This window comes from Nelumbo nucifera, chromosome 1, assembly GCF_055504915.1.
Source record: "Nelumbo nucifera cultivar China Antique chromosome 1, China Antique-T2T, whole genome shotgun sequence".
Taxonomy (NCBI): Eukaryota; Viridiplantae; Streptophyta; class Magnoliopsida; order Proteales; family Nelumbonaceae; genus Nelumbo; species Nelumbo nucifera.
Window position 1 is genome coordinate 20,135,517 of NC_142649.1, and position 58,154 is coordinate 20,193,670.

At 40.1% G+C, this 58,154-nt stretch overlaps 2 protein-coding genes across 2 annotated transcripts; one reads left to right on the forward strand and one right to left on the reverse strand.

Annotated features, from left to right (window-relative positions):
* Window positions 1-9,950: 9,950 nt before the first annotated feature.
* Window positions 9,951-53,158, forward strand: LOC104605881 (Tetratricopeptide repeat (TPR)-like superfamily protein). The gene is made up of 5 exons (XM_019199187.2): window positions 9,951-10,251; window positions 27,735-27,873; window positions 28,142-28,173; window positions 52,416-52,502; window positions 52,592-53,158. The coding sequence occupies exons 1-5, from the start codon at window positions 10,021-10,023 to the stop codon at window positions 52,721-52,723; spliced, it is 621 nt and encodes a 206-aa protein (XP_019054732.1). The 5' UTR covers window positions 9,951-10,020; the 3' UTR covers window positions 52,724-53,158.
* Window positions 53,159-54,652: 1,494 nt separating this feature from the next.
* Window positions 54,653-55,805, reverse strand: LOC104605880 (GATA transcription factor 7-like). Its single transcript, XM_010270816.2, has one exon. The coding sequence runs from the start codon at window positions 55,788-55,790 to the stop codon at window positions 55,011-55,013; it is 780 nt and encodes a 259-aa protein (XP_010269118.1). The 5' UTR covers window positions 55,791-55,805; the 3' UTR covers window positions 54,653-55,010.
* Window positions 55,806-58,154: the final 2,349 nt, after the last annotated feature.

Consider the following 58,154-nt stretch of genomic DNA (forward strand, 5'->3'; position numbering starts at 1 on the left):
TGAAAAGAATTGAGGTTTTGCTTAAGATTATCCAGTTCATCTCTGTGAGCTCTAAGGAAAAACATTATATCATCTACAAAAAAGAGGTGGGAAATTATGGGGGCAGAGGACAAGGGGGGAATGCCTTGGATTTTGTCCTCCTGCTCAGCTTTAAAAAGAAGCCTTGAGAGGGCTTCCATGGCGATGATGAAAAGGTAAGGGGAAAGAGGATCTCCTTGATAGAGACCCCAGGAAGGCTTGTAGTGCCCCTCAGTAGACCCATTTATTAACAACGAATAGGACACAATTGAAATGCATTCCTTAATGATTTCACAAAAAGAATCTGAGAAGCCTAGGAGAGACATAACTTTGAGTAGGAAGTTCCAGTCCAATCTGTCATAAGCTTTGAGCATATCCAACTTGATAGCTACATAACTGGTCCCTTTTCTTTTGTGGTTCAAGAAATGAAGCATTTCATTTCCTGAGTTAGAATGGAATTATTTGCCATTTGTCTCCCAGGGACAAAAGCCGCTTGGTTGGGGGCTATACACTTGTCTAGGATCGAACGAATTCAATGAGTTAGCACTTTAGCTATTACTTTATGCGTAACAGTGCAGAGACTAATAGGTTGGTAATTCTGAACTTTTGTGCAATCTACCTTCTTTGGAATGAGGCAGATGAAGGTATGATTTAATCTCTTGAGAAGTTTTTTATTCTGGAAGAATTCTTGGACAACTGAAATTAAGTCTAGCCCTATCAAATCCTAGAACTGTTTAATAACCAAGGCTGGCATCCCATCCGATCCCGGGGCTTCGAGATTCCCTATAGAGAAAAGGGCTGATTTTATTTCCTCAAGAGGAGGTTGGAAGAGCATAAGGTTGTTTTGCTCAGATGTAATAGGGGAGATTATTTCAGACAACTCAAATAGATCAGAGGAATTCTGAGAGGAGTACAAGGACTTGAAATAATCCAGGAATGTAGAAGAAATGGTTGCACAGGAGGTTTGCCAAATGTTCTGGTCATCTTTTATTCCCTCAATGTAATTCTTTTTCCTTCGAAATAAAGTGCTCTTATAGAAAAATTAGTGTTTGTCTCCTAGCTAGAGCCTAGTCTGTCTTGACTTCTGTCTCCAAAAGCTCTCTAATTGATGAGTAGTTTTTGCATATTCCGAATAGAGCAGATCCAAATGTTGATAAGAATTTTGTTGCCCAACTTTAACAATTTGGTCTTCTAAAATCTGGAGTTTTGCTTGTGGTTGAACAAATGCATTGTTCTTCCACTGGATGATATCGTGCTTCAAAGTTTCCAGCTTTTTGATAAACTTACAAGCTGCATAACCCAAAGGGTTTGAATTCTAGGAATCTGAAATAAGGTGATGACACGAGGGGTCTGACAGCCACATTTCAAAGAACATAAAGGGTTTAGGTAAATTCTGATGGGGTGGATCTAAGTTGAAAATCAAGGGATGATGATCCGATCCCCACTTTTTACCTAAGGATAGAGAGGCATTTGGGAAAAGTTCAATTAAGTCAGGAGACATGATAGCTCTATCTAAGGTACAAGTAATGAAACCCTTGGCTCTCTTATTTGACTAGGAGATACCCCCATGAATATTTAATTCTAATAAGTTAAACTCATAAATGAATTTCCTATACTCACGAGAGGTCAACTTAGATATACTTTTAGAGGAAGGACCACTAATGCTACAAGAAGAACCTTCATTAAAATCACCAATTATTAAAAAAGGCAAAGAAACTTAGCATAGCCAAGAATTTAAGTCCCTTCATAAAATATTTCTGTGATGTTTCACTGGAGGGCCATACAGAAAGCCTATAATCCAAGAACCTTTACTTGAATGAATGTGAAGAAAAACATACCTATTGGAAGCTTTACAAACAGAAACACAAAAACCCAATTTCGAAAGTACGGCTAGTCCTCCTGCTCGGCCTTCAGGGTTGACAACATGAGAATTAGGATACTTTAAAAGATTAGAGAGATTAATAATATTATTGTCAGGGATTTTTGTCTTACACAGAAAAAGAAAGTCTAGATTATGATGTTGGACAAAATCCCTGAGTCCTTGAACTGCCTTGGGGAGCCTAGCCCTGTGGCAGTTCCAACTTAGGACTATCATTGGCCTAGGTGGGGCTGATAAGGGCCAGCCACCTCCGCCCATAGAAAAAGATATCCTTAAATAAATAAAAAAACAACCAGACTTACCGTGTCATTATCTTTCGAGTCCCTGACAGGGGCCTTAGAAATTGACAAATCCACATGGATAGTGCTCTCCTCTATTAAGGCCAAGGAGTTGTCAGATTTGTCATAGGTTGGCAAATTAGGAGAGAGTGCAATTTCCAAGTTGGCTAAAAGATCCAAATGAGGTCTTTTGCCACGAGAGGTAGAGGGTTCCACTGGATCATCTAGGACACGGTTCAAGAGAAGTTAGGTGTCCTCAGCAAGATGATAGGTACTTGTTGACACACATAAAGGACGAGTAGAGGAAGGAGTAGAAGAAGCAGAATTCACAGTGACAAGCATGCTAGCAGGAGTGTGAACATGACTTGGAGGTTCCTGAGGATTAGGTACTTCCAGATGACGATTAACAAGTTGTTGTAGTGGTTGAATTGGGATATGGACAAAGTCACTAAAGACAGGCCTTTTCCAAGAACGTCACTAAAGACAAGTCCTTCTCATCTCTGTTTTGTACGAGTTTCCCCTCTCTATTGAAAGTTTCATGTTCGATCCACTTATTCGGAATCTCCTCATCTCCCATCCAGAAGTTGAGTTCATGATGCACGAAAACGTTAAAGGATCACAACTTCGTGATGCACAGGTGGAATGAGATGGTATATGATTAGAAGAAATAGATTAGGTTGAACACGGGAAGTTTCCTACTTAGGAACTGTCGATGGTCGCTTGATATTCTAGATGCTTAAGCTCCTATGGGACCCAAGGTAAGATTAGGACTGAAGCAGGGGAGATCCTCACAAGGGAGCTCAAGGACTGGCCTGTGTTTCAAGGTTGATGATCAGTTCGCCATGGTTTACCTTCTAGTCACAAAAAGAGATAAGTGGAGCAACAAGGTATACCTGGAGAGCACATACTACTTACATGGATACTAGGGGATTCTGGTCGATAGGTATGGGGAGAGGAGAGGATCGAGAACTACAACCCAGGGTTGGGTGATCACCGATGGCTTCTCGTTACCCACTTCATGGGTTGCAAGCCTTGTGGGAAGTTTAGGGTTGGGGATTATCTTGTTGAGAGATGCCTAAAGAAGAGATGGACAAAGCTTTTAATTTTCAAGATTAAATACTACAGATTTATGGATTCATCCACAAGTCGTTAGCCAACAAGGGGTTAATAGGATTCTGAGTGAGACCAGCAATCCTCTTGAGGTAAAGGATAAGCTTGGGTTGCTTTACCCCACATTCAAAGTTGTGAAGGTATCATCTTCTTGACAACCAAATTAGAATTGGGATGCTCCCCTATCTGGTTTTGTTTGTTATTAAGTCATAATAGATGTGATTTCTGTTGTGTATTTTGTTCTTATATATGTTATGGTACGTTTTGTAATTTTTCCTTATTATTTTTTCTCTGTGATGATATCAAAATCAAATGTTTAAATTATAATGATTTCAAATTCCAAGGGAAACAAAAATAAATGCAGTGATATGATTTCAAATTCCAATGATTTTTAATTATAATGAGCAAGAGTGCATTGGCAAAGAGACGGCGGGGTATTTCTATGTGCTAGCTTCAAATAGAAAGAGAGGAAATACAATTCATTGGCTGAAAAGTGAAAATGGCACTTGGACCTCAACTCCACATACAATCTCTTCCATTTTAACTTCCTATTATAAAATTTGTTTACTACCTCATCTCCATCCTTGATGATTTCAAGGGTCTTCCACATATGCTCACTACTAATGACAACACTGTATTAACTTCCATTCCTAACGACATTGAGATCAAAAATACACTTTTTAGCATGGAAAGCATTTAAAGCACCGGGTCCTTATGGTATGCATGTTGTAGTGTGCTATAAATGTTGGGAGACTTTTGGGTCCTAATTTAGTGAATGTAATTCAACAGTGTTTTGAGAGTCCAAATTTGATTGAATCATTTAATGAAACATTTATTTGTTTGATCCCTAAGACATCAGCCCCAGAACTAGCTTTTGATTTTTGGCTCATTGAACTCAATAAGGTCTCATATAAACTTATTGCAAAAAACCTTGTCATATATTGAAGCTGCTTCACTAGAAAATCATCAGCCTGTGTCAAAATGTATTCTCTCCAGGCCGGCAAATAAATGACAACATTATTATGGCAAAGGAAATTGTTCTCACTCTAAAGAAACAAAAAGGAAAATCCTCTTATTTCCTATTAAAATTAGATCTCTCAAAGGCATATGATAGAGTGAAATGGCTGTTTTTAATGAAGATCTTAATGTCCTTGGGCTTTTTGAGAGATTTTGGATACTTGTTGCTTAGTGTTTATCAACTACTCATTTCTTCATTATGTTAAATGGGCAACCGGGTGAACCATTTCAGCCATTTAGAGGCCTCCACCAAGGGTGCCCACTTTCTCCATATCTATATATCATTTGTACGGAGGTCTTATCATACCTTCTCTCTCGCCAACTAGAGGGTGGAGGAATTCGAGGTGTCCCTCTTGGATGAATTGGTTTACAACTCAACCACTTGTTTTTTGCTGATGATATGTTATTATTTGGTAAGTGTACTACAGTGGAAATCCAATGTTTGAAGGAGCAACTAACATCTTTTTGTAAATGGTCTAGTCAAACAATAAATTTTGCCAAATCGGTTATTCATTTAAGTGGCAATGCCCACCGAAGAGAGTGAAATGAGATTTCAGAAGGCTTGGGAGTCCATACAATGTGCAAAGATGAGGTTTATCTAGGAGTACCTCTCCTAAAAGGAAATTATAAATTTGCAGACGGGCATCATTTGGTAGAACGTGTTAAGATAAAGTTAGTTAAATGGAAGTTTCCTTTGCTTTCGCAAGTTGGACGCATTGTTCTCATCAAATTACTTTGGAGGTGATTCCCTCTTTCCAAATGCAAACTCATTTATTACCAAAGGAGACATGCTCACAACTAGACAAATTATGCCAGAACTTTTGGTGGGGTGATATGGAGGGGAAAAACAGGTTGGAGGTGCTTGCATGGTTTGGATTCATTATGGGCTAAAATATTGAATGCAAAATACCTTCAAGAAAAAACGTATGGAACTATACACCTCCTGTAAGATCATCTTCTTTTTGGGGAAGTTTGCTCAATTTGAAATCATTATTGGCAAAAGGAGCTATGTGGTTAATTGGTGATGGGTGGAATGTTGATTTTTTCTTAGATCGATGGAGTGGTGTGGGCTCTTCTCTACAATAGTTTTTTTGTAGATGACCCTCTTTGTCACAAGTTGCTCATTTTATTGATGCCAACTCACACAATTGGAATCTGGAAAAGTTTTTCTCCCTCCAAATTTGGCAAATCAAATACAAAATGTTTCCCTTACTTTTCCCAATTCACAGGTGACATACAAACCGGTATGTTGTAAGACTCCTCATGGCCACTTTACATGTTCATCTGGCCTCCATTTGTTGTCCTCTTCCACTCCTATCTCCTCCACTTCCCAATACATAAAGGTTGATATGCATTGGACTCATTTGTGGAAACACAAAACTATGCCACCTGCTCTTAAAATGTTTTTATGGAAAAGTGCTTTGAATATTATATTCTTCCATCTGTTAACAACTTGGGGAAACATAATTGCTCTTTTGAGGGTGCTTGTCCTGTATGTTCTACCACCAAAGAGACTCTGTTACATTGTTTGTTCTTCTGCTGCACCAGTCGTTTGGTTTGGCTCACACATGCACTTTAAGACTGCTTCTTTGAATTTTTCGAAGGTTACAAATTTCATTTATTTCTGGTGGAGTGAAGACATGAAGAGTGGTTCTATTGAGCATGGCCTATTATTAAGTGGTGCAGTTATTATGCGATGCATTTGGCAGGCAAGAAATGAAAAAATTCTTAGATATGCTAGTTTTGATCCTACTACAATTATTTGTAAAGCCTAGGCAATCATCAGTAGGTGTGTGAAAATTACTCGAGTAGAACATTCCCCACAAGAACAAGACCTCTACCCTTCTCAGAGATCGTTTTGATTCGTGCATCCTGGACAGAACAATCCCATTGCACTGTGATAATGCCCAAATGGCTGAGAGCCTTATTGGAAGGTCTCACTGGCATCTACCTTATCATTGTCAAATGTGGTTTTTGAGGGTGATGCTGAAAATATTTATAATCTCTTGTTAGTTGATCGGTTTAATCCACGATGGTAGTTTATACATGTATTAGCGGCTTGTAGAAGTTCATTTCAAACCCTTTCAAATTGCTTGGTGAATTGTGTTCATTGCTTAGCCAATAAGGTTGCCCATGTTGTAGCACAACAAGTAGGAGTGGATTCGAGCCAAGCCGACTCGAATAGCTATTCGAGCTCGACTCGCCAAGGGAGTACGAGGCTCGAGCTTGAGCTCAAGCTCAGTTCGAGCTAGAACCTTGAGCTCGAGTTCGGCTCGAGTCAAAAGCTTGTAAGCTCAAGCTCAACTTGAGAAAAACGTTTTATAAAAAAAATTATATATAAAAAATATTTTTTATTTGATATTTAAAAAAATTAAGAATTATAATAATTAATTATTATTATATATAAAAATAAAAATATTATACATATTATTTTCTATAATAATAATAATACAAATAAAAAATTAAGAATTATTATTATTATTATTATTAATATATGTATGTAGCTATTCGAGTTCGGCTTATGAGCCTCACGAACCAAGCTTTACTAGGCTCGAGCTCGACTCGATTAACAAATGAGCCTGTAAATTGGGCTCGAACTCGGTTGAAACCGAGTCGAACAAACTCGAATAACTTGTAAAGAGCTCGGCGAGCCTATATGTAGCTATCTACCATCCCTGCATTAATAACTCTGGAAACTAAGTAATTCTTAGAATATCTTGAATATAGCCAGAGCAATAGATGTTTTAAATCTTAGAAAATCTCCAGGATCTATCAAACAATAAATATCCATTAAAAAAACAAACTTTCTAAAGATTTTACTAGAGATCTTTCGATATCATTTACCAGAGAGAGAGATCTTTCAAATATCATGTCAGACCCATGTAAAGCATGATAGCTAGCTATAATGCTTTTCACACCGAGCTTCTAAGAAAGACTTTATATGATAGGTCTTATCCCCTTAAAGGCTTCTTGAAGGGCCCACCGAAGAGTGTGAAATGAGATTTCACAAGGCTTGGGAATCCTAATAATGTGCAAAGATGAGGTTTATCTAGGAGTAGCTCTCCTAAAAGGCAATTAAAAATTTGCAATCTGGCATCATTTTAGTGGAATGTGTTAAGATAAAGTTAGTTGAATGGAAGATTCCTATGCTTTCACAAGTGGGACGCATTGTTCTCATCAAATCTACTTTAGAGGTGGTTCCCTCTTTCCAAATGCAAACTCATTTATTATCAAAAGAGACTTGCTCACAACTAGACAAATTATGCTAGAACATTTGGTGGGTGATATGGAGGGGAAAAAACGGGTCCATTTTGCCAAATGGGACATGATGTTCAAGCCAAAAATGGAAGGTGGTCTTGATTTAGTTTCAGCTTCGAACCATAATAAGGTGCTATTAGCAAAAACAGGCTAGAAGTTCTTGCATGCATGGTTTGGATTCATTATGGGCTAAAATATTGAATGCAAAATACCTTCAAGGAAAAAAAGTCTGGAACTATACACCTCCTGTAAGATCATCTTCTATTTGGGGAAGTTTGCTCAATTTGAAATCATTATTCGCAAAAGGAGCTATGTGGTTAATTGGTGATGGGTGGAATGTTGATTTTTTCTCAAATCCATGGAGTGGTGTGGGCTCTTCTCTACAATAGTTTTTTTTTTTTGTAGATGACCCTCTTTGTCACAAGTTGCTCATTTTATTGATGCCAACTCACACAATTGGAATCTAGAAAAGTTTTTCTCCCTCCAAATTTGGTAACTCAAATACAAAATGTTTCCCTTCCTTTTCCCAATTCACAAGTGACAAACAAACTGGTATGTTGTAAGACTCCTCATGGCCACCTTACATGTTCATTAGGCCTCCATTTTTTGTCCTCTTCCACTCCTATCTCCTCCACTTCCCAATACATAAAGGTTGATATGCATTGGACTCATTTGTGGAAACACAAAACTATGCCACCTGCTCTTAAAATGTTTTTATGGAAAAGTGCTTTGATTATTATATTATTCCATTTGTTAATAACTTGGGGAAACACAATTGCTCTATTGAGGGTGCTTGTCATGTATGTTCTACCACCAAAGAGACTCTGTTACATTGTTTGTTTTTCTGCTGCACCAGTCGTCTGGTTCGACTCACACATGCACTTTAAGACTGCTTCTTTGAATTTTTCGAAGGTTACATATTTCATTTATTTCTGGTGGAGTGAAGACATGAAAAGTGGTTCTATTGAGCATGGCCTATTATTAAGTGGTGCAGTTATTATGCAATGCATTTGGCAGGCAAGAAATGAAAAAATTTTTAGAGATGCTAGTTTTGATTCTGCTACAATTATTTGTAAAGCCCAGACAATCATCAATAACTATGCGAAAATTACTCGAGTAGAACATTCCCCACAAGAACAAGACCTCTACCCTTCATAGAGATCATTTTGGCCAAAACAATCCCATTGCACTGTGATAATGCCCAAATGGCTGAGAGCCTTATTGGAAGGTTTGTCATTGGCATCTACCTTATCATTGTCAAATGTGGTTTTTGAGGGTGATGTTGAAAGTATCTATAATCTCTTGTTGGTTGATCAGTTTGATCCACGGTGGCAACTTATTCATGTATTAGCAGCTTGTAGAAGTTCATTTCAAACCCTTTCAAATTGCTTGGTGAATTGTGTTCACCGCTCAACCAATAAGGTTGCCCATGCTATAGCATAACAAGTAGGAGTGGATTCGAGCCAAGCCGAGCCGAATAGCTATTCCAGCTTGACTCGACAAGGTAGTACGAGGCTCGAGCTTGAGCGCAAGCTCAGTTCGAGCTAAGACCTTGAGCTCGAGTCAAAAGCTCGTAAGGTCGAGCTCAACTTGAGAAAAATGTTTTATAAAAATAAAAAAATTATATATAAAAAATATTTTTTATTTGATATTTAAAAAATTAAGAATTATAATAATTAATTATTATATATAAAAATAAAAAATATTATATATATAATAATAATAATTATTATTATTATTATTATATGTATGCATGTATGTATATAACTATTCGAGCTTGGCTCGCAAACCTCACAAACCAAGCTTTATTAGGCTCGAGCTCAATTCGATTAACAAACGAGCCTTTAAATTGGGCTTGAATTTGGTTAAAACCGAGTCCAACAAACTGGAATAACTCGTAAAGTGCTTGGTTCGTGGCCACCCCTAAGCAAGGACTCTATTCGGGTCGGCCTTATACTTGGTCTATTTCTCCACATTTTTTGGTTACTTTTCTTGTAAGCGATGTTCCATCAAGCTAATTTAATGAAATAGCCTTCTAGGTTTTTTCTCAAAAAAAATAAAAAAATCCTAGAGACCACACTTGAACAATAGACCAAGGATCCATGCGGTCCACTAACGGTCCGGATTCGACACTAGTACTTTGCTGAGGACATATTCCTTTTCATATCTATGGTCCACCCCTCACTAACCGTTGATGAAGGAACTTGGGGCCGGTTATATAATTCTCACCTTTAGGTTTGGGACACGAAACAGATCATTTCAAAGTGTATCATTACACAACATCTGACCCATATTCGATCGGGTTAAAACAGTTATGGGTCGAATAATTTCACAACGCAAATGATGTAATGAACATGGGTCGGTCATTCGGATATATACTCGGTCTCGGTGCTTAATTACGCAGTGCAGCTTTACTCCGCTCAGGAGCGAAAGTTTCAGAGAGAAAAGCCGGAAGAGAAGATGAAAATAACATGGACGAAGAAGAGCGGCAACAAACGCTCTCTCCCCGCCATAGCTCACTATCCGAATCTCCCTTTCGAACAGAACGAAGATGACCAGAGCGAAGCTGACAGAGCCCAATTAGGGCAAGGGAACCACCAGAAGGATCAAGAAACGCCGGAGTCGGTGCCTCTTAACCCAGATTTAGAGCTCGCTGAATCCTTTCAATCTCAGGGAAATAAGTTTGCACAGGTATTTAATGCTTCTTCTCTTGTTTTCTTTTTGATCCTCTGTTCAATGGTTCCTTTACCCCTTTTCTGGTTTAGAAAAGTCAATATTTTGAGTATAAAATATAGAATTTAAACACATTTTGTTGAATTTGGATATACCCATCAATGCTCTTTATTAGTTGTTGCATGCTTATTTTATATAATCCCCAACCTATAACGGAAAAGATGATTATGGAGTCAGGATCCGGAGGAGTCTCGCCAGCTTGCCATGTGATTCTTCTTGGGTGGTATCATTCCCCCATTCTAGAAATCTGCCTTGTCCTCAAGGCCTGCATTAGGAAACTTCTGTATCAGCTCAGACCAGCATTCCCAAGTGGCATCCTCCCACTGTGTACCCTTCCATTGCACCAATACCTCGGTCACTGCAACATTTCTTTGTTTCACCATGCGTCGATCGAGGATAGCGGCCTGCTCTAGATGTAATGCCCCTTCTGCTGTTAAAGGTGGAAGAGAACCACTGGAAGTTCCAGTGAGGAGTCCCCTACTTTAGCCTTCAGTAGAGACACGTGGAATATTGGGTGGAGTTTACACCCAGCTGGAAGTTCCAACCGATAAGCCACCTGGCCAATCCTCTCTAAGATCTGAAAGGGCCCATAATATCGGACAACCAGCTTTTGTGACTTTCGAGCTGCTACGGAATTCTGGCGATATGGTTGCAACTTCAGAAAAACCTTGTCTCCCACCTGAAACATCCTGTCTGTTCGATTCCGGTCTGCAATCTTCTTCATCCTGTGTTGGTCCTGTAGTAAGTTTTCCTTCAGTATTCAAACTAAGATGTCCCTGTTCTTAAGGGAGTGAGTTTTGCAAGGTGCCAACCAGCTGGTTGGTAAGGTCTCCTGCTGGTTGTAGCGGAGACTTGGGATCAAATCCCACCCTGGGTTGGGGGATGGGCTACGGGCTACCCCCGTTGTGTAGTAGCCCTTCCAAAGATATCAAAAAAAAGGGTGTGAGTTTTGGGGCTGAGTGGAAGTTTGTACTGTACCACCATTCAGCCCGTGGGAGCCATCTCACCCAAGTATGAGGCTGTTCACTAATGAAACTTCTGAGATAATTTTCAAGAGTCTGTTTCAAGACCTCAGTTTGACCATTGGAATGAGGGTGATAAGCAGAGCTCATGTTGAGCTAGGTGCCTTGAATTTTGAATAACTCCCAGAAATTTCCTGTACAAATAGGATCTCGATCACTGACGATAGATTGGGGCAGACCATGTAACATGAAAATTCCTTCCATGAATAGCTGGGAAACATCCTGGGTGGTGTATGGATGAGATAGACGTAGAAAATGCCCATATTTTGTCAGCCTGTCAATGACTTCCAAGACCACTGATTTCTTGTTAGAGATTGGAAGGCCCTCTATAAAGTCAAGCGAAATAACAGACCATGCTTGTTCTGGAATTGGGAGGGGCTGAAATAAGCCTGGTATGGGCACATTCTCATTCTTGACTCTTTGACAAGTGTTCACAATCCTTAATCCATCTCTTCACTTATTTTCTATAACCTTTCCAACAACACATCACCTTGAGTCTTTGCATAGTGTTAAAGAACCTAGAGTGCCCCCAGATGGTGATGCATGAGCCTCATCAAATTCTTCTTCTGAAAATGTAGTGGGGATTGAGAACAATGTGCCCCTTTTTCAAGAGTAGCCCATTGCGCCATTCATATTGGTGTTCCTGAGTTTTGCCTGAACCTCCTGGATGCTTTTCTATAGTTGGGGGTCTTTAATGACTTCTATCTTAAGCTCCTCCACCCATTTGGGAACCAATCGGGAAATGGCATGGATTTCCCCATCTACCTTTCTGGATAAAGCGTCGTCCACTGTATTGTCTCGTTCCCTCCAATGGCAAATTTCATAGTCATAGCTGATTAGTTTACTGATGAGTCTCTGCTGTGTGGGTGTTGAAATCCCTCTATTGCAATATGTACTCCAAGCTACGGTGATCTATAACAATGCGAAATTTAGCTCCCAGAAGTTAATGTCTCCATTCTGGACAACAAAGACTACTGCCAGTAATTCTTTGTCGTATGTGGATAAGTGGAGAGCTTGTCCCTTCAGTGCCTTGCTAAAAAATGCTATTGGCCTCCCCCTCTGTACTTGCACTGCTCCTTGCCCATTACCACAAGCATCTGTTTCTAATGTAAACAGTGCTTGGAAATCTGGGGTGGCTAAGATGGGAGTGGATGCCATGGCTGATTTCAAGGATTGAAAGGCCAATTCTGCTTCTGGACTCCATAACCATTCCCCTTTCTGTAACAATTTGGTGAGAAGTGCTGCAGTGTTCTCGTAATTCCGAACAAATTTCCGATAATACCCTGTTAACCCAAGGAAGCCTCTGAGTTCCTTGACAAAAAGATGGTCTCGGCCATGCTACCATGTCTTGGCCTTTTTCTGGATCCACCTCTACCCCTTGGGATGAGATAATGTGACCCAAGTAGCTGATCTTGTTCACTCCAAACTGTCATTTACTTCGCTTAGCAAACAGCCGATGGCTCCTGAGAATTTCTAATGCACTCCTAAGATGAATTAAATGTTCTTCCCTGGAACCACTGTAAACTAAGATATCATAAAAAGAAACCAAAATGTATTGCCACAGTTGTTCTCAGAATACCTAGTTCATCAAAGCTTGGAAAGTGGAGGGAGAGTTTGACAACCCGAACGGCATTGGCCTTCATGAGTGCGGAAAGCAGTCTTTGGTATGTCTACCTCTTGAACTTGGATCTAGTGATAGCGTGACTTGAGGTCCAGCTTGGAGAAAAAATGGGCTCCATGTAATAATTCATCAATCAATTTGTTGATAATGGGCATCGAAAATCTATCTCTGATGGTTGCTCTATTCAACGCTCTATAGTCGATGCATTATTGCCACCCCCCATCTTTTTTTTTTTTAACTAAGAAAACCAGGGAAGAAAACAAGCTTTGGCTGGTTCGAATAATTCCTTCCTTAAGCAAGTCCTTGATGATCCTTTCAATTTCTCATTTCTGGAAGTATGGATAGTGATATGGACACACGTTAACTGCCTTGGATTCATCGTTTAAATGTATAGCATGGTCACACTGTCGCAGTGGAGGCAAACCCATCGGACTCTAGAATACATCTTCAAACTCAGCCAGTAAAGATATGATATCTGGGTCCGTTGGTTCTCCTGTCACATTTCCTGAGGAGGTTAGTTGTAGTAAGTAAATTTGATCTGACTTACCACCTTAGAGGGTCTACCCACATCCATCCGTTGTGTGAAAGAATTCTGTGTTCCCTTGATGAGGTCTTCCCTTATCATCAGTGAACTGCAAATTTAAGGTGGCAAAATCCTATACCACTAGTCCAAGGGTTCTCAGCCAATGAGCTCCGAGGACTACATCATAACAAGGCAAGATATGGAAATCTGTTGTAATTGTACCTTTAGAGGTTCAGATGGGTATCTTCAAGCACTTACCATCTCCAATGATTTTTTCTCCATTGGCTACTTGTACCTCGAATGGTGTTATTGGGGTTACAGGTAGTTTCTACCTTTTCACCACTGGAGGGTCCATGAAATTATGTGTAGACCCACTGTCGATCAGCAGCAGCAATAGGTGACTGTCTATATGACCTTGAATGTGCATGGTCTGCGGGGAGCTAGATCCATTCAGAGCTTGAAGAGAAATCTCCGGGATTTCTTCTGTAAATTCAGGTTACTCTTTGTTTCTTCAAGTTCTTGTTCATCATTCAAGGTTGCAACAATCTAGAAAAGCTTTTGGTTCTTGCAACAGTGTTGAGGGGTACAACTTTCATCGCAGTTAAAGCATAGACCTCGATCTCTCCTTTCTTGTTCTTCTGTTGGCGTCAGCTTCTTCACCTTTAGAATTTGCTTCTGATTTGGGATAGGGGTGGAGTTACCCACACAAGTTTTGCTAGGATCTCCTCTCACCAGTTATTGTTTGATATTCCATTCTTCTTCCTTAAAGAGTCCAGTCGAAGGGTCTTAGATATTGAAGGTGGCTCGGACTTTTCAACATGTGCTCTTAATTCTGGGCGGAGTCCTGCTATGAAACAGCCCACTAGGAACTCATTCGAGACCCCCTTGACTCTGCTAGCCAGGTGTTGAAATTCCTCCATGTAATCTTGGATCATAGCCGTTTGAGAGAGTTGTGATAATCTCCTCGCAATTGTGATCATGTGGGTTGAGACTTGAGAATGTGGTCTTTGAACTAGCAATACTAGTCAATTGCCTTTCCTTCGAACCCCAAGCTGGCCATGGAAATCCACTGATCGTCAGGCACATCCTGTACTTCAAAGTATTGCCGTATGAGGATGAGCCACCCATCAACATTGGTTTCATTTAATCGAGGTAACTCCACCTTGAAATATCTCGGAGCTGAACCCCGTAGTGCCAAAATGAGCTGAACCTTCCACTCCCTTACCTTGATCCAAGGAACCTCCTGGAACAAAACGTTGACTAGTCTCCTCTACTCCCCATGGTTTCAGGTGGTTTAGCTTGCCAAGCATTTCATCCAGCTTCCGGTTCATTTCCTCTTGGTTTTTCTCCACATTGCTCAACCGATCTTCGGCGTCAAACATCCTGCTATCCTCATGCCCAGTCGACTTTGATTCCAATCTGATATCAGTCTCTTCTAGTAGGTGAGAAGAAGCCTTAGTCTTACCCTGAGCTACTGTTCTACACTACTCACAAGGGAAATAAAGATGAAAGGAATAGTGATTTACTATTACTCAATGAGTCAATGATCCTCCTTCCTGATTTGGTAATACATATATAGAGAAAAAAAGGAAAATTGTTATAACTAACTAGTGACATGGTACCCAATGATTACTGCTGATAATGTCCTAATCATAAGAGAAAATCGCTGCCTAACGATTTAACAGAAAAGACAATTTTGGAGTCAGGATTCGGAGGAGTCTCGCCAGCTTTGATGGGGACTGGTCCAGGCATTATAAGATACATTCTCATAAGAAGGCCAACAAACAGGTTTTGATTTGACATGGAGAAGACTCTTGGGACTTGGACTGATCTGGTCGGGTATTTTCGTCATTTTGACCAGTCCCATGTGGGCTTGGGCTATAGCATCTTGTTTATCTAGTTTAGTAGGGCTTGCCTTTCAATTCTCAGTTTATTTAGTACATAGAAAGTTGTTGTGTTTCTTGATGCACAAGACAAGGAGTGGCATTTTTGTAATTAGGGTGAACAGTATTCCGAGTCACACAAGTCACTCTATAAATAGATGTATTCTCTTCTTTTTGAAGCTAATGAATGAATGAAGATTTCTTTAGAGCAAGTTTGCTGTATGGGGGGATTCCTACAAACCCTAGAGTGATTCTAGAACCCCTTGGAGTGATTCCTTGGGATTTCTCTCTCTTTTCTCTCTCTCTCTCTCTCTCTCATCCTTTCTCAGTCTCTCTTTCTGACTTCTGACAGTTTGTTCCAGCCCTACTACATTTCCTTTGTATTTATACATTATTTGTGACTATTTGATTTTAAATTTAGTGTTATTAATATATTTATGGAATTTGTATGTTTTTTCCCAACGTATCTAAGTGTTTTCATTTGTTTTCGTCAGTATCCATGCGTTTCCAAAGCGTATCCGTATCCAAGTTGTCCGATACGATACTCGATACTGATACTTTGATACGGATACACTTAAGGGTAGCTCACTGGCTGAAATCTATGGAGCTATTCTTAGAATTTTCCATGGCCGACTTATCGAGAAAGTGGAAAGAGATAGCTACCTCTGCCCATTGTAAGAGGACTTCTTGGCCCTCTTGGTCCCCCCCTCCCTCTGGATTCATAAAACTGAATTTTGATGGTAGTAGCTTAAGGAATCCAGGGTCTTCTGGGATTGGGGGCGTGTTCAGGAATGAGGATGGGATTATTACTGCCATGTTCTCAGGCCCAAATTGGAAAATTAAACATCAGATGCTTGGTTCTTGAAGGGGACTCGAAGGTGGTGATTAGGTGGCTGAAAGGAGACAACAGTGATTTGTGGAGCTACAACAACGAAAAGAAAAAATTTAAATGGTTGAGTAGGGATATTGAGGTGAAGTACAATGGGTGACGAGAAGTGCTAACTCAATGGCTGATGGGTTAGCTAAGCAAGGGGTGCTTAAGGAATCTCTATTTTGGGCTAATTTTTAGCTTTTTTCCTTGTCCTTTTGTTGTTGGGGAGTTAAGATAGTTTACCTCCCCTTTCTGTAATTAAAGTTTCACAAATCTTATTCATTAGTAAAGCTTATTGTTATTGATCCAAAAAAAAAAGTACTCCACATATGACAAGGAAGTCAATGCTGTTGTGCAATGTCTTTGACATTGGCATCATTATTTAATTCCCAAAAGTTTGTTTTGTATTTAGATCATGAGGCACTCAAATATCTCAAATCTTAGAGGCATCTTAGTAATTAACATCAGAAATAGGCTGAATTTTTAGCAAAATATAACTTTGTGATTAAGCATACAACTGGTGCTGAGAACCGAGTAGCCAATGCATTAAGTCGTGTGGTGTATATACTTCATTCTATGTTTGTACAAGTTGTGGGGTTCGATCAGTTGAAGCAAGATTATTGCCGGTTGCAAGGATTTCAGCATCATTTATGGTTCTTTACAGGCTGGGGAGCAATCTGAATGTCTTGGCTTTTCTATCCATGATGGTTATTTTGTTCAAGGGAACTTGCTTGTGTGTTCTTAACACTTCACTACGTGATTATGTTATATGGGAGTTACATGCAGGTGGAATTGCTGGGCATTTTTGGTCGGGACAAGATCATTGCTATGGTAGATCGTTTTTGTTGGCCTAGCCTTAAGGCTGATGTTGATCGTGTGATCAAACGGTGTAGAATTTGTCAATTGGCAAAAGGGAGAAAGAAAAATACAGGGTTGTACACCCCTTTACCAATTCCACATGAGCCTTGTCAAGATCTTTCTATGGATTTTGTCCTAGGTCTGCTCTGCCCACGACAAAATGGGGTCATGATTCAATATATGTTGTGGCCGATAGGTTCTCAGAAATGGTCAACTTTATTCTTTGCAGTAAGACATCAGATGCCTCACATGTGGCAAACCTATTCTTTAGGGAAATTGTTCGTTTACATGGTGTTCCTGTTACTATTGTTTCTGATTGTGATGCTAAGTTTATGAGTTACTTTTGGAAGACACTTTGGAAATTCCTCAATACAAAACTGAAGTTATCATCTTCTTTCCATCCGTAGACCAATGGCCAAGCTGAGGTAGTTAATAGGAGCCTCGGTGATTTGCTACGTTGCTTAGTTGGTGACCATACTTCCAGGTGGGATCTCATCCTACCTATGGCTGAATTTGCTTACAACAGTTCAATAAACAGGTCAACTGGAAGAAGTCCCTTTGAGATAGTTATTGGAATTCAGCCTAAGAGGCCTATTGATTTAGTGTCTTTGCCACAAAACGCTAGGACTAGCATAGAGGCTAAAGGCTTTGCTCGCTACATGAGATAAATCCATGATGAAGTTAGACGCAAGATTGCTCTTAGCAGTGATGCATACAAAGCCAAAGCTGATTTACATAGGTGCTTAGCTGATTTTCAGGAGGGTGATATTGGTTATGGTGCATGTACGTCTTGAATGCTTTCCTAAGGGCTTTTATAAGAAGCTTCACTCTCAGAGTGCAGGTCCCTACAAGATCACTAAGAAAATCAGTTCTAGTGCCTATGTCCTAGAGCTGCCAAGCAACATGGGAATTAGCCCAATCTTCAATGTTGAAGACCTAAGTGCATATCATGGCCATACACATGGTGATTGTCCATTTGTCCCATAGTCCCATTGCCTAAGCTGCCTTAGGTTCCACCTACTGATGTGCCTGAAGACATCCTTGATGAGAAGTTGATTTCTATAGCAAGTGAGGGTTATCAAAAGTTTCTTGTAAAGTGGAAGAATCTACCTCTTTCAGAATGTCCATGGATTACAGTTGAAGACTTATATCATCTTAATCCAAAACTTTATGATCAATATCATGCCTTTTAACTCGCTAGGGTTGAGTTTCTTTCAAGCCAAGGAGAGATGATGGGGATCGATCCAAGCATTATAAGACCTATTCTCATAAGAAGGCCAACAATCAGGTACTGATTTGGCATGGAGAAGACTCTTGAGACTTGGACTGATCTGGTCAGGGGAAGTTGTCATTTTGATCAGTCCCATGTGGGCTTGGGCTATATAGCATCTTGTTCCTCTAGTTTAGTAGGGCTTGCCTTTTGTAGAGAAACTGATGTGGGCCCCACAGCTGTGGAGCCACTCTGTCCGTAGGGTAGAATGTATGTCTATTTGTTATGTTATTCTGTTATTCTAGTTCTGTTATTTACTTTTCAGTTTTATGATGTAAACACCAAGGGCAGATATGTCCTTTCATGTAACTAGCATAACATATAAATATTAAATTGAAGTGGCGGCGGCAGATTATTGAGAATCTGTCCTTCCTTTTCAAACTTGTGTTCTACTGCTCTCTCACTACTCTTTCTTCTTCTTCTTCACTTTCTCTTCTGTTCAAACCTAAATTTTCTTAGTGCTCAAGACTGATAGCAGTCTTGAACATCTTCATGGTATCAGAGCCAAGTTAGGGTTTTTCATGTGAGTCTAATACCAGCCGACCACATGAGAATCCCCTAGGACTGAAAGCTGAAAAGGAGGAGTTCGCAGACTGATTCTTGGAGATCGCTAGAGGTGCTAGCAGCTGTTGGAAACTTGCTAGGGTTGCAGAGTGTTGGTGGTCAGGAAGGATCAGAGAAGACTAGGGTTCAGGTAATCCTAGAAGGCAGCGAACTCCATAAGTAAATTTTTTTTTATTGAGTTTCAGAGACTGCAATCAGTCGAGATAGGTTGGACCTATCTAGAAGGAGAGGCCGAACTGTTTTAAGTTTGTTTCTAGGGTTTGACTGTTGGGCCGAACCCCCCCCCCTCTCAGAGGTGATTAGTTTTTAGGGTTTCATATTGCCTTACGACAAGTCCCACTTGTGTAGACTGCTTGGAGAGTGCAGCTGAGCACTTATTTCAGACCTACAGTTGAAACCCTAATTTTGCTCTCGCAGCAGTGGGCCCCACAGTAGTGATTTCAGAAAATAGCATCTCAGATTGACAGGCTACTTGGTACTGTGGATGCCGATTGATTTCAGATCAGATTTGAGTTGATTTTTTGCATATACTGTGATAGGCGATTGAATTCAGATCAGATTTGGGTTGGTTTCAAATCAGATTTCAGATCAGATTTGTGTTGGTTTCAGATCAGATTTCAGACTTGCTTATTTTATTCTGTTTTCTGGTATAGTGGCTCTAACAGTTTGTAGCCACTGATTCTAGCAAGGGCGGCCGAACCACTCTAGGGTTTTATCTTTCTATTCTCTAGGGTTTGTCTTAACTCTGCGGCAAACCCTAGTACAGGACTGAACCTTGTGATCTAATACTGCGGCAAACCCTAATAGTTATCTCCTTAACATTGATCAGTTTTAGGGTTTCATATTAACCCTAATACAAGCCTTATCCGTACGGTACTATCTGGAGTGTATGGCTGAGAATTCACTTTAAGGATTGATTAAAACCCTAATTTTGCCAAGCATATCAGACCTACTTCTAAGCTGTTTTCAGAGTTTTTTGGGGTTTTCGAATCCTCTTAAGGGGTTAGAGCTCTACGGACAGCTAATGTTGTGGTTGCTAGTTGATTTCAGATCAGAGTTATCCCAGTTTTGTGCACATACACTGTGAATACAGATCAAGCCTATACTTTTTTTGATTGTGATTGGTAGTCCAAGTGCTGTTCTAAGACTTGACTGAGATGGAGTTTAAAAATCAGGCAGAAGACAGCTTTGGAAACATCAGTTATGGTAGTGTTTCTGAGATGGGTGGTCAGATTACAACCGTAAATTCAGGTACTTTAGCTTCAGCCTACCATGCCTCAGCTCCAGGTACTACTGAAACTTGTTGGGTAATAGATTCAGGTGCATCCGACCACATGACTAGCTTGCCTTCACTGTTTACCACTTACCATTTGTCATCTGGTAGGGATAAAGTATCTATTGCTGATGGCTCCCTGGTTCCTATTTCTAGGAAGGGGGACATTAAGTTATCAGATACGATCTCCTTGTCTTCTGTCTTACATGTTCCTAAGCTTGATACTAACCTCCTTTCAGTTAGTAGTATTACCAAACACATGAACTGCTCAGTAACCTTCTTTCCTGACCGGTGTGTTTTTCAGGACCTGGAGACGAAGAAGGTGATTGGGACTGGCCATGAGACGAATGGGATCTATTTGCTCGGGGAGAGTTCTCGTCGGGAAGAGTCTGTGGGTAAGAGGTCACTTGTTTCCCAGAGTGTGAGCTCGGTTATGCTAAAGCATAATTTAGCATAACCGATTGGGTCATTTGTCTTTTCGGCCCTTAAAGAGTCTGTTTCCTAATTTGTTTGAGTCTGTTGAGTTGTCCTAGTTGCAATGTGAAAGTTGTGAGTTTGCTAAACATTGTAGAAACTCTTATTCATTGAGTAATAAAAGGAGTAATCGCCCTTTTGATCTTGTGCATACGGATGTTTGGGGGCCATATCACATTCCTTCTATGGGTGGGTACAGATATTTTTTGTTATTTGTTGATGACCATACCCGGTTTTCCTGGGTTTATCTTATGCGTTCACGAGATGAGGTTCCCGTCCTAACCCAAAACTTTCACCAAATGATCCTAACCCAGTTTGATGCCAAGATCAAAGTTCTTAGATCTGATAATGCAAAGGAATACTTTGCTAAGCCATTGGCATCTTACCTTCTTAATCATGGGGTTATCCATCAGAGCTCTTGCCCTCATACACCTCAGCAGAATGGGGTTGTCGAAAGGAAGAATAGGCACATCTTGGAGGTGGCTAGAAGTCTTATGTTTACCTCCAATGTCCCTGTTCGCTTCTGGGGTGATGCTATCCTCACAGCGGTATATCTTATTAATCGGATTCTGTCCCGGGTTCTTGATTTGAGATCTCCTTTTTCCCTTCTATACCCACATGAGGAGTTGTTTTCTATTCCCCTTAAAACATTCGGTTGTACCTGCTTTGTTCAGCTTCTCGGACCCCATCACTCCAAGTTTGAACCCAAGGCCTCCAAATGCATTTTCCTTGGTTATGCACAAACTCAAAAGGGGTATTGCTGCTATGATCCTGTCTCAGGGAGGAAGTTCGTCTCCATGGATGTCACTTTCTTTGAGGAGACACCCTATTATCCTCGGGTTTCTCCTCAGGGGGAGAGCAGTGAGAGTAGGGGTTTAAGTCTTTGTCCTCAAGGGGAGAGCAATGAGAGTAGGGGTTTAAGTCCTTGTCCTCAGGGGGAGAGTAGTGAGAGTGGGGCAGTTCCTTTACCTATTCCATTGGGTGATGGGAGCTGCAATGGTGAGGGCAGCCAAAGGGATCAAGAGTTGAGGGGGAGCTGCAATAGTGAGGGTGGTCAGAGGGATCAGGAGTTGAGGGTCTATCACAGGCGGTGCAGGCAGGTTGATCCCGATCATCAGCAGTCCAGGCCAGCTCCAATCTCATCTGCGGCTCCAGGTCCAGGCATTACAGTCCCAGGACCCACAGAGACTTCCTCTATTGTTGCCATTTCACCTCCTACAGATGGCCTTGATCTTCCGATTGCAGTTCGTAAAGGGAAACGACACTGTACCACATCTACAGCCCACTGTATTTCCCACTTTTTATCCTATGGTCGCCTATCTCCTACTTACAGGTCCTACCTTAGTTCCATTTCCAATGTCCCTATTCCAAGAACAGTGCAAGAGGCCCTATCCGTCCCGGAATGGAAAGATGCAATGCAGGTTGAGATGGATGCTCTGTTGAAAAATAACACTTGGGAGGTAGTTGATCTGCCCAAAGGAAAGAAACCAGTTGGATGCAGATGGGTATTTACTGTGAAACATAATGCAGATGGATCCATTGAGAGGTATAAAGCTAGATTAGTTGCAAGAGGGTTTACACAGACTTATGGCATAGATTATTTGGAGACCTTTGCCCCGGTAGCCAAGATGACCACCATTCAAGTCCTATTATCCCTTGTAGCAAGTCACACTTGGCCTTTATACCAAATGGATGTGAAAAATGCTTTTTTGAATGGAGATTTGCAGGAAGAGGTTTACATGCGTTTGCCTCCTGGATTCTATGATGCAGAAACAGGTAAGAAGGTTTGTCGGCTCAACAAGGCTTTGTATGGTTTGAAACAACCACCTAGGGCTTGGTTCGATAGGTTCAGACGAGCCCTTGTGAAGTTTGGTTATGTACAGGCCCAGTCAGATCATACTCTATTCAGCAAGAGGGTGGAGTCCTCCTTGACACTACTGGCAGTATATGTTGATATTGTGGTTACAGGGAATGATAGTCATGAGATTGAGACACTTAAACAGCTCCTTCATCAAGAATTTGAGGTGAAAGACCTTGGTGTACTCCGGTATTTTTTGGGTATCGAGGTTGCTAGATCCAAACAGGGGATTTTTATCTCTCAGAGGAAATATGTCCTAGATCTGTTGGCAGAAACTGGAAAGTTAGGTGTCAAGCCTGCAGATACCCCAATTGAACAAAACCATAGGATTAGTGCAGAGAGTGGGGAGCTTCTTGAAGACAAGGTTATGTTCCAGTGATTGGTAGGAAAGCTCCTATATCTCTGCCTCACTCGGCCGGATATTACTTATGCTGTTAGTGTTGTCAGCCAGTACATGCATTCTCCTAGAACCACACATTTTCTTGTGGCAGAAAGAATTTTAGCCTACTTGAAGAGATGCCCGGGTAGGGGTATACTGTTCAAGAACAATAACCACATGAAGGTGGAGGTCTATACAGATGCCGATTGGGCTGGGTGTGTTGATGACAGACGGTCTACCTCAGGATATTGTGCCCTTGTGGGAGGAAACATTGTCTCCTAGAGAAGTAAGAAACAAAGTGTTGTCTCCCGGTCTAGTGCTGAAGCAGAATACAGGTCCATGGCTAACGGAGTGGCTGAAATCCTATGGCTAAGATCTCTACTTGAGGAGTTGGGTGTTGAGTATGAGAAGCCTCTGATGCTGTATTGTGATAATCAAGCAACCATTAATATAGCACATTATCCAGTGCAGCATGACAGAACCAAACACATTGAAGTTGACTGACATTTTGTACGAGAGAGGGTCTCATCTCAAGAAATATGCCTCCTTTACATCACATCTAGTATGCAACTAGCAGACATCCTCACTAAAGCTGTATCAAGAAAGAAGCTAGAAGCGGATCTATCCAAGTTGGGAATGATAAACATTTACTCCCAACTTGAGGGGGAGTGTAGAGAAACCGGTGTGGGCCCCACAGCTGTGGAGCCACTCTGTCCGTAGGGTAGAATGTATCTTGTCTATTTGTTATGTTATTCTGTTATTTACTTTTCAGTTTTATGATGTAAACATCAAGGGCAGATATGTCCTTTCATGTAACTAGCATAACATATAAATATTAAATTGAAGTGGCGGCGGCAGATTATTGAGAATCTGTCCTTCCATTTCAAACCTGTGTTCTACTGCTCTCTCACTACTCTTTCTTCTTCTTCTTCACTTTCTCCTGTTCGAACCTAAATTTTCTTAGTGCTCAAGACTGATAGCAGTCTTGAACATCTTCACCTTTCAATTTTCAGTTTATTTGCATTAATAGATAGAAAGTTATTGTGTCTCTTGATGCACAAGACAAGGAGTGACATTTTTGTAATTAGGGTGAACAGTATTCCGGGCCACACAAGTCACTCTATAAATAGATTTATTCTCTTCCCTTTGAAGCTAATGAATGAATGAAGATTTCTTTGGAGCAAGTTTGCTGTATGGAGTGATTCCTACAAACCCTAGAGTGATTCTAGGACCCCTTGGAGTGATTCCTTGGGGTTTCTCTCTCTTTTCTCTTTCTCTCTCACTCTCTCTCTTTCTGTCTTCTGATAGTTTGTTCCAGCCCTACTACATTAAGCTTTCCATGTGACTCTTCTTGGTGGTGTCAAAGACCAAGAAAATAATTTGCCCACAACTTTTGGCCACACATCCTCCACCTGGATACTTTTGTTGTGAAAAATTCTAGAGTTCCTTTCCTGCCTTATCAACCACCAAACAATTCCTAGGATCATTTACCAAACAGCCTTCCTCTTTTGCTCAAACCTTGAATGTACCCCCTCCTTACAGAAACTTTCCACCGACTCTGGACAACATCCCTTAAGGGCAAACAAGCTATGAACCTTCACCCAGATTTTATAAGAGAACTCACAGTGTAATAACATGTGGTCAATGGATTCATCCACCCTATTACAGAGGACACACACTGGTGAGTCAATTGCCACAGCTCTCTTCTTTAGATTATCTTTACTCTGAATCTTCTTCAGGAAAGCCAACCAGATGAGGAATGCAATTTTCAAATGGATAGGTTTGTACCAGATTAGATTCATAGGGAAATCTTGATCTTCCTCCTTAGTTAACCTGTTATAAAAGGAACTCATTGGGAACTGCTTATTCTTCCCATCCAGCCACACTCTTTTATACTCTAGTATAGTCAATACGGGTATTGTAAAGCTTCTGCAACAACCGGGCATAATGATCAAACTCCCAATCATTTAAAGCTCTTCTGAGGAGGGGATTCCAAATACAGTTGCCATTGGAGATCTGCATATCAATGTTTGAAAACGTGGAGGCATGACACGAGGCGTTCCACTACCTAGAGGCGTGAGGCGTAGTTCAGAACATAAGAGGTGTAAGCCTCCTTAAGAGGAGGGGGATAAGGAGGAAGAAGAGGGAGGATCTCATTTTTCTTTATTTTTATATGAGTTGTGCATGAGGTGCATGAGGCATACGCCTCTAGCATGCCTCATGAAAAAAGCATACGAGGTGTATGCCTCTTGCACCTGAGGTGTATGCCTCCCATGCCTTTTAAAACACTGCTGTATATACTTGGCCACTTTTGCTTCCTTATCCACTACTAATGCAAACAACTCGGGAAATTAATCTTTCAGAATGCTCTACCTTCACACCAGCAATCCTTCCAAAACTTAACTTTGGTTCCTTTCCCCACCTCCAAGCTGATTTCCTTACTGAAAAAACTGTAGCTTCTCTCTCCCTTTCCAAACTGAACATCCATAAGATTGACTTGCTTTACCTGGATCCCAACCCCCACTTAGATTATATTTTGCTTTTATGACTCTTTTCCACAAGCTGTTTTCTTGTTGGCTGAATCTCCAAATCCACTTATTGAGGAGGACAATGTTCAGATTTCTCGATCTTCTAATTCCTAATCCTGCATTTTTCTTATGCTTGCATACCTTTCCCCAATTTACTAGATGAACTTTCTTATCCTCCTTCCATCCCTTCCATAAGAATTCCCTCATTTTCTTTTCAATGGAGGCTGCCAGCCCAGCTGGAATTGGGTACATGGACAATAGGTAAATCAGAATAGAAGACAGCACACTCTTAATTAATGTAAGTTTACCTCCTTTTGATAAGTATTTGGACTTCCATGATGCCAATTTCTTATGCACCCTTTCTACTATAGGCCCCCAAATAGATTTTACACTGCGTTTTGCCCCTAGAGCCTAGAGGGATGCCCAAATATCTGATAGGCAGTTTTCCCACCTTAAAACCCCAACATTCAACCCATCCTTGCAGATCCCCCACCTCTCCTACAGCCACTTCACTTTTATGAATATTTAGGTGCAGCCCTGAGACTGCTTCAAACCACCATAAGGTTGCCATTAAGTACTTCAATTGCTCATTAGAAGCATCACCAAAAAATAACATTGAATCATCAGCAAACTGAGGTAGAGTAATTTCTAACCTTTCCTCCCCTACTGTAAAACCCTTCAAAAAACCACCTCTAACTGCTCTCAGAACCAACTGACCCACTGCTTCCATCACATATAAAAATAACAAAGTGATATTAACTATTTTAACAAAAAGAGTTGAATGTAATTCTCTGGACCAAGAGAACAAAAGGGTTGGATGATAATTTATATTCTGATTCGAAAATTAGGATCATCTTTTGTCCCGAATTTCATTCCTAATTGACTTGCTGCATTTAGTACTTGAGATCCTGGCAGTTTTATATGGTGCCTTGACCCACCAGAATTAATTAATGCTAAAATTTTATATATGGGCACATTGACTCAATGTGTCTGTGTGTGTGTTTGTTTTTTCGTTCCGTGGAAAAGCCCATTGTTCCAATTTCAAAATAGTGACACCCGAAAACTAGTTAAACTTCAGGCACTGTTTCACCAACATTACTGGTGAGTTGCAATGTTTCCAATGTAATGATTTACCTTTTTTAGCAAACCTGGAACTGAACTTTTCTCAGCCTTAGCTATTGCAATTCAATTTTGGAACTAAACCCTGGAGAAATGAAAATTCCTACCATTAAGGGAAAAAAGAGCATATTGTTTTTTCCTCTTTGCTAGGTAAAGCATGATGCATAGGGGAAGAAAGTAAAAATTGTAAATTTATTACAAGAGAATGACAATAAAATTCTAGAAGAACTTCTACATTGACCTGAAATCCCCATAATCTTGGTATTTGAAAATCTCACCTACTCCAGACTTGGAAAGATCAATTTCTATGCATTCATTTCCTAGTTCTTACAAAGGAACTAAAAATTTGTACTCAAGATAATCTGCTATTTTGTTTCTACACATACCCAAAGTGATGGTCACAATCAACTGCCACTCCATTCATCAGGAAAAGAAAAAAAATCAACTGCCACTCCATTGGCTTTCTGGGTACTTCAAAGCCATGATGTTTATGATTCAAGAAAGGATTGCAGCCACCAATTCCAGCATTATTACCATAATCACTTCTTATGGCATTGCTTATTCACCTTTGACAAGAAAGGACTGTATTTATGTGATAACTCTTTAACAGATCTTAAACCAATGGAAAGAGCAAGACTTCTTCCAAATTGGGATCAGCTGATCAGCCAAATTAGAATCTTCTGTTGAAGTAATTGGAGCATATATTGTTTTTGCAACCTCATATTTGTTATTGTGCTTTTGGCATCTGATGGTTTCACAGCCATCCATTCAAAACCATTGCCATTTAACCAATCAATGATCTGATCCTCTAGACATCCTGCTTCAATGCTTAGTTGGTGATACTGAAAAGATAACCATGTCATACAAAAACCTGTTTTGTAAGAATGAAATACATCCTGTGTCAAGAAAAGAGATCATCAAAATAGATAAAAAGGGCTTCTGGATGGATGATTGATGCACTCCTGAGTGACAACCTTCTTTTGTTCATTTTCTGGGGGCTATTAAAAGTTACTTTGTATTTATTAAATGCTCAAGAAATTCAGTGGCAGATCTACATGGTTGTATAATTGAAACAAGCATATTTCTTTATGTAGAATGTGCACTAAATGGTACTTGCTTTGCTGGTCTTTTACCACTTTCTTTATTAATTTTTTGCTGATTTCCATCCTCTCATTCTCATGTTACCTTCATTTTGAAGGATGGGAAATACCAAGAAGCACTTGGGAAGTGGGAAGCTGCCATTATGTTGATGCCTGAAAGGGCAGTTTTACATGAACAAAAGGCACAAGTTCTACTTGAGATGGGAGATGCTTGGAATGCTTTAAAGGCAGCAACTCGTGCGCCCCTAGTTCTTTCTCCAGATTAAAGATAGTCTCTCAAAAATAATTGAACTCTCATTATGAATGGCATTGTTTTTTCTACAAGTTATTTCATTTTTCTTACAGTTTGTCCTTACATATTGTTTTCTGATTTTATTTTGCAAGTATTTTCTTGTTTTGCATGAGCACCTAGAAAATCTTTAGATTTTTTTTTAAATACCAAACAGTGAGCAACTATTCATTCTTTTAAATTTTTATTAAGATATTCATTGATGCCACATTGCAGGAGCTACTGAATTGGAACCCTCATGGGCTGAGGTTCGTTAATATCATTGATCTTTTAATGCATTTGTAGCTCTAAAGCTTGAAATTCCTAGTTCAAATTTCTACATTTTTTTCTTAATATTTTTCTAGTATTTTTGTTTTCCCCCTATTCACTTTTAACTAAGGCAATCTGTTTTTCTGTTTCTTTAAAACTTGGAACATTTAAGCTTGGAACTAGCCAATATATGTTGCCTATATGAGTGCATAACTATGCAGGCTTTCGTCAATTGTATGTGGACATTAAATTTGTTCTCTTGGAAGAAATCAATAGAAGAGAAGGGAAGAGAGGAAGAAGAAAAGAGAGAAGAGAGATTATTGATCAAAAAAAAAAAGAGAGAGAAGAGAGAAGAGATGAGAGGAAGAGAGAAACAAAAGTTTGGAGTCAAAAAGTCAGGCTGGTGAGTGGTGGCACAAGCTCATCTATTTATATTAGGGTGGCCCAACTAATAAAATAAAAAAGTACAAAGACAAAAAAGCCCCTGTAGCTTTGAGTACATGTATTGTTAACACTTCTCCTCAAGTTGGGACATAGATGCCAATCATGCCCAACTTGTCACACAAGTCACTATGACGTGGGTGATTTAGGCCCTTTATGAAGATATCTACAACTACAAGTTCTTCAGAACTAACACAAGGGGTGCATACTTCACCACTTACAAGCTTCTCCTTGATAAAGTGTTTGTCCGCTTCAATGTGTTTAGTCCTATTATGAAGGACTGGGTTGGCTACAATATTGATAGCAACCTTGTTGTCACAATACAATGACATAGGACTATCAATTACAAATCTTGATTCATTCAACAAGTTCTTTATCCACAATATTTCAACAACTCCATGAGACATAGCTTTGTATCCTACTTCTACATTGGACCTAGCCACCACACTTTGTTTCTTACTTTTCCGTGTGACAAGATTTTCTCCCACAAAGGAGCAATATCCACTAGTGGATGTTTTATCATCTATTGACCCAACCCAATCAACATTTGTATACATTTCCACATTTAAATGCCCATGTTTCTAAAATAACAAACCAGCCCCTGGATACTTCTTGAGATACTTGAGAATTCTCTTAGTAGCTTCCATGTGGGTAGCCTTAGGGGGCATGGATGAACTAACTAAGAACACCCACAACATATGCAATGATGGGTTTAGCTATAGACAAATACAAGAGTCGTCCCACAAGCCTCTGAAACTGTTTCACATCCTTTATAGTTTCTCCATGATAGTTACCCAGCCTATGACTATAATCAATGGGAGAATCAACTGGCTTTACTCCCAATTTACTTGTGTCCCACAAATAGGTCTAGGATGTATTATTTCCTTTGAGAAATGAAGATTCCTTTTTGTAAGCAGGCAACTTCAATTCCAAGGAAATACCTCAAGAAAATCTTTTACCTCAAACTAAGTGGCTAAAAAACTTCTTCATCTTTTGAATTTCACTTGTCCAATCTCCAGTGACTAAACAATGTATGGATAGATCGACACTACTTAAAATTGATCCGCTGCACATCTAGATGAAACCTACTAAACCAAGCCCTTGGTAATTGTTTTAGGCCATGTAAGGATTTCTTTAGTTTGCACACTTTCTTCTCACTACCTTTAGCAACTAGGAGGTTGAACCAGTGAAGATTGATGATACCAAACTAGTGAAAGGTTCTAGTCAAAATTGGCTACCAATGAGAGAACTCTAATGGAGTTCATCTTGGCAACCAGGGCAAATGTCTCTACATAATCCACTTCATACACCTTTCCGCCGTGCCACCAACCTTGAGTTGCACTGTAAATACCCATTTGCAGCCTATTGGTTCTTTTCCTTTAGGAAGGTATACCAACTCCCATATACCATTTTTATGTAAAGCACTTATTTCTTCCTTAAATGCATTTGTTCATTTAGTTACTGACAAGGCCTCTGCCACATTCTTAGAGATAGGAACACTGTCAACGGAAGAAAGAAAGGCATGAAAAGAAGATGAGATATTCTCATAGGAAACAAAATGCGAAATGGGATACTTGGTGGTGCAAGACCTAACACCTTTTCTTTTAGCAATAGGAATGTCAAGATCATCGACAATAGAAATATCTATATTAATGGGATTAGACATATCAATAGGGATAATGGCACTTGGTTGGGAAGGATCTACCCCTGGAGATTCTGATGATGTTAGAAGTATAACTCCAAGTTACTCTACTGCTTTCAAACTCAGTTGGCCCTTCCATTGGTGAAGAAACACAAAAAATGAAGGATCAGGAAGAGGAGGAAAGTTGAACTTGAACATGTTTCTTCTCAACCCCGAGGAGAAACAAAAGAAAATGGATCACTCGCAAAGGACAACATCCATAGATACATAGTGTTTCCTAGAGACAGAATCAAAACACCAATAACCCTTTGAGAATAAGGGTAATACAAGAAAACACAAGGAATGGCACGAGGGTTGGATTTACCATGAGAGGGGCATAGGTTGTGAACAAAACAACGACAACCAAACACATGCATAGAAATAGAGAACAAGGGAGCCTTGGACAACCGAGATGGCATACAATTAGTGAAATATGCAACAGATAAAACAACATCCATGTAGAAACGTTTGGGAACATTCATATGAAGTAACAACCCATAAGCAACTTCAAGGAGATGGTGGTGTTTTTTTTTTTTTTCTTTTTTCTGCAATGCCATTTTGTTGGGGTGTTTTAGCACAAGAAGTCAAGAACTACAATGCTATTGGGCTAGAAGAACTACTGTATTACACAAGAAGGTCACAATGGAAATACTCTTTGGCATTATCAGGCTAGAAGATTTGAATGAGTCTAGAATTAGGTCAATATCATACATTAGAAGTCTTTCAAAAATTTTGGAACTCCACCTCTTGACCACATTGGATACACCCACACATATCTGAAATGAAATGATAATCAATAAGCATGATAAAGTATTTATAGCTAGTCTCAAAAGGTAAACTAACAAGGCCCTAAATATCAAAATGAGCAATATGAAAAGGAAATTCAGCTTTATTGTTTCTTAAAGGAAAGAGGATTTCTACAATGTTTACTCAATTGACAAGTTTGACATTTCAATTCAAACATGGACACTAACTTAAACAGTTATGAAAACAAAATTTTCAATGACTCAGAAGACAAATGACCGAGACGACAATGCCATAAATAGACTTAACTTGTATTGGATTGGAGTGTCTAAGAAGTAAGAACCACCAACACCTCCATTGAATGCACCAACATCATTAGCACCATAATCAACATCTTCATCCTCGTCATTATCACTGTCATAATCATCATCATGATGATCTTCAACATCAATATCTTCTTCTTCATCTTGAACAACACTTTTGCCATTATCTTGTCTTCCAGACTCACCTCTCCCACGACCACCTCTACCTCTACCTCTACTTGGACCCCTAGGTCCCCCACTTGCATTTCCAAGTCCATGTCACTTTCTCCTAGGCCTATTTGACCCTTCAAGGATTTCAGATACCCCTAAGGCTTCATCAACTTGAGTCCATGTAAGATCACACCCTTCATAGACCAAGTCATTTGAGGGGTCTTTCCTAGTCAACCACTCACTAGTTTCATTTACATCATCAAAGCAAATAGGGTCAAATTGCTTTGGATGTGCACGCCTTGTTGTAAATCTTTCTCGGAGGCATTGGCTGTATTGAACAAATACAAGATCATTGAGCCTCTTTTGATCAAGCCTATTCCTCTTTCTCGGAGGCATTGTTTGTATTGAACAAATACAAAATCATTGAATCTACATTCACAACAAAATAAGAAAAAATTATAAAAATAAGTATCTTAACTTTCATAAATAATTTTATCACAAAACCAACCATTAAATCCATTACTTAGAATACATGCTCAAAAGTGCTCCAGTTGCACTCACAAGCAAAAGAAGTGCATGTAAGACCTAATATGCGTAATGCAATGCGATACGCCTAAGGTCTGGGGTACAAAATAAAAAAATGAATTAAAACAATATAAATTTAAAATAACAGGAATAAAATATTAATATAAGTTTCAAGAAAAGAGAGCTTATATTACTTGGTTGCTTTGTTTCATGTTGCCTAATTGCCAATTCTTTAGAGAAAGCACCACGAGCATGCTTATACTCTTCCAACTAATGAGAGATCTTGTCTTGAATTTCAATATCACTGACCATTCTCTCAATGCAATCTAGAAAGCCCATTTCAAACTTTCCAATTGATGCTTCATCTTGTGCTTTAGCCTTTATAATGAAGGGTTGGATTGAGAAAAAAACCAGCAAGGTGCAATGGATGTTGCATCATATTAGTCCAACACCTATAAAAAATGTCTAAAATGGGCTTATACTCCCTTTCTTTCCCACTAAAATTTTCTTTTATTTTCTCTCTTGCTCGCTCCATTGCATAGTAAAAATAACCCATTGTAGGTTTCTCATCACCATCAACCAATAGTAAAACCTCCACAACCGGTTGAGCAGCCAAAAGAGCAACTCTTACATTTTTCCAAAACCCAACAGAAAGCACAGTGCTTGATGTTCTTAATCCATCTAATTTGTTAGCCCGTTTACTCTTGTTCCACACGTCACCAACAAATATAGCACGCAAGGGCTCCTTGAAAGTATACAAACTTTGTAAAGTTAGAAAAGAGGTAGAAAACCTTGTAACTGCACATCGTACAAGATCTCTTCCATTTGTTTTTTCCCTCACACGTGCAAGAAGAAGATGCCTATAAATAAAAGCAGTCACTTGTCTTGCCCTAGCAATACAACTTTTTGTAGACCTCAATTCTCAATGTCTTCCAACATAAGGTCTAGACAATGAGCAGCACAAGGAGTTCAAAAAAATTCTTCCTCTTCAATCTTAAAAGATCACCGGCAGCAACATAAGCAGAGTGGTTATCAGTAACCACTTGCACCACATGTTCAACTTTACCAATCAACTCAAACAGAAAAGTTGCATTATGGACTTCATTTGATGCATCAACTGATTTTAGAAAAAAAAAGTTCCTTTAGGAGAATTCACCAAAAAATTAATCAAAGATCTTTGCCTTTTATCAGTCCATCCATCAGACATGATGGTACAACCATAAGTCTTCCAAGAAGTCTCATACTCGTTGTACATTTTCTTTGCTTTCTCAACCACCCCATTCAAGAGTGGCTCTCGCAACTCATGGTAACTTGGAGGCTTGTATCCGGACCCAAATTGTGCAATTGCTTCAACCATAACTTCAAAACTTTTTAATTTCACCATATTGAAAAGAATCTCGGCTTGATAAAACCACTTAGCTACATATTCATTTACTTTTTTTCTTTCTTCCTTCTTCAAACGACTTTCAATGCTTGTTTGAACCAATTGTCCTTTATGCCTCGCTTCAACAACTTCTTCTAGACTTGGTCTCACAAAACTATCCATAGATCCTCTGACATTTTCCTTCTTTTTTGGTGGAAAGGAGGAATTTGTAATTGGAGTGTTCCTACCACTTGAAATGGAGACACTTTCTATGAGTTGATTACTTTGATTGTTCAAACCCCTTTCAGATACAATCTGCTCCCATGCCCCACGATTATCTTCAATTGTAAAATCATCCAATGGTTTCTTCCTCTTATTCTTCTGCATATATTCTTGCATCTCCTTGGCAATACTTGTAGTAGTTTTGGGACATTTAGTCACATCCCCATATCCCCCAATCAAATGTTGATTTATCCTTTTTATTCCTCCTTTGACAACTTTACCACATAATGAGCATGAAATTGCATTTTTATCTTCTAAATCATGCCAAAATGCATATTTCCATGCAGGGTCCTTTGATTGAGCCTTACGCCTAACACTGTCACTTTCCTCTTAAGATGTCATTCTCTATTTCTATTGAAAAAAAAACCTAATCAGCAAATAAAACAAACAAAAATGTTAAACTAGAAAATAGTTAACAAAGCAAAGCAAGCAATGAAGTTTCAGACAAAAACAAAACAAGGAATGAAGCAAATTTCAGTTAATCAATAATTCAGTTATTCAGTTAGAAATAGAAATTAAGTGAAAAATTAAAACAAGCAAGTTTCAGCTATATCTATATAATATAATCAAATTTCATTCAAATATTGCAATATTCATATATTTCCTAAATCCTAAGTAAGCGAGCAACCATAATGCAAATCAGCAAATGCAATATTGTAATATACAAATAGAAATTAAAAAAACAGCCATGTAATCAAATATCAAATTTTCAATTCAGCCATATAATCAAGTTTCAGACTTGTAGTTTAGCCAGGTAAAAAGATTTCAGCCATATGGCCCATATATATTAATGATATAAAAAACATTTGAAACAAAACTGATAAAAAAATAAAAGAGTACTAGAGTAGCCATGTAAAAAAAACATTAATGAAGCAAAATAAAACACATTTCAAATCTCAGGTTTTCAATTCAGCATACAATCAAGTTTTAGATTTTCAAAATAAAACATTTAAAATCTCAGATTTTCAATTCAGCATACAATCAAAATAAAACATTTCAAACATTTCAAATAAAAAACAAAAGAATACTCAAGGGGCGGACGACTGATGACTGAGAACAGTTGGACTCATAGGGCGGAATGGTGATGATGATGGTGAGTGGAGAGAGGACTGAGTATAGGGGCGGAGCCAGAAGAAGAAGAAGAAGAAGAAGAAGAAGAAGAAGAACTTACCTGTCACTGCCGGAGCTGAGGTGCGATGGAGTTGGGCTGGGGTTTGAGCTTGAAGTGTTGTTCGGTTCTCCTCCCTCTCCAATCGAACGAACAAAACCCTTTGACAGAAAAGAAAATGGAGATTAGATACTTGTAACTTGTCTTAATATTAAAATGATACCATGTAGCAGATTTATTTAAAAGAATACAACAACCAATAAAATATCAAAACAATAAATTTAAAAAAATAGTTTTATATATGTATGTAGGTGCCCGCTTAAGTCTCTAGGCGGGCGCCTAGTATGCAAAACCTGGGGCATTTGGGCAACGTGACCATGAAAAACCGCCTAGTCGCCTAGGCGTCACCTTGACAACTATGCTTTTGAACTGCTGGCTAGGCTTCTTGTTTTGTTTTGGTGTTGATTTCTTACTTAATTCTTGAGCCCACTAAGGCTTCCCATGGAGATCTCAACAGGTGTCCCTAGTGTGCCTGGACCACTGACAATGAGTGCACCAAAGTTTATCTCTATCATCCACCTTCTTTTGGAATCATCCTTCTTAAAGGAGCTTCCACCACTTCCATTTGTACCTCCTCTAACTGTCAAAGCAACTAACTCCCCCTTTGAACTATTCATCACATTTCTCCTATTCTCTTCTGACTGCGCCAAAGCATATACTTCTTTGACTGAAGGAGGATCTTTGCTTCCCAAAATCTGCACCCTAATAGACTCATGCATAAGATTCAGCCTCAAAAGGAAAGCAAAAACCCATTGCTGGGAAACTAGAGACTTGTAGGCCTTCGCATCCTCATCACACTTCCAGTCCATATTCAAATAGTGATCCAAATCCCTCAAGATAGAGGTCAAATCTGAGTAGTAAACTGAGAAACTCTTCTCCCCCTATCTACAAGTCGAAGATTCAGCTTGCAACTGGTAGATTTTTGCATATTGTCTTTTGCTCAGAATATGTAGATTTAGTTTACTCCCAAATTTCATAGGTTGTGTCTGCCCATATAAAATTTTTCCTCACTCGTGGCAGCATGGAAACTAAAAGCCATGAAATCACCATGCTATTTTCTTGCTTCAATTTATCATGTTTTGTACTCTAAAACTTAGACTCCTTAATTTTTCCATTGATGTAGCCTATTTTTCCTCTTGCAGCTATATAAAGTTTAATTTCCTTCGACCATTCTAGGTAGCTAAGTCCTTCTAGGTGAATAACAGCCATAGGGAAGTTCATATCAAACCCCCACTCACTCCACCATGGGTAGTAGACACACCAGAAGTGGCTGAATCCTTAGATGACATGGAAAAATAGGACTGTTGTTGCTCTTCATCCACACAGGAAACGATGGAAAAATAGGACTGTTGTTGCTCTTCACACAAAACAACACTAAAAATTGGTATTCACTACAGTAACACCGGGCACTGGAACACTGCTGGAACAGATAGAGTCTCAAAAAATAATAAAAACAGATCAGAATAGGTCTGGATAGGCCCTATGAACATCAAACACCCCTCCTTTAGGGCACACAATCACTAATGTCATCAAGACAATACATAGACTTGCTGTCACTGCAGGTACAAGTCATTCTAGACCTACAAAAGCACTCACTTGAGCGAGTATACAAGGATCACACGATCCACATAAAGGATGAGAACACACCTCAAACACCTTCACTGATGCAGTCACCACATTTCAGGCTATATCTTGGCACACGACCACGAGAAGGAGAAAAAATAAGTTGATCCCCTCAAACCAGTCGATGTGAGCATCCTTTATTTAATCTGGAGAAAAAAACAGGAAAGATGATGAATCCTTGATCGAACTGTCTTTAAACCCAAGATTTCCACTCTAATACCATGTTCTCTTGGAAGAAATCAATATAAGAGAGGAAGAAGGGAAGAGAGGAGAGAAACTGAATTTTGGAGTCAAAAAGTCAGGCTGGCGGCGCCAGCTCTTCTTGTTAATGGGATATCTACACCTTTCTTCCAAGCCCAGAGGGGGTTGAGACAAGGAGATCTGTTATCTCCATTGTGTTTGTCTTGGTTCAGAGCATGAAGACATGGTATTCCCATTACTTACCTTCAATTTGCAGATGATACATTGGTATGTCTGGATGCGTCTATGGAGCAAGCGATGAAATTAAAAGTGATTCTCAAGTTTTATGACTGTTGGCAGGTCAAAGGATCAATCTGAAGAAGAATGTGATGATTGGGATGGGCGATATCCCAAATGATTTATTGGGTTGTTTGGTAGGGAGTTCCCTTTCACCTATTTGGATCTATAGGGGTAAAAGCTTCAGTTTCATCTACTTGGCAACCAGTTCTTGACAGGATTGATCAAAAGCTAGCAGAAAGAAAGGCAGGGTACCTTTCTCTTAGTAGAAGGATTACTCTTATTAAGAGTGTCCTTTCCAATCCAGTGTGATAAATTCAATTGAAAAATTGTAGAAGGATTTCTCATGGGGAGTTAAAGGATTGGAGAAGAAATTTCACTTAGTCAAATGGGATAAAGTTTACAAAGATAAAAAGGATGGGGGTTTGGGAATAAGGAAGTTGAAGATCTTCATTAAAGCCCTCCTAGGCAAGTGGTTATGGAGAGGGAGGTGCTTTGGAGAAGGGCGGTGGCTTACAAATATGGGGTTATTGGCTTCGGGTGGGACCCTAAAGAATTGAAGACATCTTATGGGGTAAGAAGGAAGACAAACCAGAGAATTGAACGTTGCCGCTGCGTCAAGGGTTGGACGGTAAATGACCAGAAACACATCTCCAACAACCTTTTTCCGACCAGAATCACTTACATAGGTAGGGTTGTCCTCCTTTCCGTTTCCTCATTTTAGACATGTTGATGCTCTATATTGCGATCCTTTCATCTGTTTCTCCCAAATCCCAACCTGAGTTCTCCGACAACTCTCTCTTTTGTACTTGTGGCTTAGCTTCGATCCGATTTGATCTGGGTTGCTTCCTTTATGGTACTTTCGTTTTTTGTTGAATAATATGAAATGTGGGATTTTGTTTTCAATTTGTTGTACCGGATTGAAATGTGGGGTTCTGTTTTCCATGTATGAACTGATACCCAACATTAGTATACCCATGAATCTCATTGTTGTACGATGATATTGAAAACTCTTTGATAGCTTTCTCCGGCACTGGTCGACATTATTGGAGGTCTGTCATTATATACAATTTAAGTGTGATTTCTAGTTTATAATATCAACCAAGTAAAACTTCAAATTTTATTTTTTGGTTGATGTAGTGAGCTAATGAAATAACAGTAGGGAAGACTGGACAGTTCAGACTTTACAACAATTGGTATTTACATTGACTAGATCCAACCGGGAAAATGGTGGTTTTGATGAATCTCCTCCAATAGAAAAGTTAAACTTTTCTTCTGGATGCTACAAAAGAAAAGAGGTGGATTTTCACTGATTTTTTTTTGGTGGATGCTGCAAAATATTGGATGTCCTTAACTCACTGATGTTTTACTCTAACCAAAATTACAATAATTCATTGACTCTATGGTTGAGCTGTGGATTTTCATCGAGCGTCTAGCAATTAAGCTTAGAACAGGGAAGGAGGGAGGTAACAGGAGAGGGAGGATGGATGGAGAGGAAAGAACAGAGGTGGGACCAGAGGAGAGGAAGAAAGGGCAGGTGGATAGAGATGGAGGGGATTCTGTAGGAAGGGTAGGGGTGGAGGACTCGGTGAGAGAAGACATGATAGCAGAATTTGTAGGGAAGTTGGGTTGTAGCTTGGAAGATTTGAATGTGTTGAAAGAAAGTTTACAGAAGAGGAAGAAGGGGATAAGAACAAAGAAGAGGAGATTGAGTGAAGTAGAGAGATTGAAGAGAGATGTAGAAGGAAACAAGAAGCTCGGGGTAAAAGGAGATAGAAGGAAAGGGGGAAAGTAGTGGGTAGGTGGCAAGGGGTTTAAAAAAGAAGCGGAATGAAGATTCTTAGTTGGAATGTGAGGGGAATTGGGAGTGCAAGGAAGAGAGCGACAATAAAAGAGGTAATAAGACGGTATGACCCAGACATTGTGTTGTTGCAAGATTCTAAGAGAATGGAGTTTAATAATGATGTGGACGTTTTTATTGGGAAGACATATCACAGCCGGCAGCAGTAGTAAAGAGAGCAAGATTTGTTGATTCTCATCTTATCTAATTCTAGCTAGATACAGTTCTTATCTTATCTTATCAGTTCAGTAGGATAGATTAAGGGAGTCTTATCTTATCTTATCAGTTCAGTCTTATCTTATCTTATCAGTTCAGTAGGATAGATTAGTAGGGAGTCTTCCTAATTAGCAAGGAGTCTTCCTAAAAGTAGGACTCTTATCTCATGTAATCTTCTATTTAAGGAGCTGATTTTATTCAATAAAGGCATCGAAAATTCCAGTCAAGAAAGAGAGCAAGGAGAGTTAGGTGATCTCTTGGACAAATCACCATTAAGGCACCAAGATAGGTTCATCAAGAGCAGGGAGGAACAAGGGAAAACAGGAGGTTTTCCCCGTGGACCGACCCGTGACGAGATCCTATTCCCGGGCCCATAACATTTTGGTATCAGAGCCAAACGTCATGGGCGATCTGGAGCAGTTGACGTCTAGGGTCCACGAACTGGAGCACAGGCTTGTGGAGAACAGCACGGAGATTCACGAAATCAAGGACGATGTCTGAGAGTTACGACGCTTGATGGAGTTGTATTTCTCCAACAAGGAAAGGAATCCGGAAGGGGCTGCAACCACAAACAGCTGCCGACCAGATTTGACAGAGTCGTCCGGCGAACAGCAAGTCGTCGCCCCGGTAGCCGCGGTCATTCCCAAGTACAGCAGGCTGGAGTTCCCTTCTTACAACGGCACCGGAGATCCTTTGGGATGGCTGTACAGATGTGAGCAGTTCTTCCGCAACCAACGGACAGGGGACAACGACAAGGTAAGCTTAGCCGCATTCCACATGACGGAGGAGGCGCAACTCTGGTTTTATAAATTGGAGCAGGAGGAACCCGGGCTAAGTTGGACCCAATTCAAATCCTACTGCCTTCTCAGATTTGGGCCCCCATTAACAAGCAACCCATTAGGCGAACTAATCAACCTCAAACAGACGAGAACAGTGGCTGAATATCAGCGTCAGTTTCAGACCCTCCTTGCAAGAGCATCATCGGTACGACCAGACCAGCAGGTTGACATGTTCACCGCGGGGTTAGCAGAAACCTTGAGGGTGGATGTGGAGATGCAAAATCCCCCCAATTTGGTTACTGCTATGAATTTGGCTCACGCCTTTGAACGCAAGCTGCAACTCAACCGCGGAAGTGTCAGTATAGGGCGGCCTCCAGCAGCATGGGCATCCCCGGAACCACTCGGAATGGCTCCATCTTCAGCAGCCAGCCAAGAACGGAAACCGCAGACGAGCAACAATTCCAGATCAGCACCTAGTGTGGGGAGCAGCGTAGTTGCACCCCCTATGAAGAACTTGTCTAGCGCTGAGATGGCGGAACGCAGGGCGAGGGGACAGTGTTTTAATTGTGATGAACTTTACTCAACGGGGCACAAGTGCAAGAGACTTTTCTGCCTCCTGGTGGAACAAGAAGAAGATGAGGATGAACCCTCTTCATTGGAACCCGATCCAGGAAGGCAAAATCATTCCACCTATCCTGGATTCTTTTGACTGTGTTTCAAGACACCCATCCTGAATTCGAGCTTGAGGACAAGCTCTTAGTCCAGGAGGGGAGTAATGATGTGGACGTTTTTATTGGGAAGACATATCATAGCCGACAACAGCAGTAAAGGGAGCAAGATTTGCTGATTCTCATCTTATCTAATTCTAGCTAGATACAGTTCTTATCTTATCTTATCTTATCAGTTCAGTAGGATAGATTAAGGGAGTCTTATCTTATCTTATCAGTTCAGTAGGATAGATTAAGGGAGTCTTATCTTATCTTATCAGTTCAGTCTTATCTTATCTTATCAGCTCCTTAGGATAGATTAGTAGGGAGTCTTCCTAATTAGCAAGGAGTCTTCCTAAAAGTAGGACTCTTATCTTTTGTAATCTCCTATTTAAGGAGCTGATTTTATTCAATAAAGGCATCGAAAATTCCAGTCAAGAAAGAGAGCAAGGAGAGTTAGGTGATCTCTTGGACAAATCACCATTAAGGCGCCAAGAGCAGGGAGGAACAAGGGAAAACAGGAGGTTTTCCCCGTGGACCGACCCGTGACGAGATCCTATTCCCGGGCCCATAACAAATAACAAATGGGTAAGGAGTGTATGGAAAGCCAGGGGGATTAGCTGGGTGGTTGCTCCCTCGTGGGGTGCTTCCGGGGGGATTGTAACAATGTGGAAGAGGGATGTGGTTGAAGGTTTGGAGGAGTTGATCTAAAAGTACTCGGTTTCCATGAAGTTTAAGCAGCAAGAGGATGATTATATGTGGGTGCTCACAAATGTTTACGGACTGAATGACTACAGAGAGAGGAAGGAGTTGTGGGAGGAATTGGCTGATGTTAGAAGGTTGTGGGATGGGCCCTGGTGCATGGGTGGGGATTTCAATGTGATCAGATTCTCGGAGGAATCCAATAAGGTTAATCAGAGGGTGACAAAAAGCATGAGGAAGTTTAACAATTTTGTGGATGCCTTTGAGCTTAAAGAGATTCCCCTAGCCCATAAGACATTTACATGGTCAAATCTCCAATCTTGACCCATTTGCTCTAAGCTAGATAGATTCCTGTTCTCTTTGGATTGGGAAGAACATTGGGGAACCTTGGCTTCTAGAGCTCTCCCAAGGGTGACCTCGGATTACTGGCCCATAGTGTTATGTAAGGAGGAAAGAAGGTGTGGAGGTCCTACCCCCTTTAGATTTGAAAATATGTGGTTACTTCATCCAGGGTTTACTAACAAAGTGAGGGAGTGGTGGTATGAGTGTAACCCACTGGTGGAATGGGAGGGGATGAGATTCCATAAGAAACTACAATTCTTGAAAGCAAAAATCAAGGAGTGGAATTTGGTGGAGTTTGGGAGGGTAGAAGAAAGAAAGGGAGATTTGATGGATAAGATTGAAAGCCTTGACTCTAAAGAAGAAAGGGAAGAATTTGGAGAGGAAGACAATGATCTCAGGAGAGATTTGAGAAGACAGTTAGAGGATTGCCTGCACAAGGAGGAAATTAGCTGGAGGCAAAAATCTCGGTGTAAATGGTTGCAAGAGGGAGACAGAAACACTAGGTATTTCCACTCTCTAGCAGATGGCAGGAGAAGGAAGAACTTTATCTCTAAATTGGTAGTAGATGGAGTTGAGTTAGTACAACAAGAGGAGATTGTCGAGGCTTGTGTGGAGCACTTCAAATCTATTCTAAGAAGGCCTATGAGTAGAAGGGTGTGGGTAGAAGGATTGGATTGGCCAGATGTAGGGGTGGAGAACAGGAGAAAGTTGGAAAGAAGCTTTAATTTAGAAGAGATCAAGGAGGTTGTGTTTTCTATGGATAGAACAAAAGCTCCAGGGCCAGATGGGTTCACAATGGCTTTTTATCAGAACTGTTGGGATATCTTGAAAGATGATCTTTTGCGGGTGTTTGAGGAGTTTTTCAGGAGAGGAATTGCCAATCCGGGTGTGAACTCTACATTTATAGCCTTAATTCCAAAAAAGAAAGATGCATCCCACCCGAAGGATTTTAGGCCAATTAGCTTGGTTAATAGCTTGTATAAGATCATTGCAAAAGTGTTGTCTTTGAGGCTGAAGAAGGTATTGCCAGATATCATTGCACACTATCAAGGAGCTTTTGTGAGTAGAAGACAAATTACTGATTAGATTTTAATTACTAATGAGAGTGTGGAGAACTTTAAGAGGGATAAGAAGAAGGGAGTGGTCTGTAAGTTGGACTTGGAAAAGGCTCATGACTTGGTGGACTGGGAGTTCTTGAGGAAAGTTTTGACTAAATTTGGGTTTGGGGCTTGATGGTGTAAGTGGATCATGGGTTGTGTCTGGAATTGTCATTATTCAGTGCTAGTGAACAGGACAGTGGTAGATTTCTTTCCAGCCAGTAGGGGTATAAGACAAGGAGACCCTCTTTCTCCTTTCTTGTTCATTCTAATTGCGGAGGTTTTGGGGAAACTGATTCACAAAGCAGATTCTAGGGGGCTCATTAAAGGCTGGAGAGTTGGGAGGGTGGAAACCCCCCTCACTCACAGTTTGCTGATGACACGATTCTGTTTTGTGAAGGCGGTAATGTGAGCTTTATCAAGAACTTGAAGTCGGTGATACAACTGTTTGAGCAAATGTCCAACTTGAAGGTTAACCTTGGGAAAAGCTGTGTAGTGGGGGTGAATTTGGAGGAGGGAGAGATCAGGGAGAGTGCTGAAGTGCTGGGGTGTGAAGTCTCAGGGTGGCCTTTGAACTACTTAGGGTTGCCATTAGGTGATAATCCTATGAGAGAGAGCTTTTGGAACCCGGTGGTGGAAAGGTTTGAGAAAAGACTGATATCCTGGATAAGGAACTACCTCTCTCTTGGTGGGAGAATTACACTAATTAAGGCCATGCTTGCTAACTTACTCATCTTTTTCCTGTCGGTGTTTAAAATCCCAGTGAAGGTTGCTAACAGATTGGAGAAGCTAATGAGAGATTTCTTGTGGGAGCCGGGAGAGGAGAAGAGGGATCATAGAGTTAGCTGGGAGATAGTGTGTAGGAGTAAGACTTGTGGTGGTTTGGGGCTTGGGAGTATTAGAAGGAATATGAATCTGTTGGGAAAGTGGTTGTGGAGGTTCCCTATGGAGAAGGAGAAGCTGTGGGCTAGAATAGTGGCAAGTATACATGGGCTAGAGCACAATGGATGGGACGCTGGAATTACAGCTAGGACCACAAGCAATTCTCCTTGGAAAGCCATTCATGACCTGCTATCAGTTTTCTCCCCTAATATCAGGTATGATTTGAATTCCGGTAACTCCATAAAATTTTGGGAACAAACCTGGGTGGGGAGTGCCCCTCTAAAGGATCAGTTTCCTTCTTTGTATGCGCTTTTTGATTTGAAAAATGAGCCAATCTCGTCTTTCACCACCCCGTCCTCTTCCACTTCTGGGATTGGGTGGAACTTGGGTCTAAGAAGGGATTTGAGGGACTCAGACTTCGACAATATTTCGAGCCTTATTGCACTTCTTGATAACGTTGTCTTAGACCCCACCAGGGCGGATTCTAGAATTTGGACACCTACCCCCAATGGCATCTTTTCTTGTGCTTCTTTCTTCAAAGTCTTAAGTCAATCCACCAGTCCTACTTTCCCCCCTTTCCCTGTTGATGAGGTTTGGTGCAGAGCAATACCTCCTAGGGTTGGTAGTTTTTGTTGGGAAGCCTATCTGGAAAGAATCAACACTAGTGATCTACTCCAAAAGAAGAGACCCAATACTTGCTTGTCACCTCAGTGGTGTGTTCTTTGTAAAGTGGATGGGGAGACTGGTTTTCACCTACTGGTGTCTTGCCATTTTGCGAGGTCAATTTGGGATTGGGCTTTCTCCCTATTTGGATGTAGTTGGAATCCTCCATCAGACTTGCAGGGCCTTTTTTCCCCTTCTTTTTTTAGGTGGCGGATAAAAAGGGGAAGGACTATGTAGAGAGGACTAAGGGCTGCAGTATGTTGGATACTTTGGGAAGAAAGAAATTCCAGGATATTCTCAAAAGCTGAGAGAGGAGCAGCAGATCTGAGGGCTATCATACATATTAGGGTGGTACAGTGGCTGAAATCTTTGGAGCTATTCACAGATTACACTATGGATGACATGTTGAGGAAGTGGGGTGAAATTGCAAATTGCACACAAACCAAGTCAGTAATGAGTGTGGCTTGGACCCCTCCACCTGGTGGATTCTTGAAATTAAACTTTGATGGGTGTAGTAGGGGAAATCCGGGACAATTGGGGATTGGGGGTGTTTTTAGGGATGAAAATGGGGTCATTTTGCCATTTTCTCAGGCCCAATTGGAGTGGGTGACTCCCTTAGAGCTGAGATCTTTGCAGTTATGGAAGGAGTCCGGAAAGCTAAGGAGTTGAACATCAGGAAACTCATAATTGAAGGGGATTAAGAGGTGGTGATAGGGTGGCTGATTAAATATCACAATGGCTTATGGAAGTACAACAATGAGAAGAGGAAATTCAAATGGCTGGTGCGGGAGATGGAAGTCAAGACATGTTGGGTTAAAAGATCGGCTAATTCCCTAGCTGACAGTTTAGCTAAACAAGGGGTAGAAAGGGATTCACTGTTTTGGGCTAAGCTGTAGCTTTAGTGTTTTTTTCTTTTTTACCTTTTCTTGAGGTTCTTTGTTGCTCTTGGAAGATAAGTGTGTTTGTCTTCCTCTTGTAAATCTTCTATTGATGATTTAATGAAAGTGTTATTGATCCAAAAAAAACTTAAGCGTAGAATTCTTTACCCATCTTTCCTTTGTGTTTTTATGAATTTTTACCCAACTTTTTTTGAGTCAATCCAAAAGTTGGTTTTTTTTATAGTTAAGAGCACTATTAATTTTAGGTATTTATGGTTCATTTGACACTTTTTTTTGTTAATTTTAGGGTTAATGGGGATGAATTTGCAGAACTAATGTTAATTAATAGTTTCATTATCCAAACATTGTTTTTGTTTCTGTAGAACAAAATTCCGTTCTTGAAGAACAAATTGCCAAACACATATGCTATTCCCAAGGAGCAAGAAATAAAATTCTTGTTCTAGAGCAGGAATTTCTAAAAGAACAGGAACAGGTGGGAACGTTGCCGAACAAGGCCTTGGTGCCAAAATTTAGGAGATCTCTATTTGATTGGGAAATTCAAGAGTGTGTAGATCTTCTGGAAAAATTACAATCAGTGGAGCCTCAGGTGGAAAGGAAAGAATCAAGAAATGGTTTATTTTCTGTTAAATTCTTCTATCAGTCTGTCACAAGGTCAAGTGGGGACGTTTCAGGGTTGAAAGGCATTTGGGTAAACCCTATTCCTCCAAGGGTAGAAGCTTTTGCTTGGTTAGTGGCCTTGGATAGTGTCTTGACTTTGAATCACCTTCAAGGCAGAGGTTTTCACTTGGCCAACAGATGCTGCCTTTGTGAGAATGCTGAGGAGAATGCACTTCATTTGCTGGTTGAGTGTCTATTCTCCAAGTTCATATGGGAATTTTTCTTTAGGCTGCTCAAAGTGGATGGATGATCACCCAATTCGGCAGAGGAAATTTTCTCTAAATGGCCTAAGATAGATGGAAACAACACGGCAAAAGATCACTTGGAGTTGCATTCCTTTTGCAGTCTGTTGGGAGCTTTGGAAAGAAAGGAACATGAGAGTTTTTGATGGGAAAGCTCGGTCAAGGGATCACATAACACTCCTATGTGGCAAACGAGTCATGGTTTAGATCCTGATTCTCCCAGGCTTTGATGGAATCTCAAAGGAAGATCTTGGTGCTGGATTTTGGAATACCTTGTAGCTGGCTTGATGTGTTTTTTGTTTTTTCTTTGTTGTCTGTACAGCCTATGCTTATTGTATCATCTTTGTATTTTTATCTCCTTGTATGTTTTTCCTCTTTTGCACCTCTTTGTAGGGTTCTCCAGTGATATCTCATCACTTCCAGATGCACTGCATTTTATTTTAATAAAATTTCTTTTTATTGATCACCAAAAGAAAATTATATTAGGACCTAACTAATAAAATAAAATAAGTACAAAGACAAAAAAGCCCCTACAACTTTGAGTACGAGTACTGTTGACAAAATTCAAGGGTTATTTTTTTTTAAACCTGTAGAACTTGGTGCAGGAGCTAATTGAGCCTAATTCTAAACATTATAAGTTAATTCTCTAGAACAGGCCTACTCAGGCCCCTGATATACCCTGCTTGTGCCTACTGGCACACAATCCCATCATAAAATATTATTGCTTAACTAGGCATTTTATGGCATCACTGCATGTTTATCCTGGGGGTCTAAGAGTATTTTTCAAACTAAATTTTAACCTAGTCAAGAAATTGTAATTCCTACTCCAAGAGTGGTAAGTCTAGGAAACAGATTGCAATATTAAGTGTCTAACTAGATAGAAAGTCATATCTCTTGATTTTGATTGCGTCCAGATTTTATTCTTGTTTCTTATTCTTCAAATTTAAGAACTAAAAGATAGCAAGTAGTATCCCTTATCTGAGTTTCTATGTTTTTTGTTTTTAATAATTGAATGAAATTTACTAATAAGCAATGATAAATAGTACAAGATCCCCAAGGAGAGGCACGAGATGCCGAGTGGCTTTATCATTTTCCAAAAAGCTAGACATATGGCAATTTCTGAGAAATTCCTACTAAAGCCCACAACCCACTACTAGGCTACAGCTCCCCATCAATTTAGATACATGATCTTCTCATTTTTCAAGAAAACTAGACACGTGGCATTTTCTGAAAAGTTGATGCTAAAGCTCACAACTCACTACCACCATTTTCAATCCATTTCTAAAAAATGCAGAAAATACAAAAGTAATTATCCACAACCACTTCTGCCTACATTCTATCAATCTCATTCAAACAAGTTGGGTTTTCTTGGAAGTTGGACCAAGTGAAGATAGCTTGTAGTAAAGGAAGCTCTCATACTAATCGTGATGGCCTGTCTGGGATTATTTGACTCAGTTGTGAACCTTATTGCATTAGAGTCCCCCGCCCCCCCCTCATCAGGGGCCTTCCCATAAACCTTGGATGCCATGAAGCTCCTCCCATAACTCATTCCTCTCTCTATAATTATTTGGCCCATACACATTTGTTAGCACCCATGTAAAGCCATCTTCCACCATCCTGAATGTTAGGGATACAGTGAAGTTTCCTATCAACTCCTCTACTGGTTCTATTAAATCCTCCCTCCACAAAGTTACTATTCCCCCTGAAGCTCCCAACAAGGGAGCTGAACACCATCTCACAATATTAGGTATTTCTCTCCTAAGTAATTCCTTAATTGGTCTCCTTTTTCTAGCACTGCCCAAACCCCTCACTTTCCAACTGATTATCTTCATAAAACTTCTTGATTTAAGCCCTCCAAGACACTATCTTCCCCTCATTTAGAGGCCTTTTTCCTTTCTCCTCTTCCACTGAATTCAGTAGCCCCTTCAATGTCCAAAACTAGTCTGTCTACTCCAGATTTCTTCTTCTTTTTCCTACCCTTATTATCCACGGACTTCCTAGATAGCAATCCTAGATAGCCCTTTATTTCCTGTTTCCTACCCCAATCAATTGGGGCTTGCATCTGATTCAGGTTTTTTGGAGTCTCCTCTATCATTTCCTCTTTTTGTTTATATTCCTCCAACAGTGTACAAATCTGCTCCCAAATCCGTTCTAGTTCCTCCTGTTTCCTTTCTACTGAATAATCCCCCTTTTTTTTTTGATCAATAACACTTTCATTAATTCATCAGTAGAAAATTTACAAGTGGAAGACAAACACACTTATCTTCCAAGAGTCACAAAGAACTTCAAGAAAGGAAAGAAGAAAATACAAAGATACAAGGACACTAACATTACAACTTAGCCCAAAACAAGGAATCCCTTCTGCCCCTTGTTTTGCTAAACCGTCAGCTAGGGAATTAGCTGATCTCTTAATCCAACATGTCTTAACTTCCATCTCCCGCACCAGCCATTTGAATTTCCTCTTCTCATTGTTATACTTCCAAAGATCATTTTGTTCTTTGGTCAGCCACCCTATCACCACCTCTGAATCCCCTTCAATTATAAGTTTCTTGATGTTCAATTCCTTAGCTTTCCGGGCTCCTTCCATAACTGCACATATCTCAGCTCTAAGGGAGTCACCCACTCCAATTGGGCCTGAGAACAAAGCAGAGATGACCCCATTTTTATCTCTAAAAACACCCCCGATCCCTGATTGTCCCGGGTTTCCCCTACTGCATCCATCAAAGTTTAATTTCAAGAATCCACTAGGTGGGGGGGTCCAAGCTACACTCATTACTGACTTGGTCTGCGTGCAACTTGCAATTTCACCCCACTTCCTCAACATGTCATCCACAGTGTAATCTGTGAATATTTCCAGAGATTTCAGCCACTGTACCACCCTAAACTGTATGATAGTCCTCAAATCTGTTGTCCCTCTCTGAGTTTCTGAGAATATCCTGGAGTTCCTTTCTTCCCGCAGTGTCCAACATACTGCAGCCCTTAGTCCTCTCCACGTTGTCCTTCCCCTTTTTAACCGCTACCTGAATAATCCCCCTTCTCAGTTCGACTTCCAGCACTCTCATTCATCACTCCCCTACTACCACTTGGTTGTTCTGGTTGAGATTCCAGGATATCTGTTACAGGCATAGAACCCAGATGATTATCTAAAAGCAAATGGACAGACTTACCTGAAGGTAAAAAAAGGATTGCAATGGAACCAGGTGTTGGGCATCAACTGTTGGAAGTCAAGACCAGACCCATTCCTTGTTCCTGACTCAGTTGTGGAAGTAAACTAGGTTCAACTGTGACTTTTTCACCCCCCACAGTCAAAGGTTCCTCACTAGTCTTTCCCTCTATGTGAATCCTTGGGTGAGGCACAAGATTTGATTCTTGTCTCTCTGGCCCGATATTCTGAATAGGCTATGCCAATAAGTAGACTCATTTATTGGCAGAGATGTAATCTGCTGAACCTCTGCAAGTGTTTCCAACACCATCTGTTTTTTGTGCAAAATAATTCCTGGAAGGGAAGATATCTGTTCGCCACCGTTGAGACTCAGATTCCTCAGCTGTTTGTCATTGCCAAAATCTTGTGGGTCCATTTCCTCCTCTGGAAATAAAAGTTCAGTGTTTATGCTTCCCTCCATGATATCTTTTGGTTTTTAGAGGTCAATACTTCCCAGACTGAGGGTTTCTCCAGATTCTGAATCCGAATCAGAAAAATCTGTCTTCTGTCGACATTTCCAAATCTGAGCCGTGTAGCTCACTGCACTTCACACACCTCGGATTACAGCAATCCTGTGAAGATCAAGCCAGCTTCTTCGATGGGATCCACTGTAAGGAGCTGGACACCTTTGCAGAGTTGTTCGAGCGAAAGGAGGAGCTCAAGGAAGACAATGGTAGACCTTGTTTTCTGTCTACCTGAGATGCTCCCCCTGTCATGTGCTTCTTTAACTCCTCAAATACCAACTTAAGCCCTGGGTCAATTAATTTTGGCCCACTTAACTTGGTTTCGGGCCTACTGGGCCCAGGAATAGAATTTGAATTTGAATTTGGGCCTACTGGGTCAGCCAACATAAGGTTTTCTGATTCTTTTTTTTATCAATAACACTTTCATTAATTCATCAGTAGAAAATTTACAAGTGGAAGACAAACACACTTATCTTCCAAGAGTCACAAAGAACTTCAAGAAAGGAAAGAAGAAAATACAAAGATACAAGGACACTAACATTACAACTTAGCCCAAAACAAGGAATCCCTTTCTGCCCCTTGTTTTGCTAAACCATCAGCTAGGGAATTAGCTGATCTCTTAATCCAACATGTCTTAACTTCCATCTCTCGCACCAGCCATTTGAATTTCCTCTTCTCATTGTTATACTTCCAAAGATCATTTTGTTCTTTGGTCAGCCACCCTATCACCACCTCTGAATCCCCTTCAATTATAAGTTTCTTGATGTTCAATTCCTTAGCTTTCCGGGCTCCTTCCATAACTGCACATATCTCAGCTCTAAGGGAGTCACCCACTATAAGGTTTTCTGATTCTAACAAGACCCCAACCTGACCCAATGGTTTACCTCCTCCAATCTGTGGTTCAGTTCGTACTACCAACGGGCCCTTCCCCTCACTTAAGCCATTCAAATTATTTTGCTTGGCGCCAGAAGCTACTACCTGAGCAAATGTCCTGTTGGTTGTCATACCCTTACCTTGTATCTTACGTTTACTACTAATCTCCTGACCCAAATCTTTTGGACTGTTTAAAGGTTGTGTTTCCATTTTGGTGAAATTGCCCAGTTTCTTCTGTTTAAGTAACTCCAATCTGCCACGTAGCTCCACTTCCTCAACCTTTTCATCTTCCTCCTGCCTGGCCTCCCTCCAAAGAGTAGCTTCAGTGGAAGACACTAACCAGACTGGTAAAAACAATCCATCCACAGCAACGGTCACCTTCCTCGGTATATCTTCTGGTTTTACTCCACCCAGTAGAAGGGCTGCACTTCGTAGGTCTCCCCAAAATACACCATCAAGGTGAGCACCACACAGCAAAGCAATTGAGTTTGCTATCTCTTGATTCCAGAGATGGAATGGCAAACCAATCACTTGAACAGTAACATTATCTTCCACAGAAGATTTTTGAATTAGAAGATGAAGACCATTTAAAGAGTGAGAAGGTCCCCAGAGCATCTTGAATACATAAAGCTTTAACATTTACCTGGTTTTCAAGAGGGTCCAACACTGCCTTAGCAAGATCAAACGGAGTTAAAATAAAGGTGCTCCTTAGCCCCAGTCTGAACTTTAATAATTCTGCAACTTTCGACCAATCTGTCACCAACTTTCCAGCATCAATCACTAGCATTATTTCCCATTTTCCTGTTGTCCCATCTGCTACCAAGGAAGGGTTCCTACTGTTGTTTGTCAAGGCCAAGAATTTCTTTTTTGGTTCCTCTGCCTTACCCAGGATCTGGCTGCTAACTACCAGGCTTTGTTCACTTTCATCAATTTCGATCAACTCTTTTTTCTCCAGCTCCCTTCTATTTAGGAAATTTGTTAGTATACCAGCAATCCCTATCCATCCTTGACTATTTTTCCCTTGAGGGAAACAAACCATTTGCTTCCTTCCTTCCTCTTGTTTTCCATCACATACCTCCTACCTGTCTCTGAGAAATTTTCTTTCCATTTTATCTGCTTCCCTTTATCTGCTGCATCAGAAACAAACTCTTTCAACCAGTCAATCATCTCTGAGCCTTCCACAAGAACCGTGGCCATCTTCTGTTCTCTTATTTTCAGACTGAGTCTTCCTTTGATCCATATTTCTTCAAAGAGGAAATCTTTAGCCTCTACCCTCAGAGATGACCTCCATTTTGTTTTCTCCACGACCTCCATTTTTTCCAATATTCTTGAATGTTTTTTCTTTCCCATGAGATGTTATGAGATGGGATAGGAAATACCTGGGATTGTAGTTCTCAATTTTTTGCCAGGGGACTACATCATTTTGGTATGAAAAATTATCTGAGTTTCTATGTTTGTCCAGTCAAGAAACATGTATTTGGATTTAGAGAGTATGTTAACAGTAATTCTTTTAGCCTTTAAGAAAAAGGTAGGTTCCCTATTAAATCTGTAATTGGGAATTGAGTTTTTGAATGGAAGAAGCTATTCTTGATTATCCTATTCTTTTCCTTTATTTTCCTTTAGCCCATATGTTGTTACTTTTTCATCATCTATTTCTGTTTCTTCTTTGCATCTACTTGCATAATTGGAATCTGTTCATATATTGCGTCTAGACATACTGGTGGGTATCGGTTAATATCAGATTTACATGGGTTCTGGAGTATGCACAGTTTATTGCATAATTTCATTATTCAATTGAACTATTTCCATTGACAAATTTTGCCCCGTCAGTGAGCTTTGAAGATCTATGGTATTTTGTTTTTTTAATTTTATCTACCAAACTTCTGATCCATTTTCTAGGCATGGATAACACTAGGAAGGACACAGTTAAACTTTGGGGAACCTGACAAAGCCATTGAGAGTTTTGACAAGGCTTTAGCAATCAAGGTACAGCTTCAAAACATCTGTATGTGGGTACTAGAACTTGACCCTTCCTATTTAACAACTAAAGTTTTATTTGATCACGGATCTTGCAGCCTGATTCTGAGGCACGAGATGACAGACAAACTGCATTACATCTTATTAAAAGGCGGAAGCAACTTCATATGTCTGGCTTGAGTACAAATGAAAATCGTTATGTGGTTAGAGACAAGATTGAGGAATCATGAAATAATGATAAAGCGGAAAAGCAGCCTGCAATTTGGACCTCAGATTTGTGTAACTTCAGTGTTGTATTTGTGGAAATTGCAGCACCTATAGAGTCAATCAGCCACACAAAGTTAACATACGTATAGAGTCTAGATTAGAGAATCCCAGAGTTTTAAGTCGAGCTGTACATAGCAGGGGGCGTGTACTTGGATCTTGACAACACAAGGTTTATCAGGACGGAAGCTTACGAGTGGCTGGAATAATCTAATGCTCTGTACATGATACCTTTCCAAGTACTCTCAGATATCCTGAACATTCATTATTAGCAGGGATGCCATATTACTATATCAGTAAACAGTAATCACTGGAAGCTCCTTAGAGCGCTCCATTGAGACTGAGGTTGAGTTCCAGACATATCCTTTGAATTACATGGATGAAAATTTATACCTCTATCATCAGGTTTTCTCTGATTACTGAATGGTTGTTACCTGCTTGTGTGATGTTTATCAGTTGATGTTTCTTATCAAATATGTTCTGTACTATAAAAACCTTAAGAGTTTGCATTGCCTGGAATGCTATTTTTAACTCGGATTCAATCAATGCGAGTCCCCCAATTACACTGCATCTGAACTTGTCGGGTGAAGTCAATGGAAGTATGGAACAACCCACATGCAAAGGAGATATGGTGAAGCCAGTTTCTTGGCTTTAATTCCTTCACTTTTATGACTAGATGAGTCATGTAACTCTGAGTCAAGCACTATGTGAATCTACTAACGAAAAGGCCGATTCCCAAGTACTAATTTGGATCACATTACCAAGCCAAAAAGTTCTGCCAGGTAATCAGAAAGGCTTTTTCTGGCCCAGGGAAAGTTTAAAAACTCTGAATTCTTCTAACCTTATACCATGCAATTTGAAAGGCCAATTAAGACTTCTTTGTTTTTCCAATTCAAATTGAATTTTTAACTTTTAATCAAGAACCCATCTGCCTGTTGCTAAGCTGTAAACTACTATATCACAGAAGAGGTGCAGAACTTAAACCAATTGAGCTTTGAGCACAATTCCAGTTTGGTAATACTGCCTAATACAAAAGAGGTGCAGAATCCTTCTTCATTCTTTTTATTTTTCTAGCGATTCTACCCGTGGAAATTGGAACTTGGACTGCTTAGAAGTTATAGGCAGAACCACGGAACAAACTAGGCAAAACTTGGGCCCAGAGAGACCTTGCTTTTCTTAATCTTCTTCATTCTTTTTATTTTCTTAGAGATTCTACCCTTGGAAATTGGAGCTTGGATTGCTTAGGAGTTACGGGCAAAACAAACTAGGGAAAACTTAGGCACAGATAGACCTTGTTTTTCTTAATAATAGTTGCCATGTTGATAGTTGGATCCACTATGTTCAATTCAGAAATTCTGAACTCATTGGGTGGTTGGTAAATCCAAACACCAAGACTGTATTTACTCATTTATAGTACTGAACGGCTTGAAGGGTGGCTTAGATGTCTTAGAGGCCTTTCGGGTGAAAGCTACACTGAGTTTTGAAGATAGCTCATAACTGATAAGCAGTTCATATAAGCGTCCCATCAGTGTGCTTAACTGGACAATCATGTCATGCTCAAGGAAATAGACATCACTCTACAACAGCTTAAAATGTCCCGAAAAGTCCTAGAATATATTCAACTCATTTGTAACAATTTGACAAGATTAGAAGGTTCAGCTACTATCTTGAACTTGGCATGGCATCTATAGAACAGTACAAGTTGTAGATTAAATATTTAAGATGATGTGAAATCAAGAATCAATCCATGGTTTGTGGGGGTGGTCATGGAGATTTTAGGAACCCAGAAAGTATGAGAAATCAACATCTCACTTTCTTTATCAAAAAAAAAAAAAATCTCATTCCATATTCTCATTTGTTGCACTAAATATGATTTTTGGCTTACTGAACCAATTACAAGCTTACAGCTTTCATACTAAACCCTACTTTCAGTTACGCAAAGAAATAACAATCAATCAAACTACAAATATGTTTAATCAGAAAAGACCCCAAATGTTTGCCCAACTTGCAGAAACAAGTAAATAAAGAATATTTGGCCACTATCACTAAAAAATAAATAAAAATAACCAAATAAATGAACAAGGTCATAAATTACATATCCTTACCTGTTAATAAAAGAAAATATGTATTCTGTATCAAACAAATATAAGAATTTCCATAGAAATAAAAGAAGAAAAATTCTACCTTCTAAAGACTAAAACTAAAAATGATAAAACTCTTACAAATCAAATACAAACAAGAATGTCTTGTCTCCTATCTTTTTCTCATTCTTCTCATTTTCATTATCTTCTTATGACTATTGGAGTACATCATATTGTTAAAACTCGGACTAGCTGCTGGCCGATATTCCGGCAACAATCTCCCCGACTTATAACGAACCCCACATGCATTGCACAGTGTTTTCGGCCCCTTAGGTCCCATTCTCCATTGGGGCGTTTTTTCTGTTCTACAGTGAGTGCAATTTCTCCTTGTTGCGTAATACTTCTCATGCTTACACTTCGCCGGAACCCGACTTTCAGGCACTGAGAACGGCAGGACATTCTGTGCCCAAACACGTCTACATACTCTCTTACTCCTGGCCTTCTTACTGGGTATAGTATTTCTCAACAGCCCAACATCGTCTCTCGACGAAAACCTATTATTTTCTTCTATTTTCTGTTCAGGGGTCGTCGGAAAAATATTCTTAGGCTCCGGAACGGGTAAAAAACCGTTTAACGAGATGGAATCGTCGGTAAAACTAGGAAACCACTCCAGTTCGTCTAATGGGTCCCCCGGAACACATAACCGACTCTCAGAAAAACCTTCAAAATTCTCCAGAGAACAATCAAAACCAGCCGGAAAACCGTCGAAACCTAACGTCAATTGTGACTCTGTCTCATCGGTTTCTAAGTCTTCTAACTGTCCTGTAAAGCCATGGGGGAAAGAGCGAGAGCGTCGAACATATCCACGTACAGAAGGAAAAAGCTTTGAATGGAAACGTAATGGAATAGCAGAAGGGAGTTTGGTATTATAGGATGACGGGGTGACGGTCATAAATTTGAGGGACGTATAATTTCGTGGAAAGTTCTTAGGACAAAATAACCAAAATGCCGTTCTGGCTAATAGCAATCTAATCATTGGATTAAGCCTAAGCTCAATTATTCAGAGTAGCATTAGATAATTAACAGTTTATGGGTCTTCAAGGGAAATCCATGGTTTAAGCCAAGGTGGGCCCTTTTATGATTTCTTTTGTTTAAGAAAGCCAATCCGATGGTTGGGAATGAGTTTGGTTGCTCAGCGAACGGCCAGGATGATGTAATTTCTTATTAGCGTGTGTTGAACTCATATAACCATTTTCCAAATCCTTGTTACGCTACAAAATTCTATCATTAGTAGGCAAGTTTATATTTAGTCATTTTTAATAACCTTAGGGGTGGTTTTGGTATTTTATGCTAATTAGTTTTTTATTCAAATTCAACAATATTACACCGTAACCGGTTTTATTACGGCCCTGTTCCCACTTCCCACTGGGACTTGATAGCAGTATAGTAAGGTATAAGATTAAGTGGAGCCCACTCCATCTGGATTACCATCGGACGGTACCGCCTTTGATGTGGGTTCAGACCTTTCACGGCTGGATTTGGTCCGAACACTGTGTTAATGTGTTACGTTTTGCATGGAGAACAAAAGATGTACTTGGAAAAGTTTTAACTGAACGCGCTATTTGTAGCCACGTGGCTATTAAAGAGTGGACGGGATAGGTGTAAAGTGGGGCACGTGTATGAAACTGGGACACGTAACAAAGAATCCTCCATGGCTTTGCCGCCTTGCCGTACTAGTGTCTGTTGCAAGCCTGTCCGCGTCCCGATTCTGTGTACCGTCCCGAGATCGTGAGTGACCGACCACGTGGGGAATCCACACCTGTATATGGCCACAATCAAAATCAAACTCCATTGACAGATGTCGATATGCTGCCAAGCTGGACCCCGAGCTATTGGTGGATGGTGGGCCATCATTTGGACCAACACGATCTTGAGGTGGTTCAATGCTTGTGGTCTAGAATGTTGGGTGTACTTTCTTTGGGACCATATAACCATATGGTCCACACCTGAGCTGATTGGAAGGTCAAGAACCTTAGAATCAGGATTTATTGCCTGCATCAGCTGGGCCCCACGCAATCACACATGGCGGCAAACAAGGTGTCAGAAATGTAGTATAGGGCCTATAGGCAAAGGATTGGCTCTTGAACCTAGGGTTGAAATATGGGTTGGGCCAATCCCAAACTCTAACCCAATGGTTTGGGTCACTGTTTTCAAAACCAGACCGGATCAGACGGTCAGACTGGAAAAACCGGTGACCGATTCTGTTTTCCTCTAAAACTGCTTTTTTCCCTAAAATTGTTGATTTTGGTCAGTAAACCACTGAATTGGCTGGTTAAACGTTCAAACGGTTTTAACCGCTTTCTAATTTTTTAATTTTTTTTAAATTGTTTTAGTTTTTTGTCAGAACGGACTGATCGTTGGAGTTAAATGGTCAGACCGTTCGAACCGATAACTGGACCCCTGACCGATTCAGTCACCGGTTCATTTTTAAAATTGTTGGTTTGGGTTGGGTTTGGTCGGTGGATTGTGTTGAAGACTCGAGCCCACTTTATTTTTTCAGGGTTTGGTGTTATGTGGGCTCATCTGACAATGGGACATTGTTTTAACTTGGGCTGAGAAAAAATAAAATAAATAAAGGCGGATTGGGCATTTCAAAGCTTCAAACCTATCCGATTGATTGCGTCCATCTCAAGGACATCATTTGGATAGAGTTGATTAAAATTAGGGTTGGAGATTAAGAAGTTAGGAATTTAGGAATTTGTTTGGTTAAAATTCTGCACCAAGGAATTTTCTTTAAGGGGTGGGGGTGGAGCAGCATGAGACCCATTGCCATTTACTACGTAAAGTGACCATTTCAGCTATTGGATCATCGAAACTGGATTTAGTCTGTGCAAGATCCGTTCGAATAGCATTTATAGTCTTGCATTGGGAATATCTATTCATGAAATAAAGCACACAAGTACAGAGATATTCCCAATGAAAGACTGTTTGAACAATGTTTGAATGGGTCTTGTACTGATTGAATTATTTTTGTAAGCCAATTTTTTAGTTCCAAAGAATAAATTCTTAAAATGAGTTTTCAGCTCAAAAAAATAAAATAATTTTTAAAATTTTCATACACCCAAAATTAAAAACGACTCTTTTTCTTAATATCACAAAATTCATCAGAATTAATTCTCTTAAACATGCCTAATGCAGCCTAGGTTGGCCACAATTCCACCCAAGCCAGTCTGTGTTGGGCTCATGCAAAGCCCCACCACCCATAAATCAGCTTGGGCCTTGCCACTTTATTCTTTAATCAGAGAACCAACACACC

Coding starts and splice junctions, on each gene's coding strand:
- LOC104605881 (XM_019199187.2), top strand. CDS start 10,021: ATGAAAATAACATGGACGAAGAAGAGCGGCAACAAACGCTCTCTCCCC. Junction 27,874..28,141: donor TGCTTTAAAGGCAGCAACTC/GTGCGCCCCTAG, acceptor GCCACATTGCAG/GAGCTACTGAATTGGAACCC. Junction 28,174..52,415: donor TGGAACCCTCATGGGCTGAG/GTTCGTTAATAT, acceptor TCCATTTTCTAG/GCATGGATAACACTAGGAAG.
- LOC104605880 (XM_010270816.2), bottom strand. CDS start 55,790: ATGACCGTCACCCCGTCATCCTATAATACCAAACTCCCTTCTGCTATT.